This window comes from Pezoporus occidentalis, unplaced genomic scaffold, assembly GCF_034315485.1.
Source record: "Pezoporus occidentalis ecotype Australia unplaced genomic scaffold, CSIRO_AGI_Poc_V1 ctg61, whole genome shotgun sequence".
In the NCBI taxonomy this organism is placed as follows: Eukaryota; Metazoa; Chordata; class Aves; order Psittaciformes; family Psittacidae; genus Pezoporus; species Pezoporus occidentalis.
The window spans coordinates 1,371,381-1,430,681 of record NW_026915955.1 but is presented as its reverse complement, the minus strand read 5'-3'; the positions used below and the strand labels follow the sequence as shown (position 1 = coordinate 1,430,681).

Below are 59,301 nucleotides of genomic sequence, written 5' to 3'. Positions count from 1 at the left end.
ACCCAGTTCCACCCCCCCACCCCCCGCCATGGGCTCGGGACACCTTCCACTAGACCAGGTTGCTCCAAGTCCCGACCAGCCTGAACTTGAACATTGCCACGGATGGGGCAGCCACAGCTTCTCTGGGCAACCTGTGACAGTGCCTCACCACCCTCACAGTAAAGAACTTACTCTAAATCTCCCGTTTCAGTTCAAAGCCTTTCCCCTTGTTCTAGCCCAACATGCCCGTGTAGAAATACTCTCCGGATTTCTAAAGAAATCCAGTGCCCCCTTTAGGCACTGGAAGCTGCTCTTAAGGTCTCCACTGAGCCTTCTCCAGGCTGCACAATCCCTGTTCTCTCAGCCTGTTTTCATAGGAGAGCTGCTCCAGCCCTTACCATCTTCTTGGCCTCTTCTGGACTTGCTGCCACAGGTCCACGTTCTTGTTACGTTGTGGAAGAAGCCACCATGAATCCCCCTCACCAGACACGCAGTGTACCTGCGAGTCAGCAGGTCACTACCGCCTAGAGCCCATCGCATGCTACCGCCCCGCGTGCACGCCCCTCCTGAGCCTGCAACCCGCGCTCGCCTCAGTCCCCCCAAGGCATTCCCCCGGCGGCTCCCGGAGGGGCTGTCGGTCCGTGGGGCGGCCCGGGCATGCTCAGTGGCTGCGGCCGGAGCGCCGGGGATTGGCGCTGGCCGCGGTCCCTGTTCCCTGCCAAAAGGGGCGGCAAGGAGGTGCCGCTCCGTGCCGGCCATTGCGGGCACGGCGCTTCTTCCCCATGAGCAGCCGGGAGGCGGAGGGCGCGGACAGTGAGCAGGCCGCAGGTGTGGGGCGTGGGGAGTGGGGCGTGGGGCGGAGAGGGGCTGCTGAAGGGGATGGGTGCCGCTGAGCCCCGCAGTACCGCTGTCACCGCGTGGGGTAGGGTCCTCCGGTGTAGCCGGGACTGCTCTCCTGCGTGCGGGGAGCAGCATGTAGGTACGGCTCGACCCCGGGCCGCGGGGCAGAGCTTCGGCTCGGATATTAGCTTTCAGACTTGATTGGCAAACTGTGTTTCTCTCTGTCAGCTTGTAACACACCTTTCCGTTTTCATTTTCCTTGGTAGAGGATGGCATGCCAGGAGCACTTGGTGGGGAATCGAGAGGGCTTACCAGGGAGCAGCTATTTACAATGGCTGCGACAGCTTCTATAAACTTCAGCTCAATGATATGCTATTCAATCCTGGGACCCTTCTTCCCTTCCGAGGTAAATGATTTAGCCAGCTGCTCTTTAGATAATTTTCATTTTATGCATTTTTGCTGCATACTGGGGCTTTTGAAAGGTTCCTTAGCACCTTGGGACCTTGATGGCAGTCTGTGAGTCCAGGTTAGGCTTTTCAGTTGTGGGAATTTGTAACCTGGCCTAATGCTGGCTAAAATAGATTTCAGTGTATGTAACAGTGACCTGGATCTTGTCCATGAACTAATTTCACCTTCCTATGGCTGCAAAGGAGACAGCAAACTGATGATATGATATAGAACTTGAAATGGATGCTTGGATAAGTGAAACAGTTTTTTGCCCAGTGCTGGATAGCAGTTTGATGGTAGAGCTAAGATTAAAACTCTGCCCGTGCCCTGACTTGTATTTCAGTGCTCTAGCGACTCAGTGACCTTTTATTTATAGCTACCTCTCTATTAACTCATGCTGGGCCATTATTCACTGTGTTAAATTCCTGACCTAGCAGCTGGGGGGGTGCGGGACAGGAGGGGGTATAATTTCTGCTTACGTTGAGTGAATACAATATTTAAATGTAGGATGAAAAAAAATAGTCACAGTGCCTTCACAGCAGAAGGCCATTTCTGTCATGATCAAGTTGTTCCCAAGGGTTAACAAAGAAATAATAAGTTTATTTTTGCTTCAAATCCTCCTATATACTGTTTGTATCCAAGTAAGTGTATTTTGCCAGTTGGATAAGTAAAAATTTGCCTGGTGCTTCTTACGGATAGGCATGGTACAGAGAAGATAACAGGGACCTCTGTTCACTGCCCTCTCGCCATGCGAGGGATCAAGGCTTTGAAGCTAGCTCCCTTGCACCAGCTGAAGCCACCTGTAAAATATCTGGTTACCTGTTCAGTAGTTCAGCAAACAGCACAGTGTTCCACTTCTTTCAGGAAAGAGTATTGCTTTTCCCTTGATTACATGTAGCTTAAATAGAAGTGCAAGATGTCTTTAAATTGTTGTGTTATTAGGTTGTGAGTTCCTGCTGCTTTTGAGAAAGGAAATTACTTTGTAACTGCACTAACAGAGAATTAAAAAAAAATTGAATGTACAAGGCATCAGTGTTACTCACCTCAAGAGCTTGCCTCCATCTTTACACCGTTGTGATCTTTTTTTCCAGGCAGAAAAAAAAGGTGCCAGTAACACCATTGTTGGCCTGATTTTTGGATGTTTTGCTTTGGTCAATTTCTTGTCTTCTTTAATCTTAGGAAATTATGTAAGTATAATTGAGGCTGTAACTTATTTCTGTGATGGCACAGGTTGGTACATGAAGACACTCCTCTAAGGCTGAGAAAAGAGTTGTCTCTTCAGTAGCAGTCCTGCAGGCTTATGCCTGCAGTGACTGGAGCCTGGCCAGTCAGTCTGAATCTGGGCTAAGTCTTGTCAGCTTAAAAATTACTCTTCTACAGTTCTCAAAAATAGAGAGACATGGGATGGTGGACAGGTAGCACTTCTGTTTCTCTGCTTAACAGAGACATGTAGCACTTCTGTTTCTCTGCTCTGTTCTGTTTGCTTCAGAGTAATCTGCTGATCAGTTCTCCTTTTCTATTATTATATTGTTGGGTTTTGGGTTTAGTTTGGTTTTCTTCTTTTTCTTTTGGTATGTTGTCTTTTTCTTAACATTTCCTCCTATTATGACTCTGCTGCTTGAGTTTTCCTTTCCGCTCCATTATACAGCCATATGAGCTAAATGTCTCCAGTTCTTGCAACTTTAGTTTTCCCACAGATTCAGAATATTTCTGATGATGAAGAACTTACAAATAAATTATGTAACAGCTTGTTTGTTTATATGCTGGAGCACTGCTTTCTGTGCATTTTTGGCTAGGATCATACCCTAAGTTGTGGCTGCTGTGCTGTCAGAGTCTTCTCTTTCTTTGCTAAGCCAATGGTGAATGTTTTTCTTTGATGATTAGGTGGCTTATCAAAGTGTCACACAGGTGCCATTGGTAAGTCCAGCCTCTGTGCCTCTAATGGCATTCAACTATGGCACAACTCTCACCAAGTTCTTTGCAGGGGAGAGAGAGCTAGCATGCCATCCTTATTGCAGACAGGTGAAATGAGCAGCAATAGAGGTGGACGGTCCAGCAATCAGAAACCCTGAGGGTTTCAGTGAAACTTGGCAAAATACGGGCTTTAGTAATAATGGCTGAAACACAGGGACTTTGTCCAGGCCTGAACAAGAAGAGTCTGAAATACCTACTGTCCTTAGGGGAAGTTGCAGCAGGGAATTAGAAGCTCAGATATACTTTGTTTTGGGATTGAGTTAGCTTTGTAGCATGCCTTTTGTTACCCTTCACTCTGGCAATGGAGTCTGAAATGAAGGAAGGTGTGAGGTCCTTTCCATGGTAATGAATGGGAAAGCCTGAAGCTACTGGCCTTCCTCAGTCAAAGCTTTATGCTATTAAAGATTATGATAAATTTGCTTTGAAATTGGCTTCCATTGACTCTCCTAAGCTATATACATGAAAGGTATTGCTAACTTGGCATTACAGATGGTGCTGGAGAGGGGATTTATTACTTTATTTACAATGAGTAATGCTGCTGTAACCTGCTGCTCTGCAGAAGCTGCATCACTGAGCTGTGAAACAGTTAACTTCACCATTGTCTCACTATTCTGAAAACTGGGTTAAGTCACTTAACCCTTCAGAGTGTTTTTATGTTCAGTATTTCATGAAGACACAGTGGCAGGAGCTGTATCTCTAGATCTTTTAGTTGCACATGCTATAAAGTGCCGATAATGTTTTGATTTCTTAACAGTAACTTACTTTGAAAGAATGTTGATCTAGGCTTGAAATAATAACATGTAAAAATGGCATTTAATTTACAGATTACGCATATTGGAGCAAAATTCATGTTTTTGGCAGGGATGTTTGTCTCGGGATGTGTGACCATTCTGTTTGGGTGAGTAATTTTTGTTGGTTGTTTTGGTTGTGTTTGTCTTCTAATAATTCTCATCCGTATGAAAAGATGGACACAAAACAAAACTGGAAACTCTTGTGCATCTTTTGGGTGTTGATTAGGTCACCTGACTTTTTGATCTTTACTTTTTCCCTACCCCTTATCAAGCAAAATTTCAGTAGGTTTCAAAGCCTGTTTACTAATTTGAAAGAAAAGAAGGAAGGTTCTATGTGTTTAAGTTACTAATATAGTTCATAAACAGTAAGAAGTCTGTCAAAGTGCAGCAATAAAGGAACTACTTATGCATAATGTTGTAATTACTCTTTTCTTAAAAATATTGAGTGCAAATGAGAAGCTTTACCTGGCAGGCAGAGAGGCTAAGCCACTCATTTTAGCAAAATGAAAGTTTTATTAACAATGAGGAAGCTCTTTTTAGGTAGTTGAACGTCATTGCTTCAGACTCCTTGCACAGTTGCTTGGAAAAGCTGTGACATACAGCAGAAGATGGCATTTGAGTTTTTCACAGGTTAGTTTTTTTTGTGGTATTTTCACCACCAAAGAAAGGGGGAAGGACAAAGTTGCCAGAAATAGTTTGGTAGAGTTTGAGATACTTCACTGATGTGATTCGAAAAGATGTGGCAATAGATGTGTCCTTTAATGAGTAAAAAATGATGCTCCAGGGCCTTTAGGAGATAGCTTGTTGCATACTGAGAGATCTACATTTATTGTTTTGGGATTTTTTCTTTTTTTCAGAATGCTGGACAAGGTGCCAAGTGGACCAATGTTCATTGGTTTGTGCTTTTTAGTAAGAGCAATGGATGCAGTAGGTTTTGCAGCAGCAATGACAGCATCGTTTTCAATCCTTGCAAAGGCATTTCCCAATAATATAGCTACTGTCTTGGTAAGTGCAAAAAACAGTGCTAGAGCCAAGTACCCACAATATGATAAATTGCCAGTAGGAAGCCTAAAACCAGGAGGAGAAAATCTGCTGTCTTATGTGCAGGCATATTTGAAACCATAACATAATGTTCGTTTTTAATTGAAAATCCAGGATGGGGCATCCACATCTTCTTTGGGCAACCTGTTCCAGTGCCTCCCCGCTTTCACAGTAAAGAATTTCTTCCTTATATCTAACCTAAACTTCCCCTGTTTAAGTTTAAACCCATTACCCTTTGTTCTGTTGCTACACTCCCTGATGAGGAGTCCCTCTCCGGTATCCTAGTTAGCCCCCTTCAGATACTGAAAGGCTGCTATGAGGTGTTCATGCAGCCTTCTCCAGGCTGACAGACCCAATTTTCTTAGTTGGTAGATTAGATTAAGCGAAGTGCATGCTAGGGTAAAATCATAAAACCTAAAGGAATGGATGAGCGTGTTTTAGCCTTGCTTTCCATTGCCTTTCTTGATAGTGCTAGATACTAAAAAGCACTTTTCCTCTCCTTATCCTTTTGGTACCAGTTTTCAGCCCATCTTTTACCCATTGGGTACCCTAGGGAATGTATGGGGAAGTTACTAAATGTAGGTATGTCAGTCCTGAAGTGGGAAGTTCAGCATCTGTCAACATGATCACTCTGTTGTAGGAGGTATGATCTACAGAACATAAACAATACCACTTTTCTTACAGTATCAGGTTTACCTTTCCCTGTTCTGTAATAATGCGATGCCTCAGTTCCCCTGCATCCCAATAATTCATTAACATAAAAGGGCTAAATGATGTGCAGCCTGTTTTGAACTGCTGTCTCCCTAAGTATTTTTTATGGTTGGTGAATGTCGTGGTTTAAAGAACCAAAGTATAGGGATTAATCCTCATCTTTAATTTTACTGATTTAAGCAAGTCTAAAATTTCTTGATTTTGAGACATTTTGGTAAACTTCAACACATGTAGTGCCCATGAGTTAACATAACTGCATCCAGATAATGCTTTTATTTCTGTTGTTCACTGTCCTGGGTTCAGGATATAGTATGTTTCTGGGTCCCAGAAGTTAGCAAAACTTTAATTGTAAGCAGTTTCTACCACCAGCTCTTACTGGTGGTTTAAGCATTCATTAATCAAATGTTGAGGCAGATGCTTACAGTGGTGACTATGATGGTGTAGCACAAGATTTAAGCGTAACTGTATTATTGGACTTTTAAAACTCAGTATCTTATAAAAGATGCCAGATTATTAAATTATGGCCAAAATAACCTGAGTTATCCTATTGCAATTTCACTGTTATTTCTTACTCCTAGTCAGTGAATCCAAACAGTTGGTTATGGAAATAAAGCTTTAACTTGCCACATGTACCCTTGTGTATCTCATTATTCCATGAGATAATGACCCATCCAGATAGGCTTGTTTGGGTCATCCCCATCAGGCTGGAGTGTAACAGCAGGTTGGAGAGATGATCACTTCAGCCTGAGTTGTCCTACAGATGCTTTCCGTCACTAGAGCATTTTTCTTGCCTCAGGACTGGGATCTGTTAGGTGGCAGCAGGGTGGGTAATGCTGCAGTACAGGTGGTTCCCTGTAGTGAGGCAAAGAGGGACTGGCTTTGTTGGGGCACAGTGTTGTCTACCTCACTTTGTGAAGGTCAGTATTAGCTGTTATCCTCCTTGGTCATGCAGTGTTTTTTTCCTTTCTCTAGCCTGATTATGTTGTGCTGCTCCTCAGAAAAAATGGCTTGCTTTTCATTGTTGCCTCAGTTTCTCAGCATACAGATTTTTCTTGCTGTCTTTTTCATCCTTTAGGGCAGCCTTGAAATTTTTACAGGACTTGGACTGGTACTGGGCCCACCTTTAGGTGGCTTTTTGTATCAATCATTTGGTTATGAAGTCCCTTTCATTACGGTGGGATGCGTAGTGTTGGTCTTGGTGCCTGTGAATATGTGCGTATTATCAAAATACGGTAAGCATCCTTCTTCCTACCTCCTTCACTCACTGTAATTTCTCATGTTCTTAACAGTCCTTTAAAAAAAATCACTTCTGAAGTCTGATCCAACTCAGAGGGCAAAGCTCCAGCTGAATTAACTTGTGATCTTGATCAGACCCATGTTTTAATGCTAAGCTAAATTAATGTGTGCAGGTGGCCTGGAGTGAATCTGAGACCTCATGCCCATCCCTGCAAACACTAAGGAATCTGTGTGGAAGTGAACTGGGATATACTTTTGTTTTTTTTTCGTCTTCTTAACTTCAGAGCTTGTAAAGGATCAGTTCTGTCTGCTTAGTATCAGCTGGTCATTGCAGATAGTTGAAGAAAAGCTGGAGATAGGTTTTGCCTAAACTGAGAGCTCAACATGTTTGAGTGGTTAAAAGTGGGGGAAAAACAGAATTACTGGAAGATCAAAAGGGGTTTATTTGTACTCACTGATGCAGGATCTCAGTAACATGAAAGAATGTTAAAGTTAATACATGAGGGGTTTAACTGAAGTGCTGGAGGTCATACAAATTATATCCTAAATATGGTATGATATATCATATCAATCATATGATATTACTAGCCAGTTTGGAACTATGTTAAATAAATGTTAGCTCTGAGGTGGTGGATGCTAATGAATGAACTTTTAGTTCTATCTATACTTTGAGACCACATTCAACTATTAAAGCACCAACCGCATCAGGAAGGGAGCCTGACTTAGAAATGACATCTAACCATGACATCTGAAAGAACCTTCCTGTCTGTAGCACAAATTGAACATGTAAAAGACCCAAATGACTAGACAGATTTCAACTGATAAATGGCAATCTTTTTATTTTCCTTTCAAAGCATGTTTCTGATTGGACATGAATGGTTCATGCATGTGTGCAGGTTGTGTTGAGACGTATCCATGAAGTTTTCATTGTGTAAGGACTAGCGGAGAAGTAATTGTATTTTCACATAGTTGAAATAGTACATGCTTTTTGTTCTTTGGGGATTTGCAGTGTTGGAATCTAAACTGTACTTATTTATCAAATTTGGGGTTTCAATATAAAAATAGTATAATGCATAATAGTCTACTCTTGACTTTTATTTATTAGGTAATAAACAATATAAAAGAGAAATACTGATTTATTTTCTAAAGCAAGAAGATAAATCATAAGCTTACGCTGCTTAAAATAATACAATTTCCTATTTCTATTGAAACAGATTCAGTCCCTAGCAAGGACTCCTTTTGGAAGCTCATTCTTCTGCCAAAAGTCTTACTACTCTGTCTTACTATATTTTCTCTAAGTGCATGCTTGGGCTTTTTGGATCCCACAATGTCTCTATTTATCCTAAAGAAGGTAAGTCCTGTTAATATGCAGGGGAGTCTTGCTAAATAGTAAATAACTGGTTATAATTTTGTTTAGGATATTTAAACCATATTTAAGCCATATCCAATTACACTTCTTTAATTAACTGTTAAGAATATGATTTCCAAATAACATGATTTCCACAGTACTGACTAATCTCAATTCCATTGACACCATCTGTTGCCACTGGGTCTTGGTAACTGTGAGAATGAGGGAATGTAAGGCCTTCAAAAATGTGCTTTTCCCACTTAATTGGCTTTCGATGCAGAGAACCTTCTCCGAACGGGGAATAGCAGCTGGTTTTGCAAATGAGGGACTTTTTTCCTCTTTTCTGAAATCAGATTCTGTAAAACTGCAACAGTTGCTGACAGTGTTCTGTCCCTTGGTATGGACATTTTCCTTTGGGGACGTGATGTCACAGCTCTGCCTTGTCTGGCAGGTGTGCTAAAATTAAATTGATTGCAACTATGTAGCCTGCCAGCTGACTTCTTCACTCACTTATTAAAAAGGCAAATGTCATTTTATTTTTAATTTATTTGACTATTTATTTACTCGTTTCCTACTTGATTTTATTTATTTATTTTCCCAATGGTGTTCGAGATACTGAATTTGAAGTAAACTGTTTAAGATTCTGTTCCTGTGTGAAACTAGCCAATGCTTTTTGAGTGGTTTATTTGTTATTTGTTTTTCTAGGATATAGCATTTCACAAGTGGTTGTGATCCTTCTTTTTGTCTGTCTAGTCCAGCACTTAGAGCACTCATCCAGGGTGGAGGAGACTTGGTGCTAGCCTCTTCCATCAGTGGATATGCGAATGTACGTCTTCCATCACCCAAGACAGATCTGTAATTTTGCCACTGTAGAATATTGTGCAATTGTGTGGCTCTTCTGCTTTCCCTATGCTCTGTGCTAACAGACACTTGCTGTGAAAGGGCTGTAGCCTTCTTGGCAGGTGTTCTAACCACTAAATTAGAGTTATTATTATGTGCTTGCACATGGCAAGGAAATAGAGAATATTTATGTAGTCCATGCCACATGAAACACCTTCCAATACCTTCTAACTGGTAGTTAAAGAACTCATTTGAGAGATTAGTATGCTTTTGTTTCATTACACGTTTTGTCTCAATACAGAAATGTGGTTCTGCATTAGGAAAATGTAGACCTCAGGGTGTGTGCAAAAAACCTGTTACTTATTCTAATAAAAATCCTCCTTTGATTGAAAAGCCACAGTAGTGTCTTATAGCACTGCTTGCTTTTAAGATGCACTGATCAGTGTTAGATGATTACAATTATGCTTTTCTAAGTGGAAATAAAACTGAAGATTGTAGGGGTAAAGACTAAATCCATCTAAATTTCACTGTCTGAAGTGTCTGTTTCAAACGTGCCAGATAATGATAGAATCCAATGTGCTGGTGTAGGGACATAGCATAGTGTTTCCTCCTGAGTTTATTTAGGCTTTATGTGTGTCAGGTATTTTTCACTCCGTGGTTAGAAGTGGAAGGAAATGACTTCTGCTGGTGACTTCAATTGCTTGAAAAACCTCTGTGCAGTGTCAGTAAAATACTTACAATCATGCATTTCAGTATTTTGACCTAAAAAATATAATTCTTAGATTGTCTTTTAAGGAATGTAGCATATATGGTTTGATGTTTTGGGGTTTGTTTTATTTGTCTTCCTTTTCATAGTTCAAACTCCCAGCTGGTTATGTAGGCTTGGTGTTCCTAGGTTTGGCACTCTCGTACTCCCTGTCTTCTCCCCTCCTCGGACTTCTAAGTGACAAACTGCCAGTGAGTACTCTACCCTGCTGTTTGTGGAGGGGTAGTAAAGCATTCTGTGCATTTAGTTAAAACTGGATCATTTCCCATTTTGGAGCAACGGATGAGCACCTCATCCTATAAAGGGATGTCTTAGGACCTTGCATGAGCACTGAATACTGCTCACTTGAATGTCTCTTTTGCAAGGTCCGCATAATACAAGAACATATAAAATAGTAAAAAATGTTGGACAATAATTCTGTAGTTGAAATGTGTTGAGCTTTTCCAGTGGACTAAGCATAATCTATTTCCAGCCAGTGTGAAATGGAGAGTAGGAGATTATATCCCACTTATCCATGCTTTTGACCAGATCTAATTTTATCAGCTTTAGAGAAGAGGAGTAAAGATGTTTTGCTTAGCTGTAGTGACTTTACCTCTTAAAAAGTGTAATATCCTAATTAGATCAGCACACCAACTGGCTATGGTTTTCTAGTTCTTAACTGCACCATAGAAGGACACTTTATACCTTGAAATGCCTGGTTGACAGCTACTGCTCAGTATTCAAGGAAACCTACAATTTGAATGCTGTGCATGAAGGATAGCATCAGTTTTCTGGCACTTATTGTTTCAATAATGGCCTTTGTATATGAGAATTACATGCAGTGCTGCATGATATTTCTTATACTAAGGAAGAGTAAGGCCTAAAATACTTTGCTAACAGAGCAGCACCGTTACTCAGCATCCTGAAGAAATCTTGGTGTTAGGCAGCTGCTGCCAGTGTCAACATTGATGAGGAAACATGAATTCTTTGTTTCTTGGTGGTATTCAGAACTGGCAGAGAAACTGTGAATTCCCAGTTTGTGTGTAATGGTCTCTGCAGGATCCGTACTTTCAGGAGATGGGGATTTAGAAGAAGGGTATTAGGAGAAACAAAATAGTTACATTACAAATTCACATCTTTAAAATACATACCTCTTTCTTTCACAGTACCTCAGGAAGTGGTTGCTGGTATCTGGAGGCTTAATGACAGCCCTGTGTTTTTTCATGTTAGGACCTGCTCCTGTACTACACATTGAAAGGTATGGAACTGCCACTTCTTCAGCCTATCCCCTTTTGTGATGTTTTTGTGATAGATGTCGTAACCATAGTCATGAATGTCTACAGTCTATAATTAGTACCTCTGATCATGAAACAGGGTTTTTGTTTAACTACTAACATGAAACTACCAATATAAAGCAGAGAAAGCACCTGAAAATGGAGATTTTACAGCTTCATAAAACAGATACTTTTTCTTTGCTTTTACTGTTACTATTTGCTCATGTGTATGGTGGGAAGAATGCTGCTGCTTATTTTTTTTGCCTTCCAATTCTATGCATTTCCACTGCAGCAAAACAAAGTTATATTTTCTGTCTTATTTTTCAGTTTTCTCTCTTTCATTAGTGTTTCTTAACTAGGGGGTTTATTTGCATGGTTCTGCAGCAGTAGTTTTTGTTCTCTCTGTATATAGCTTACTGAGGGAAAACACCAGTTTTCAGCTAGCTAAGTAGAGACAGTGTCTGTTGCACTTGAACACTGAATTACTGTATCTCTCAAGTTAATTCACAGCAAAACATTCTGCTACATTTACAAAGCAACTGTACAGTCCTTTTGTCCTTGGTTATATACTCTGTTAAAGATGCTGATAGGCTTGCAAATGTGCAGAATTAGTCAACTCCTTCCTCCTAGATTCCTAATTTTTAAAAAGGTCACACACTTGAAATTGGTGAGATAATACATTGAGCTGGTGAGAAAATCAGTAAAATCTTTGAGGTTCTTTTGTTTAGCTATGTCTATTTGGTTATAATGTATTAGGCTATAAAACTTTAGCTTCAAATTCTTCACTTAGTCTGTGCAACAGGCTAAGCCTGGCACTTGGATATATGATTGATGAGTTAAGCTCATCTGTCTACCTCTTCTCTGTGTGCTCCTCTTAAAATGAGCTGCATTCGATAAGGAAATACTTCATTTGAGCACAAGATATTAAAATTCTTTTACAGTCTTTTTTAAGCATAAAACTGTATTTTTCAAGTCTTAGTGTTCAATTAGCGTTCTTTTTGTCTTCAGGGAAACTATTTTTTGGTCAGTCATGGAGAGCTGATGTAAGCCTTCAGACAGATGGGGTCCTTTCTTCAGCAGCTAACTTCTTTTAAATGTCTCTTTTTCAGTCAGCTGTGGATGTTTGTGCTAGTGCTGGTTTTGGTTGGGTTTTCCCTTGGCATGAGTGCTATCCCAGTTTTTCCAGAGATACTGCAGTGTGCATAGTAAGTAACTCCATCCAACACATCTTTCATGTTACTGACAGTAGGAAACTGCAACTAGTTTTCTGGGGTGAATATGAAGTAGTGTTTTGGTGTGGCATTTTTCCTCCATTTTGAGACAAAGGCAGTGAATAATACTTAAATGCTTCCACTACTCTTTTGTCTTAACATTTTCTGACTGAACACCCCAATCATTATACTCCAGATGATCCAAATTTAAATTTGTAAATGTGTACCTCAGTACTGTGAACACATTGAAGTCCATCAGGCTTTGGATCTCATAGCATGATGTGACCTGTGCGTGGTTTCATATACGTAGGAATTATTTCAGCTTCTGAGGACAATTAATAGCAAGCAGTTTTCACTGGATTTTCAGACTACATTGGCTTTAACAGCTGCACCTAACAGAACCATACTTGGCCAAAGTACAAGGTCTGTGATGTGGCTTGGCAGTAATGACCTGTAGAAGGGTCTTGATTTACTCTTTACTACTATGTTTCTCTTGGAACAAGGTCTTTCCTTTGTAAAAGCTACCTGTCACTGTTCTTCATTTGCCACATGAAACACAGGGAATAAGTGGTGGTGTGATGTTAGGAATCTTACTTGGCAGACATCAGAGATGAGGAGCAGCACGCAGTACTCCAGAGAGGCAGCAAAGAAGAAGGTTCTGGGTAAACAGGCATGATTCCACTGTACACTTTTGCTTGTTAACTATTTATATTGTATGTAAATAAAAAGGAGGGAAAAATCTATAGGGGAAGGCTATAGACTGAGACACAATAATGTATTTTATTGCTGTAACTGGTCTGTCTTTCTGCAGTGATAATGGATTTGAAGAAGGTCTGAGTTTGCTGGGACTGGTGTCTGGGCTCTTCAACGCCATGTGGTCCCTTGGGTAAGTATACCGTCACCTTTTTTGTAAGCTGTGAGCATTTGCTTATTCTTCACTATTGCCACACAAGAGCCTGCTGCATTACCACCAGAAGTCTTGCACTGCAGTCATTGTGTTGACCTTGATTCAAAAGGTTCCTGCTAAACAGGTGCCTGGTGGGCATGTTAAAACAAAGCTTTTTATGCAATAAAAGGAATGGACTCTGAACTTGTCTTCCTTTGAAATGTATTGTTGTTCATATCAGAAACCTGCAGTGATTAAGTGGATGTTAACTTGTGCTTCTGTGTGGTCATTTTGCTTGTCACTGAAATATTTAATGTTTAATAATACAAAGAGGGGTGGACCCTAATTTTTTACAAAGCTAAGTCCGTGCACATGGACTGACCTAGAAAGTATCTGCTCCTGACTAATTCCATTCTCCCTTTTTCGTTTTCCATGTTTCCTCCTTTTGTCTGGAATAGCTTAGGGTAGAATCTTCTCTTTCAGCCACAGCCATTATTTAAGGTCTGTGTTTGTGTAGCTTAGCAGAGTGTGTCTCTGTTTATTACTCAGTGGCTGTTACAGAAATGAGTGAAAGGCACTACTGGCTGAGTGACCCTTCGAGCTGTCACTCAGTGGGAAGATTCTCCCCTTTGATAGCCACGCCCAGGATTTTTTTACCTGTCCTGTTTACCTGTCTTTGTGGCTGCAGGTAAATTCTCACCATTTTTTACCAGGCTAACTGAAGTTCTAGCTGTCCTGTTTATTTGGCATAGAGTACAGTACAGATATAGGTAGAATAAATTCACCAAACCCCAGTTTTATGCTGTTATCAAACCTGGTTTTATTACATGACTTGGTACCAGGAAGTCTCCCTAGTTTTACACAGTTTTGTCCCTTTCTGTAGCAAGAGACCATATCATTAGGCCTTTCATAAAGTGACAGCAGCTGTGTAACCTTTCATGACATTCTTAGGCACGAAGGTGCAGGACAGTTGCACACAGCTCAACCTTGCAGTAACTGCATCTGTCACAATATGCCTCCCTACCTGCCTATATCCATCAGTTTGAGGGATGAGAGTTTAAAGTTCTTTTATGATAAAATTGATTGGTTAGATGCCTGGTAGCACATAGTCCTTAATGGGATCTCTAAACCAGTCTAGATACAGGAAAGAGTGCATTCAGCTTTCTGATGTGGATCTTATTTCCAGGTGAAAAGGTAACTAGACAGGTCTATTGGAGACATAGCAAACAGAGTATTAATAGTTACTGTGGATTATAGGAAAGTTAGGTCTGTGGAAGACAATCTCTTTGTTGACAGAGGAGAGAGAATCAATGGAGGGAGGCCACAAAATGCAATAAAGAAGTTCTCTGAGAATGCAGTATGTTATCTTTTCTGTTTGGGATGCCAATACGTCATTTTGATTTGCTGTAGGGCATTTGCAGGTCCCACTCTGGGAGGATTTCTAAATGAAAAGCTGGGTTTTGAATGGGCCTCAGCCATCCAAGGAGGATGGGCACTGTTAAGTGTAAGTAATTACGCATTTTTTGCTTTTTTTGTATCTGTTGCAATTATGGGCTATTGCATAAGGTTGTTGTTATTATTACAATTATAACTGACTGTTTCCTCAAAGGGTCTTGCAACTGGAATATTCTATATCGCTGAGGCAACAAAGAGAAGGTATGCTGAGATATTTATTCTTCATTTTACTTGCAGCCAAATAAAGCAAACCTTTGAAAGGTGTGCTTCCATTTTTTCCTCACTACCAACCTGATAATGAATAACAAGACAAGCAGTAAAAATATCACTTAAATACTTTGTCTCTATGCTTTCCTAAATTCATGCTGACTTAAACAGAGACCTAAACTAGGCAATGCTTGTTCTGTACAAGCAACAGGACTGTGGCATTAACAAGCAAACCTTACTGATGGTTCCTCCACGAGGGTGTCTGTGAGCTGGAATTGACTGGATAGTTGCACTCAGGGAGTAGTGGCCAATGGCTCAATGTCTGGATGGAGGTCAGTGATGGGTAGTGTCCCACAGGGGTCCATGTTGGGACCAGTGCTGTTTAACATCTTCACCAATGACATAGACTGTAGGATTGAGTGCGCCCTCAAAAAATTTACAGATGGAGGTGTTGGAGCAAGTCCAGAGGAGGGCCACGAGGATGATCAGAGGGCTGGAGTACCTCCCGTATGAAGACAGGCTGAGAGAGTTTGGATTGTCCGGCCTAGAGTTTAGATTGCCCAGCTGCTATAAGGGGTAATTTGTAGCAGCTTTCCAATACTTAAAGGGGGCTTACAGGAAAGATGGGGACGGGCTTTTCAGCAGAGCCTTTTGTGACAGGACAATGGGTAATGGTTTTAATCTAAAAGAGGGGAGATTCAGGCTGGATGTGAGTAAAAAAAATCTTTACAATGAGGGTGGTGAGGCACTGGCACAGGTTGCCCAGAGTTGTGGATGCCCCATTCCTGGAAATGTTCAAGGTCAGGTTGGACAGGGCTCTGAGCAACCTGATCTAGTTGATGATGTACCTGCTCGTTAGGACTAGTTGACCTTTAAACATCCCCTTCCAACGCAAACCATTCTGTGATTCTGTGAAGTGACAGGTGTGAAAGCGATAGTACGTACTTCTCTGCAATGGTAGGGAGCCAAATCCAGTGATCCACATAGCTCTTTCCATGTAATGTGTGGCTTTTTGCTATAATGTTGATATTGCACTGAAGTATTTAGAGAATATTAAACTTGTTTCTTTGCTTCTGTTTTTTTGCTTGTGCAAACAGTTCCAGTTCCAGCCTGCAAAATCCTCCTGGTACTAATGAAGAAAGAACTCATCTGATGAGCAGTGAATCATAGCCAGACATACTTTCAATTCTCAGTTTACTATTGTGGTTTTACCAGTTATTGACATGAGTGGACTTAAAAGTATTCCATTATTCTGGAGCTGGGATACATGATCCCTTAGTGAACAACCAGTTGTGGTTTAGTTACAGCTTTATTACTGTTTTGAAACACTGAACACTGACTTTCTTTTGAAAGTCTTCGCGTGGGTTGGCTGAAGTGATGAGTAACCCTCAGATGTCAGCATGTTTATTGTGTTCCATGTACAGTACAGCACTGTATGTGAAAGAAGTGTTTTCAAATGTCTGGTTTCTACACTTGGGCCTGCTGTGCATTATTCTTGGGTAAAGCTACTATTTTGCTACTATGATTTTCTGTATTTTTTTAAAGAATGTTCATTATCTTGTAGTACTTTAACTGATAAAGTTAAAACAGAATTTGAAATGACAAAGCATTAAGCACAATATTTTTTTCAATAAAGCAACCTTTTTTCCTAAGTTTTGCAGATTTTCTCAAACCAAGTCTGAAAGACTTTGTGTCTATCAACATTTGTATTATCCTGAAAGTGCCTGAAAATGGGAGGCAAAGGTAATGAAGAGTTAGCGTCTCTACACAGAACTAACTGATCTTCAGTCCTGGAGGAGACTTGGCATCGTGTGTATACATATACAAAGAGATATGTTTGTATTATGTATGAAGACTCCACTTGAGTTTGTGAGATCTATGTCACTAATAAATGCCAGCTGGAATGTTTGTACTAGTCGCCTCTGCAACAGTAGGTCTATCAAAAGTCTAGAGCTATTATTTTCCAACAGTGGGGAAAAAAAAAGTACCTTCTCACTTTCTCCAGGTGTTCAGCAAAACAGCTCAAGGGGAGCTGGGACAAGGGCATGCCTGGCATATTCACAGTAGACCACCTGACCTCAGCTGTGGGAAACATCATTTAATTTGTTCTGGAGCCCACAGCTCAGCCTTAGAAAGGGTTCTGTGTGCTACCTGTTTTTCTATAAATAGTACGAAATGGTCTTGCCTTAGCAACTTACAATGGGTTTCTCTTGTGAGTAGCTGCTGGAATTACATGATAAGTACTTCTTTGTCTGCCAGAGCCCTTCCAGGGGCAAGCAAGAACTGCTCTGGTAGCCAGCTGAACTGTGAAGCATCAGGGTATCAAAGGGCAGGCTTCCCCTGCTAGCACTCTGGCAATAGATCTCTTTCCTTTTGTATCAGGTGTTAAGACTTTACTAAAACCTCAACTTATGATGAAGTGCTGACTCTGCCAGTTCCAATGGTGAGGCAGGTGAGAAGGAGCTGAGAGGGCTGGAGGTAGGTGTGAGGTGCACAAGATGCAGACTTGTAGACAGGAGACTTAATTAGCTCTCTTTGTGAAATGTTTGCTTACCTGACTTGTGCTGTTAGGACTTGAATTGGCTGGGATTGCCAGAAAGAGCACAAATGCCTTTGAAATTAGAGCTGTCCTGCAATGCATGAACTGGAGCAGACCTCTAGTAGAAACTAGAAAGGCCTAACGAACCCCTCTAGCTTTCTGGGAACACATCTCCCCTCTTCTTTCTTTCATGTACACAATGGATGGGAAATTGAAGAGGAATCCTGGTTTCCCAGTTGCTCAGAGCAACTCAGGAGCATGTTCTGCCGTGATTATCCAGGGGTCCTGCAACTAATAGTTAAAGCAGAGCAGTCGGCTCTCCTGTGGGAAACTCAGCAACCCCCTGGCTAGTGCTGTGCTTGTCTCATGCAGTGGCAGGTCTAAATACCCGTCTGCTGTTACTAACACAGCTTTACCATATGTGAAGCTGTAATAAGTAGGAACTGTACCAGGAACAAATGCACGTGGCTAGATCAGAGCAGCCCTGAGCTGGGGCAGCACAGGTAGTGCCTGTGCAGCAGCAGTGATCTCAGGGCCAGCTGCCTGCCTCCGGTGCCCTCCCACTGGCCAGGAATTTGGCAATGCTGCCCTTCACTGAGATTTCCCAAACTCTGGCTTGTTATCCAGCTGTGACCTTTGCTTGCCTTGTGCTGCATTACTACAGCAATGCCACACGTGCATCATTCACAGGTCTGGCAGGCAATGCATTTCTTTGCAGCACAGTGGTGACTTCTCCAGTGGAGCAAGGCAGAGTTGCTCTCTTCTTGTGGCTCTCTTGCCTGTGATGTGTGTGACTTTCCGGGCAGGGAGAAGGCATCTCCTGATGCTGACTTACTGCTGCTCGGGGGAATTCCCAGGTTTTCTGCAAGAATTTCATTTAAAGTCCCTGACTTTGCTTGTCCCCATCCTCCTGCTGGGTGACTTCCAGGCTCATGCCTCTGCTGTGCTTTTGGTGCTGTTTGCTCTGGAGGCCTGTACCCTGGACGGCTACATCGCAGCTGTCTATGAGCACAGTGTGGTGCTGTCAGAGGACACTGAAGTGCCAGTTTCTCCTGAGGAGGCCTTGATGCTGATGGACAAAAATCTGGCAATTTTGGCAGTGGCCATAAAAGAAGCTGCCAGACAGGTAATTATGACTCATTACAGACATTTATTTATCTTCTTAATGGTCTTTTTTGGGCTTTTGTTTTGGTATCAGAATGCCCCCATCATTGTGACACCTGAAGACGAAATTTATGGCTGGGTCTTCACCAGGGAAACAATCTACCCTTATCTTGAGGATATCCCAGACGCACAGGTGGGCTGGATTCCCTGTGCTGATCCTGGAAGGTATTGTTCCTGCTTTGTATGGGGAATGGTCCAAGGAGAAAGACGGCTACTGTTAGAGTGGTTGTTGATAGTTTTATATATCTTGGAAGAGCTGCTATGAAATGAATCAAGGTTGGGCATCCTGTAGTTGCCATAAATAACTTTAGACAGCTTCCTTCCTCATTTTTATCTGTCTTTTTTTTCTCAGTATATTTCTTTCTATTTTAGTTAGTTTACTTGGAAAGGTTGAGATTTATTTCAAACAAAAACCAAAAACTTACAGAATCTACTTTTCAGTAACGTATTGCATGCACGTTTTAGAAAATGTTTAAGATACAGGAATATTAGGACTATTTATGAATAAAATAGCAGCTATTACGGCAAACATGTACTGCACAATTTCAAACATATTTTTTAATCATGATTTGGTAGGCTTTTTATCCTGTCATTTTCCTTAATAAATGGCACCAATTTTTGAAGCGTCAGTGTTTGGCAAAAGAGAGCAAAATGCACCACAGAAGAAGCAAATCCTATGCTACTTCTGCACAGCAGCCAAATTGAGAGCTGAAGTAGAATAGGTGAGATTAGCCCTGTGTTGGTGTAACATCAGTGCTGTGTGCACACTAGCAGCAGAAGGGAGACTCGAAAGTGCAAGAAATCTCCTGTTTGCCTGAGTTAATGTTAGGTGAAGCTGGAGTTTCAACACACTGAGCTTGGAAGCACAAAACCACTGCCTTCTGTTGAATAGCAGAAAACGAGAATCTCTTATTAGATATGACTAACTTAAACCTATAATTCATGTGATCTGGAGTTTCAGTGTTGGTATTTTTATGGATTAACTGATTTTATATTTTATATCCTTTCTTCCTTCCCTGCTGTTTAAGTTTGCTCCCTCATTTGTGCTGGAAAGACTGAGCTGCCTGGCAAGAAATAACTGTGTCTATGTGGTTGTGAATATGGGAGACAAGAAGCTGTGTAATTCCAGTGATGCAAGGTGCCCAAGCGATGGTCACTGTCAGTACAATACCAACGTTGTCTTTGGCTTGAAGGAAAACTGGTGGCTCGTTATCACAAGGTAAGATGATTTTACAATGTTCAGGGGTGCATCATCCTCTAGTGATTAAAGGTATGAAACAGAAGCTCCTTCCCAGGCTTAAATGTATTTGTACATGGAGTCATTATAGAGCAGGTGTCAGAGGGCAGGTAAAGCCACTGCATTAAAATAAGGAAGTGCAAGGTCCTACATCTGGGTCGGGGCAATCCCAGGCACAGCTACAGGTTGGGCAGAGAAGAGATTCAGAACAGCCCTGTGGAGAAAGACTTGGGGGTGTTGGTTGATGAGAAAATGAACATGAGCCGGCTTCAGTGTGCACTCGTAGCCCAGAAAGCCAACTGTATCCTGGGCTGCATCAAAAGGAGCATGACCAGCAGGTCGAAGGAGGTGATCCTGCCCCTCTGCTCTGCTCTTGTGAGACCTCACCTGGAGTATTGTGTGCAGTTCTGGTGTCCTCAACATAAAAAGGACATGGAACTGTTGGAACAAGTCCAGAGAAGGGCCACGAGGATGAGCAGGGGACTGGAGCACCTCCTGTATGAAGACAGGCTGAGGAAGTTGAGGCTGTTCAGCCTGGAGAAGAGAAGGCTGCGTGGAGACCTCATAGCAGCCTTCCAGTATCTGAAGGGGGCCTGTAGAGATGCTGGAGAGGGACTCTTCATTAGGGACTGTAGTGACAAGACAAGGGATAACGGGTTAAAACTTAAACAGGGGAAGTTTAGATTGGATATAAGGAGGAAATTCTTTCCTGTTAGGGTGGTGAGGCACTGGAATGGGTTGCCCAAGGAGGCTGTGAATGCTCCATCCCTGGTAGTGTTCAAGGCCAGGTTGGACGAGGCCTTGGGTGACATGGTTTAGTGTGAGGTGTCCCTGCCATGGCAGGGGGGTTAGAACTAGATGATCTTAAGGTCCTTTCCAACCCTAACTGTTCTATGATTCTATGATTCTGTGTTTTCATTCCTGCTATTCTAAATTTAATAGCAAATACTTAAATTAATTAAATCTCAATGAGCCCTATATTTTTACTGCTTTTCAATAGGGAGTGACACATGAGATATTCAAACATTAATGTCCTAAACTCTTGCAAACTAAATACAAATCCCCTTCGCTGGTATAGATCAGAACCACGGATATTTGTGCTTGACTTCTCTTGCAGTGGTATGAAGTGTCCTTTTAGAAATTAAGATATAGCATGTTCACAAACATATTCTCCTTTACTTGCATTTAAATGAATATTGTATTCAATATTAGTCTGATTTAAGTGGTTTGATTTCTTTTCTAAAATATTTGTCTCCATTCCTTCCTTTCTATGAACAGTACAACCTTTTTGTGACAGAGAAACAGTTTAATTACCCTAAGGATCCAGAATTTGTGACTTTCAATACATCTCTTTGGCTACTTAGGCATTTTCACTTGTGCAGACATACTCTAACACGACCCAGCTGTGGTCTTGGCAAGTAGATTTCAGGTTGACACCATTCTGTTCCCAACTGCTTGGGTTAACACTCTTCCACTGCTGTCAGTGGTCCAGTTTCACTCAGCCTGGGCCATGGGAATGGGCATCAATTTTTTTTCAGCAAATTTGCACAACTCCACTTTAGATGTGACAGGTAATGTGATATTGCTCTAATTGATCTTGTTGATGTGTGCAACATTTATATCCGTGTATTGAGTCTGCCTGAGCAGAAGTTCCCATCAGCTTTAGGCATGCATATGTATCAACAGGATTAGGACAAAAGAACCTGTACATATAAAAAGGAAATCAAAATGTGATTTATAAGAACTCAGAAATGCTTAAGTTGATTAGAACACCTTTAGTTATTTGTTAAATGAGTTTATACATGTGATTCTTCATCTTCTGTCCCTGGTGTTTATCGGTGTTTTGGTCATGTGAAGGCCCAAACTTTTTTTCTCCACTAGGTGGAAACCTAACTCTGAAATATTCTTGTGAGTCCGGAAAAGCACTTCAGGGCTGGATTCCTTGCCTCAAGTTTTCTTTGCAGGCTCGGTTTTCGCTGTATGTTTTTCCTGAGCAGATACAAAGAAGTCAAGCACGAGTTGTGTGGGAATGTGCTTGCAGAAGTGAAACTTATTGGTGGTGTTAAACTGTAGCCCTAAACTTTGCTTTCCAAATAAGAGCAGATGTGCGCTGTTCCTTTAGTTCTCAGTCACTGGTGACCCTGTGTGACACAACTCACATCCTTTATGGATAGGTTTTACTCAGGGGTAAAGATCTGTGTATTTTTGTAAAGAGGTTGCATAAAGATGTGACTTCTAGTAATATCTTTTCCTTACTGATTTTTTGTTTTTCTTTTTACTTGATGGTTTTACCATTCATTTTAATCAGAAATACTGAATTCTAATGCAGCTAAACTCAATAAGGAATGTATAAATTCAGCCACTTAAATCATATGCAATGGTATATAATTAATATGCTAATCTTGTCTCTTACAATATATGAAACATCAAAGCTTGGTCTGCTTTTCACTGGTTGGAAAAAGCATTGGGTTAGGATTGTGGTCTGTGAAGCTTAATTTAGTTTCAAAACAGTTGGTAAGCATTAGAATAAAATTTGGCACATGTATAATTAGGGAGGAATGCTTACTTGTCCCATGCACTTCCTTTCAGATTAAAAGCTGTCGGGTGTTCTGTGTTTGCAGGGAGTGGTATTTATGCCCCAGATGGTCTGAAAGCATTTTTTTTGCAACACAGAAATGGAAAATGGTCACCTTTTGGTGACAGAAATGTTCTCACCCGCACGTCTCTCACCTGACTATCCCACTTCTGTTAACTGGAAACTGTATGCCAGCAGGAACGAACAGCTTCCATCAAACAAGCACTGTTTCAGTGTGGTCATTTACCATAATCTCTTCTCCTTCATGGAACTCCCTGAACCTGAGGGAAATTGTGCTATTTGCCCTCAGGATCTCTGTTGCCATCTTAGTTACAAGATGGTAGAGAAGCAGAAAGATGACATTTATGTTCTGGGTGCCTTTGATGGCCTACATGTTGTTGAAGGAGAGTATTATTTGCAGGTGAAGAGTTTTTTGTTCTTTTGACAGTGGGGAGGCTGCAATATTCTCTTTGCACACCATTTGCATTTGTCTTATTTTTGATTGAGAGGGGTTAAGAGGAGGCTTTTTCTAGGTCTCCCTGAAACCACTTTTTTTCATGATGCATTTTGACTTCATTAAGGTTGTTGACCCTGCTTTTCTGTCTGTGTTATGAATGATGAAAGCAAAGGCCCTGAGTTGACCCTATGCTATAACACTTCAAGAATGACAGGTCACCCAGCAGTTTTGGCAAGCACAGACCAAGATGGGTACATATGCTTCTCTGTGCTGATTGTAATTTCTAGAACATGTCTTGCATAAGTTGGTCTTCAGGTTTTGCAGGTTATAGGTTTGGCAGGATCTGTTGCTGAGGGGAGACCGTATCGTTCTCTACAAGTACTTGAAAGGAGGTTGTAATGAGGTGGGGTTTGGTTTCTTCTCCCAAGTAACAAGTGATAGGACAAGAGGAAGTGGCCTCAAGTTGCACCAGGGGAAGTTTAGATTGGGTATTAAAAATTTCTTCACCAAAAGTGTTGTCAGTTACTGGAACATGCTGCCCAGGAAAGTGGTGGAGTCACCATCACTGGAGGTATTTAAAAGATGCATAGATGTGGTGTTTAGGGACATGGTTTAGTGGTGGACTTGGCAGTGCGAGTTAATAGTTATACTCAGTGGTCTTAAAGGGGTTTTCCAACTTAAAGAATTCTATGGTTCTGAGATCCTAAAGAGGTTTCCATATATGTGTACAAAAGGGAGATAAGATTGTAGAGTTCTCCTTGTCTTCATAGGGATGCTCTTGTCACAAGAAAGCTGTTTTCTGCTGTGTGATTTTACTGTTGTGCTGATGTGATTCTCTAACATGTAGTTGTCTAACAAAATTAAGAAACTAACTGGACATAACATTTGTAACCATATGACTTGTCAGTGTATTGATTCTATTCAATTTTGCTCTTATGCTTTTTTTGAAGTGCTCTATCTTTGTCTTTTCTCTGTAACTTTGAAGTATTCCCATTAGAGTAGGCAAAAAAGTATGCCTTCAGTTTTTTTAGGAGACTCAGGAAGAGCTGAAGTAACTTCCCTAGGTCACAAACTGTTCCACATCTATGACTAAATACATTATGCATTATGCATGAGTGCACACAGAACTTACAAACGCTTGTGGATACACAGACACTGCTCTGCTGCAGTGTCCGTGTAAATAACTGGCAAAGTAAGTGCTGGCAAAGAACTGTCTTTTTACAAAGTTTAAAGTGCCCCCCACCTCTTGCTCTAAATAAATGGGTAAATGTATTGGATTATTTGTTCATCATGGCAGATTTTCTTATAATCAAATCCACCTCTTGACTGTTGAAAGCTTAGCAGTATTTTGCCTTTCTGTATCTTCCTCCCCACAGATATGCACGCTGCTCAAGTGCAAGAGCACAGATCCAGAAACGTGGGCAGCCGGTGGAGACAGCTCAGACAAAGTTTGAGATGTTCTCCCTCAGCGGCACTTTTGGCACCAGCTGTGTCTTACCAGAAGTCTTGTACAGCGGGATGCAGCTGGTCCCTGGGCAGTTCGAGGTAATGGAACACCCTTGTGAGTTGTCTGACTTGTAACACAAATGGTCAAAAAGCCACTATAAAACACAGGAGCAACTTGGTAGTTATCAGTGTTCTGTATTTCAGTAACTGGCTGGAGTTCAAGGCAGCTTTACTTCTGCCTGATTTTCTTGGTTGTATCAATACAGGAGGTTCATTTTGCCGATTCCCTTCTTCCCTGTCCCCTCAAATCCCCTAGAATAAAATATTGCTCAAGACAGAACTAGTTTTTCTCAGACTTTGTAGTAGCTCCAGGTGAGCTATCACATCTCTCACCTAGGTCAACATTTCTGAATGTATTATTTTGTGTTCGCTACACACAAGTGCTGGTTTGCTGAGGTTCCTGTTTATTTCACTTTTCCACAACTACGTGCTAACTGATGGACGTCTGATTAAGTCAGATTAGTATATCAAAACCAGTTATGAGTGTAACACTCCTTGGGAGATGGTATGAAAAGGACCCTCCACACACAGAGCAAGGTTCTCCATGATTTCACTGCAGATCCTTTAAGATCTCATCTGCTTGTCTGTGTACCACTAATTAATCATAATAAATCATAATGTCAATTGATGTTAATTAATGTTAATACATACAATTATAATGACATTTTGTTTATCAAGTTGCCTTATCTATCAGTGTAGTCACTGCACATTGATTTGTTGACTTGATTTTGCAGCAAAAATTTATTACTGCCGGACAGTTCTGCATGTGTTTTTATATAATAGTTTAGGTTGTCGTAGGCTTCACCTTGACACTGGGGACAATAGAAAGTAAATTCCTCTGACTTTACTGGTGTATGGTTCAGGTACGTGAGAGTGGCATGTGGCCCAATAGCACCCAACTTTTTATTCTTTGAAATTTTCGGTGGAGTATTAGAGGTCATTTCCACAGCACCGTCCCACCCCAGCTCTGAGCATCTGAACAGGTGCTTTCCTAAACCAGAGGCTGGCAGAACCTTTGAAGGCTGATGGTTGAACTTTTGTAATTTGCTCTGAAAAATACAACAAGCCTTGAAAACAAAAACCCCTGTTTTTCAAAAAGCAGCTATTCAACCCGTCACACAGTGTAATGTGTCAGCATGCCATGCCCCAGCTTACGGTTGGAGGAGTCTTCTTGGATCTTTCTGGCCATAGTTTCAGGGTGTGGAAAATTTCCTTTCCATGAAACTATCGATAACTGTGTCACCTTTTTCAAGTGGCCAGGTGGGTCCTTGTCAGAAATTCTCAAAGTGAGAAATTTCACAGGTGCGCATCTGTCTTCCCATGAAATGTTTGCTCATGATGGTGCGAGGGAGAGTCAAGGCTTTGCAGGCAGGTGTTGGGAAAGGCTGAAGAACAGCTTACACAGGTTGAACTCACGTATGTGTGGGTGCGGGTCCTGCAGACTGTACTTCCTAAGCAAGTGGACTGGATTACTTCATGTGGCACAAATAAGATTGTTATGTGCAATTAATTCAGTTGTCTATTCTGCAGTTTTATTTAGAAATAAAAACATTGTTCACATTTAATTTGACCACTGTCATAGAAAAATGGACTTGCAGGATGCAAGATACAGTGTTTCTGAACAAAGTCAACATTGTAAACACAAGATTTTAGTCTGTAAACGTATTAAATTGTAACTCTCTACAATTCATATAATAGAAGTCATGGAAAACACTCTGCTTGTTTGGGGAGAAAAAATACTGTAGCATTACATTTGTATCCGCACCCTAGGACATGGTGCCCTCTTACAGCTAAGCAACATAACTATGTGCTCTGGCTAAAAATGAGTAGCTTTTGTTTTCCTCAGCCCTGCTGCGCATGTCCTCACTTATTTGTAATGATTGAATGGTTGAAAGTGTGACCCTTCACACAGACTTCTCCACAGCAAGATTAACCCTTTGAATAAGGAGTTGTCTTCCACACAGACTCTCTTAGCACAGGGGGCAGGACCACAGTCTGAAGACAGACTACCTCTACAGCTAAGCTGATTTAGCATCAAATTGCATCCTATTTCACAAAAGTAAGTCCTCAGATAACCACCATCCTCAGGCAGTTACAGAGGCTGGGGGAAGAATACAGTACAGGGGTGGGGAGAGTGGATTGGGAGGGTGGAGGTGTGAAAAGCAGAGGGAACTCTAGATAAGCATCCTGGTTTTGTCTGGGAATAGAGTTAATTTTCTTCCCAGTAGCTGGTGCAGTGCTCTCTTTCAGTTTTAGCCTGAGAACAATGCTGATATCACACTGATGTTTTTAGTTGTTGCTAAGTAATGTTTACTCCAACCAAGGACTTTTCAGTCTCTCATGCTCTGCCAGGGAGGAGGGGCATGGGAAGCAGAGACGGGACACCTGACCCAAGCTAGCCAAAGGGCTACTCCATACCACAGCATGTCACACCCAGTATATAAACTGGGGGGAGTTACCTGGGAGGGACTGGTCGCTGCTCTGGTCAGGCTACGTATCTGTTGGCATATGGTGAGCAATTATATTGTGTAGCACTTGTGCTTATGTACCCTTCTAGTTTTATATTCTCTCCCTTTGTTATTCTGTTATAATTATTGTTATTAATAATAGTAGCATATTGTACTTCAGTTACTAAACTGTTCTTACCTCAACCCGTGGGTTTTACATTCTTTTGCTTCTCCTCCCCATCCCACCCGGGACAGGGAGGGGGGAATGAGTGAGCGGCTGTATGGTACTTGGTTGCCACCTGGGTTTAAACCAAGACAGTAAGTTTCCTCTTACATTGCCCACAGCCATGTGTAGCCAGGACTGTTGTAGTTTCATTCATTTTTATTCTGTGGGTTCAGTGGGTTGTTTTAGTTAGCATTAGTTCCTTGTTCCTGGGTGAGATCCCAGTTGTGCAGGCAAGAGGTGGTGGTGCCTGCTGGAACAGAGGCAGACAGGGATGCCTCCTTCCCACTGTATGACAGACACACAGACACACACACACACCCCGCAGTGTAACTTGGACTTTGCAGGGCAGTACACTGGCCCTGCACTTGTTAACTTTTCCTGCTCAGCCCTGCCAGGGTAGTCACCTTTCTGGACTGACTGCTGTCCTTGCTGTTGCTAAATGAGGGAGCATTTACTGCTTCCTCCTTCAGACTTCTGTCTGATTATTGTTAATGTGACTCAATCCATACCTCATTTGGTAAGGAAAACAGGGGTGGGAGGAAAGGCTTTCAAGCTACATTACTTCAATTATCACTGACATTTCTGTTGTAGCCTTTTAAAGGCTCGTATTTAAAGTTACTAAATGAGTATGCTGTGTCTAGTAATGTATGTAGAGAAGTATTTAGAGATGAACATTACCAGATGCGAGTCAATGTTCCTAATGGTTGAAATCCTCAGTCAGTGCTACTCTTGCAGGGAACTGTCTGGTGCTTGCATTCACCCACATGTCTTTCTTTTCTATAATGCTCTGTAGAAAAAGAGCTGTACAATGTGAAGCACTACAATGACAGTTTGCTGTAGCTGAAGGCAGCCTGTTCTGCTTCCCGGTATTCAGGAACCCTTTTCCAAATCAGAACACCGCAACTACTAGAAAGTAAAAAAATTGAAAATATCGTAGGTGAAAAATGCATTTGAACTGAACTGAAGATTAAAAATGAAGGCTTCTCAATACATAACATGTTTCTGAGGACAAGAAAGGTGAGCAGAGGTGAAGGCATGCCACTGCATCTGATGAGCTAGCCCGCTCTTCTGCTTCAGCCTAGTGGCAGCCAGGCAATGGGTACTTGCCTGCCTGATTTCAGAGGAAAACATTCTCTCCAGATGCATATTTTCTGGTGGAAAGCCGTTGAAGGTGATGTACAGCTAAACAGAAGCAGCTGTGAGAGCAACTGGAATGCATGCAAGGGCCAGTTCTGTTGCTGGCTTAAGTGTATTACATCTAAATACAGTGAGATGCTAATGCAGATTTTGGTCTAAAGAAACTCAGGGAAACAAGCTGCACATACTGACACATAGCACAGGAACTGGGGAATATGAAGACATCTTCTTTAGGAATAAAGGATTCTTTAAGACCCTCACTCTTGTGTCTTAAACTTCACAGAAGCCTAGCTCCAGGGGTGACACATCCACCTTTCACCTGGATATCAGAATTGAGCCAACATAGATAGCAAAAGTCTATTGCAATCAATGACAGAGAAAAGTGTAACAGAAACAGGACCGTTCTTTCTAGCCAAGTGTTTAATGATTTATTTTTATATTGACAGAATTAGTCATGGCTTAGCCCAGTTTTTCAGTCTCGTTCAGTTGCAACATCCCTACTGTGTACTGTTCTACCTTCCCACATGTCACCAGTGACACTTGATTCCAAAGTAATGCTTTGAAAGGCCAGCACTTCCTCCCTCCTTCAAAGTTAAACTTTGTCCCTCTTGTCTTTTCTATGCATGCTCTTTTGCACTGTTTGTCCACAACTCAAAGCATTCTAGGAGCTGCGAGGCACCAGCCATGCCCCTGTCCCAGCCTCTCCTGCACGCTGCAGTGTTTGCATTCACAGTCCTTCAGGCCCTTGCCTCCGACACCTTCATTGCAGCCGTCTATGAGCATGCCGTCATCCTGCCAACTGCTGTTATTAAGCCTGTTTCTCCTGACGATGCTTTGGCCCTGATGAACAGCAACATGGATGTCTTGGAAGGGGCCATCAAGGAAGCCGCCCAGCAGGTACTAGGTGTATTGTGAGTGCTGTCAAGTAGTGTTTTCTGCTCCTGGTTGTCTGTTGATGGGTGATTTCTTAATGGAGCCTGTTGTGCCAGGGTGCCCACATCATTGTGACTCCTGAAGATGGCATTTACGGCTGGCACTTCACAAGAGAAACCATCTACCCGTACCTGGAGGATATCCCAGATCCAGTGGTGAACTGGATTCCCTGCACTGACCCCACAAGGTGATTTCTTCTGCATTGATTTGTGTGCTGTTAAACTAGTGTCTCATGGAGTCACGCATGAGCTGCTCCTAGGAAGTGCCTAAGAACTAGCACTTTTGATGTGATAGTAAGTTTCAATTAAAGTTGCATATGAAGGTAAGTTACATGATAAAATATATAACATGTCCATGACTAATTGATGAGAGAACCCTATTAATTTATTTTTTTTGAATTAGAAACTTTAAAGAGAAATTCAAACAATATAGAGAATTTGGGTTACTGAATGTAGAGGAAATGTCCCTTTTTTTTTGCACGTTGAAAAGTTTTGATGCCAAAATATTCTGCTTCTCATTTGCTTTCATTTTTTCACACTATTTTGAATAGAACTGATGACTGTAAATTCTTAGCACTATTTTTTATTTGTTTTGTTAGTTTGTTTGGTTTTTTTACAAATGCCATGTTAAGACAGAAGCACACATACCATTTTTGTGGACAGCCAAGAACTAGTTTCTGAGCAGCTAATAGCAGAAGTGGTGAGGTTAGTGAGGTTAGTAGTCAAAGTCCAAACCTCCAATTGATACTAACCCATAAATTTCCCATGTTATTTTTTCACAATTAAGATAAGATACAGTCTGGATTGCTAGAGTCTCAGCACTGCAGAACATGATCTGTCATTTAAGCATCAAGTTTCAGCAGGGACAAGCTAACTTATAGATGAGCGCTGGACTTCAAATCCATACAGCACGCAATAGTTGCGCAGCCGTGGAACTAGAGCTGTGGTCTGCCTTTTAACCATGGCTTTCTGCACCTGCTCAATGATGATCTACTTAGAGCATGTTATTACCTCTGAGGATGTAATTCCTCAGTGGCCCAGGAGGAAGATTCACAGTGGGAAGAAATGCAGGATGTGCAATTTTTCGCTGAGACATAAGTAGCTAAAATATGCATAGTCTTCAGTGGATGTGGGGTGGCAGCATGTCTAACGAGGTGTTGTTCTAGTTATTGATAGAATCATGTAATGTTTTGGGTTGGAAGGGACCTGAAAGCAAATCCAGTTCCAACCTCCCTGCCATGGGCAGGCACCTTCCACTAGACCAGGTTGCTCAGAGCCCTGTCCAACCTTGAACACTACCAGGGATGGGACATCCATGACTTCTTTGGGCAATCTGTGCCAGTCTGTTCTTCACACAGCTATTTTTTGTGAAGGTGGTCTGTGTGTCTCTTCACTATTCTAAAGCAGGGTTTTCATTAGCAGCTTATGGGAATGTAATGCCTGCCATTACAGTCTGGCATGTCCTATTCCTTGGTGCTATATATGCCTCCTACATGCTGGTCCTCCTGTGTGGCCCGTGCACACCTTGCAAAGAGATATGCATTGCCACCTTACAGAGGCATATGACTACTTTCTTTCTGGCCTGTTATGGGCACTTCATTCCACAGCTCAACTCTGCTCCATGTATTGAGGGCCCAGAGTTACTGTCCTCAGATGCCACCTTGCCAGGCACTAAGATATTCTCTTGTGTGACACCAACTTATTCTCTTCCTCTGCTCAGTGATTCCTCTTCTGCTCGTTCCCAGCCCTAGAATTATCTGCTTGCTGCAGTGCATGTTCTGGGTACTGAGGGGCTCTGGCAGGCCGCACCAGGGTGGCATGTTCCTCTGGATGCCACTGGGAGAGCTCCAGAACCTACACCTACAGGTGCAGGAAACAACCTGAAGAAGTGCTGCAGCAACCCTAAGTATCTGCCTGACCTGCCATGACTGCTGGATTGGAGGAGCTGCCTGTGAGCCCTCAGCACTCCAGTGATGGACCCCACTGATAGCACAGATTTTGTCAGCCTTTTTGTTTTTTTATTTCTATTCCCTAAAATACATCAGATTTGCTCCTGCTCCAGTGCAGGAACGACTCAGCTGCATGGCCAGGAATAACTCCATCTATGTGGTTGCAAACATTGGGGACAAGAAGCCTTGTAACTCTAGTGATCCCAGCTGCCCCGAGGATGGTCGCTATCAGTACAACACTGATGTCGTCTTTGACCCAGAGGGAAAACTGGTGGCTCGTTACCACAAGGTAAAGTGGCCCTGGAAAATCAGGAGCTGTTTTTCAACTACTTACAAAATGTCTCAATTTAGCAGGAGAATTAAATGCCAGTCATTGTCTGTGGCAGAGTTTTGCTTCTGGTAATAGTAATCTAAAAGAATATCTCCCTTGCTGTGAATTGTTGACTCCAAATTTGCATTTACTGTCATGTTTCTCAAAATATACTCAAATGAAAAATGACTGTTCAGGTCTGGTTTAGTGGCATATGGTTTTGGTCAACTTCCTCAGTTCATTAACTCCCTATTACTGGAAAACCTGCTCCTTAAGCAGCTTTAGTTTTCAGTGCCAGGTTTCCACTGGCCTACCCCTTCATGTTCCAGGTTTTAAAAAGTTCATCCGCATCTCATCTTACATGAGTAGTCTGATTTAAAGAAGAGAGGCCCTTTGCTGTATATTTATTTTTTGATAATGTTTCAGCACAGTTCTAGCACAGAACTATCTGGACAAAACCGTAGACCTAAGCTAGGTGCAAAAAGAGATGATGGCATTAAAACATTGCACCCAATGAAAGTAGCTTCTTTCAATTCTATGTGCCTACCTGCAAGGTTCATCAGGGTAGTTTGGAGGCTGTGTGCCAGACAGCATGCTGACATGGCTAAACTGAAGTCAGCTATTTATTTAATGCCCTTCAGGCACAGTATTTCACCTGGTTCTTCAGAGACGGTGCCAAGATATTTCTCTGCGAGCAAGCTGGGTGAAGGGGACACTGATAATGCAAGTCTGATCCCCCATGTGCCACTGAATTAGAAGCTCAGTAAACCTGGACCTCTCTTCTGGCTCAGTGAACATGTTTATTGTCCAGGCCACCTCGAGATTAAAGGACTGTTTTAGTAAACGTGAATGTGAAGGAAGAAGGAAAATGTTGGAAAGCTGAGAATGTCAGAACTTGCGTTTTTCTTTTGGTTGAGATCATCTGCCTCTTCCCTGTCACCACAGCCTTTATTTTCTTCTCTGCTCTGCAGTCTTCAGTACTGTCTTATGCTTTCTGCTGGTGCTGTGTGCTCCCAGTCCTTCTTGTGTCTCCACACCAAGGTCACCAATTGCGTCTCTTGGCACCAGATCTCACATGCTCCTCTTCCATTATTCTCTCTCTTCTGTGTGTTTTTTGGTTCACCAGAATTGCAAACTAGCTGGGGAGTGTGGAAAGATTACTTTTATGGGAGTTGCAGGTGGCTGACACCGACAGACCTGCAGTTGCTTTCCTAGCTAGATGCCAGGGCAATGTGTGTCTCCCCATATTCACCTTTTGGGCGCTACGGTGATCATGTAACTTTACCCGGACTTCCTACATGTGAAGGCTTAAAACAGAAGCTCTTCTGTTTCAAAAAACTTCTCAGGTCATTTAGGGGATTGCAGTAAGTGTCTTTAACCGATTCCCCCTTTTTTTTTTCCTTCCCCTGCAGTACAATCTCTTTATTCCAGAAACTCAGTTTAATTACCCAAAAGAGCCAGAAGCCATCACCTTTGAGACCCCCTTTGGAAAATTTGGCATTTTCACTTGCTTTGACATCCTCTTCCATGAACCTGCAGTGGTCCTAGTAAGCAAGTGGCAGGTGGACACCGTGCTTTTCCCAACAGCTTGGATGAACGTCCTGCCCTTTCTGACTGCGGTTGAGTTTCACTCTGCCTGGGCTATGGGTATGGGTGTCAACTTCCTAGCTGCCAATACACACCGTACCAGCATATCTATGACAGGTAATTATTTCTCACTTTGTCTGAAAAATCTTTATAACCATAAATCTCTATTCCCTGCGCTGCAAGGTGATTTGCAGAAGAATGTAGAGTATTTATCTGAAGGTGAACAGTTTAGTCACCAAATTTTAAACCTGATAAATCCTGTTTAAAATCCTGGTGCTATACAGTGCGCAACCAAACTTGTGTATTTTCTTTTCTTTGCCTTAGGTTCTTAGGATTTTCCTTTCTTTCTTTTTATGCCTCTAAACAAGTAGTTAGTTACTGCCCTTTCCACATGAGTAGAAACTGCTGAAACTTAGGCTCTTTTCCTCTCCACCTCTAAGCCTGTGGTTGCATGTCAAATTGCAAATATACTTGTAAACCGCATACATGGCTTCACTTATTATGGCCAAATGAAAGACTTATTTATAGTTGTATTTAACACAGTTAGGTGGAAAAGTGTTAAAAACAAGTTTTCAGACCTATTGCGGTAACACTGCTAAGAAGTCTGCACCTAGGGAAATAAATGCTATTCTTTGCTAAAGCATGAACTGTGTACTGAGTTGCTAGTGGTCAGCTTTGGTGAGACTAAAATTTCTGTACTATTTATAAAATAGTGGATGAAATAACACTAGTGACAATCAAAAGGACAATAAGATTTTTTTTCATTCTTTTTGTACTGACCTTTGTGCTTTCCTCAGGGAGTGGTATTTATGCACCAGACGGAGCCAGAACATACTACTACAATATGAAAACTGAGGATGGTCACCTCCTTGTTGCTGAATTAGATTCACACCCTCGCCTTTCTGCTGACTTCCCGCCGGCTGTCAACTGGAGCTCATATGCTTTGAGTGTTGAAAGATTCTCATCGAATGACAATGATTTCGGAGGACTCATCTTCCATGACTGGTTCACTTTCACGGAGCTCACTAAGCCTGAGGGGAATCGCACTGTTTGCCAGAAAGACCTCTGCTGTCACTTGAGCTACAAGATGGTAGAGAAACGAGAAGATGAAGTTTATGTGCTGGGTGCTTTTGATGGGCTTCATGTTGTTGAAGGACAATACTATTTGCAGGTAATGATTCTTTGGAAGAGGGTTACTTATTTCAGGAATCGTCTTTACAGGGAGAAACCTTCAACTCTGTGGGGGGAAAAGACAATTACTTTCTTGAGTCCTGGTGTCCTATTTGTTAGCAGGAGGAAGTAGTTGCTAAAACATCCAAGCATGATTACTTTTATATCCAACAGATGCAGTGGAGAGGTCTCTAAAGCTCTTTTAGGTTCCCAGAGTGCACTCACCAATTATTTAGGTGTGCAATATTTGATAAATTTAGGTCCTCTTTTTTGACTGTCTGCAGCAAGTGTCTGAATCTCCTCTGTAATCTTCATCAAAGAGTTGCTGTTAAAAAATATAAGTTTATCATATCTTTTTATGAGATAATTTGATAATTTAGAGTCACAGAGATGTTAATTTTTTACCATTTCACAAATTACAGCAATGAAGTTTACTGAAATGGCATATGACATTTACTGGAAATGTCAACTCTTCTTCTCTTTTAATCAAATATTAGGGAAGACATAGTTTCATCCTGGTTGAGTTTGTTTAAAGCCACGTTAGAAAATCTTCTTTGCCTTCATAATTAAGTTACTGTGCCAGCAGAATATTCTTTTTTTAGTTAATTACTTCTATTTGTCCACATGGTCTCTGCATAGCAGCTGGGACAGACGCCAGGATATAGGAGAAAGTCTTAGCCAGCAAACAGCTCATCTAATGCATTTAAGAAGGTACCTTGAATAAATTAATTTCTTAGAAAACTTATTGCAGTGATTGTGGAAGCTGCCAGATAGTCTCTCCCAGTACTGATTTTTCTAGAGAAAACAGGAATTTCTACATTTCCTTTTTCCCCTCGGTACTTTTTTCATTTCCTCAAAACATACTAATAGAATTTTAATCTTTTTTTTTCTCTGTTCATTTACATTTTAACCCAAAACCATATTTGCTGATGAGTAATACTTCTGGTGTGTGCAAATGTTTCTTCTGTCTCCCAATATCTGACACAAATAGAAAAGCTCTATCACCTCTCTGCAAAACCAGCTAACATCTTTTGACTCTTCACAGGATTACTAGCTCTATTTCATATTTCTTCGTGATTTCCATTAACTTTTATCAGCTGGATAATTAACTGTAAGGGCAAAACGAAATCATTGCCATTCTTACTTCCCTCTGTATGCTGCAACTACTAAGACAAAACTGTATCTCCCTGACATATACTGACCAGTGTTCAGATGAAGAACATCAAATTCAGATTTCTCATGGACTGCCAGGCCATCTAATGAATTTTCATTAGCAACATATACAAATATCAGTAGGAGGACCTGTGTGTACAGTTGCACAATGTACTCATGATGAGGACTTTGTTTCATTTGTCTACAATTTCCATTCACAAAGTCATCTTACAAAGCCATGTAGGAAAGGATCATTCAACAAGAGAACTGGCAATTGGAAGAATTAGTGGAAGTGGCAGGATTAGGCTTCAGGGATGAAACAAGGTGCTCTGGCAGCACTTAAATCAGAAACAGGTTATTTCTGATTACTAAGGCAATGGAGCTCTGGAATAACCCCAATCAGATCAAAGCGTGAAAAAATATGCTGCAACTAAAAAGGAGTTGCTTAAAGATTATGAAAGAGATCCTGTGACAGTCACCTGCCCCAACACACACTGGTTTTAATGACACAAGGCTTTCCTACCGGAGTGTTTCCGTCTTGCTAAATATGTTGTTACATCTTCCTCCCCGCAGATATGCACGCTGCTCAAGTGCAGGAGCACAGACCTGAACTCATGTGGGCAGCCGGTGGAGACAGCTCAGACCAAGTTTGAGATGTTCTCCCTCAGTGGCACGTTTGGCACCAACTACGTCTTTCCAGAAGTCCTGTACAGCGGGGTACAGCTGGCCCCCAGGGAGTTCCAGGTAATGGGGCACTCTGCAGCTGTGTCATGCTAGGTTCTCTGTGCAACAGTAGTGGAATAAACTGTCTCAAAGCAGCCAAAGTGAACTTGCTCATAGTGAATCATCAGATCTATTAAATAGCTTTTAATGGAGTCACTAGTTTGTATAACAGATATGGTCTGACGTATCTCTTCCTGTTTTGTCACATTTTTCTGAGCTCTTTAGTATGTTCATATCTAACCATGTTCTTCTCTTACCTTTGTCAATCAGGTATTAAGTGATGGGCGCTTGATAAGTAAGACAAGACCAACAAAACCAGTCGTCACTGTGACACTTTTTGGACGGTGGTATGAAAAAGATGATCTGAAGCAAGACCCACAACTGCCAGCCTTCTCATGATATTACCAAAACTGAAGCTGTATGCTATTAACCCTATGTCCAAATGAGATACAGCATCCTCTGCTATAACAATCCCAATTATATTTCTTCTTTCCAGTTGCACAAACTTACCTATGTCCTTTGTTTAGTAATAATGCAGCACTATTATTTTACTGATACCATTTATTGAGAAGTATCTATTTCTATATCATAAAATTACCAATCTTTTGTAGTGCAAAACAGCAGTTTTTTTGTTTCTCTCTCTGTTTAACGGATTTATTTTTTTTTCTAGCCCTCAGAAAACCTTTACTGTGGGCCAGAGGATACATTCTTATTAAAAATAGCATTGCATCTTTTATAATTGCAGATTATTATAAGACCAGTAAAAAAAACAATTAAAGATGTGATTTGTGACATGTCTGTACAAAAAAGCTTGACAATGCTGACCTATGTAAGTCTGCTCCTACTCCACTTATACATCTTTCTCCTATTTGTATTTCTTTGGTTTTGTTGCATTTATGCCACTGCTGCACATCATGTGGCACATGGCAGCACAGAATACTGCAACACGGAGCCTGAGCAAGGCCTCTAGTCAAAGAGGCAACCCTGAAACAAAGTCTGCCACCACTTCTTGATCAGAACTCAACATGAATTTTCATTTCTTTGAAATCTCTGTTAACCAAAACTTGGAATTGAAACCACAACGTATTCTACTTGACAGTTCTGAACACAGCTTGCCAACACCTGCTGTCTGCACTAGATGCTATTCAGAGCTGGAACTGTTCGTACCCAATGAAGAGGTCACTGAGTGACCTGGTATCATATAGCAGCTCCTCCATCCCATCTTCTCTATTTCTGGACATATAACAACAACATATGTGAAATAAGCCTTGTCCTTTGCTTCTTCATGATAATGTTGGGGGATGTTGCCCTGCAGATAAATTTGCTGTAGGGATTAGCAGGTTTAGATTTACATTTAAGACCAGGTAATCCTGCTGAGAAGGCACTGTTCACATCTTTGCTTCCCCTTCTCCTCCAGCTGTGTTGCTGTTGCTGGACCCTAGTGACCTTCCTTCAGCATATTGCTGTTTAAAGATGTGCATGTTCTGTGGCTGTTAAGAGAGGTCAAAGACCCCTATTAGTCTAATTTCTCCCTCTTTTTCCCTACACTGGCACAATTCCTGGTCTCAGCATGGCACTCTCAAGGTCCTCAGTCCCATATACTTCTGTTATGGAACTGGTGAGAAATTTGGAGTGCAAATAGTGCCCAAAGTCCAGCACTGAGTATCACTGCTGTGCACCATATGACCTTTTCTGTTTTCAAATGTAATAGATGCTAACATGTGACATAACATAGTGTCATGTCTAGCATAATGATATGTTTATTGAAAACTCCAGACAATGTACTCTGACTCATGGAAGCTTAAAATAACCACCGTTAGAGCCATGCTCTCTTAAAACCTTGTTCACCATTGGAGTCAGTTGCTGTGCAATCACAGATCTCAGTCCAGCAAGGGATTATCCAATGTGACACTCTTCCCATGAGTAAAAACTCAGTGTACTTGTCCCCGAGGAGCCAGTGCGTGATACCACAACTCTCTGCCAGGAAAAGGATCTGGATCTAAAGGAAGATATGGCACACAAAAAAGTCTCATCTTGCAACGCAGAAAGGATTTGGTGGGGGTGTGTGGCCAGACTCAGATGAGAGGCAGCTTCTTCTGATTCATTCACTGCTGATACCAGTACTCTACTAAAGCAAAGTGTGTGCAAGTAGTATGACCCCAACCCTGAATCTGGTGAGTATCTTGAATCTGGAATTTGGTTGATGGCCATTGTGGTTTGGTTTAGGTGTGTTTGTATGTTAGGTATTTTCCTATAGAAGACTGGCACTAATTTCTTTTTGTTAGAAAGATTGCATAACATCTTTTATTGTGAAATGTGTTACTGTGTGAAGTAAGTCAAGCATACAGAAAGTAATCCAATGAAATCTACCCATTATCCACGTAACAACTCAGTCTGTATAAAACCAGGCTGTGTGTAACCACCGGTAACAACAAACACTTCTTTGAGGGAAGTGCAGCAGAAAAGTGTTTTGCTACCTGCAGCTGAGTCAGAACCAAAGAAGGTAAGAAACTGGCAACCAGACACAAGTGATTTTTGTGCATGTATAGCTTTATAGCTTCAAGATTTCTGCTGGAGTGATCTATAAGCATAAGAAAGTGGGTTGCAATAGGCAAAATTTAGAAAGTGGCTTCCATTCATGATGCTCTTCCAACAGAGACCTTTGGGACCAGAGTTTTTTGGAGCTCAGAGTGGTGTGCTCACATCAGTCAGCTCACACCAGTCAGCTCAGAGTAGCGTGCTTATGAATCTGCTTGGACAAACAGCCTGCCTGGCAGCCCCCCTGCAATGTGGAGCTGCCCCCAGAGGCCGCAGAACCCTCAGCCGGTGCTGTGGTGAGCTGAGGCAACACAGCTAGTGTCGCTGCGGCAGCACTGAGCTCGGGGCCAGGCGCCTGACTCCTTCACCCCTGCCTGCCCCCTCCGGTTTGGCTAGGAATGTGCCCATGCTGGTCTTCAATGAGATTTCCCAAACTCTGACTTATATTCCCATTGTGACCTGGGCTTGCCTTGCACTGCGTTGCTACAGCAATGCCACACCTGAATTGTTTGTAAACCTGGCAGGCGATGAGTTTCTTCAGCTGCAGCACAGTGGTGACTTCTCTGCTGGTGGAGCAAGGCATGATTGCTCAATGCTGTGGCTCTCTTGCCTTTGATGTGTGAGAGTTTTTGGGCAGAGGGAAGGCATCTCCTGGTGCTGACTTTCTGCTGCTCTGGGGAATTCCCAGCTTTTCTGCAAGAATTTCCTTTTAAGTCCCCTGACTTTGCTTGTCCCTGTGCTCCTGGGTGACTTCCATGTTTCCAATGTGGGGATCCCTCATGGGGCTCATGCCTCTGCTATGCTTTTGGTGCTGTCTGCCTTGGAGACCTGTCCCTGGACAGCTACATCACAGGTCTTAGAATCATAGAATCCCTGCAGTGCCAGCTTCTCCTGAGGAAGCCTTAGTGATGCTGGACAAAAAATAAGATTTCTTGGTCTGCATAGCGAAGAGGAAGATACTGCCGGGTGCAAAAATGTTTTCCTTGGTGTCTGACTGCTAAGTGATTAGCCAGGTTATGTTTCTTTACCCTCACATACCACACGTTCTAACAAATGTATTTTTATGAAGCACCTGAAACTACAATAGCAATATTCGATTTCATAGACTCATAGACTAGTTTGGACTGGAAGGGTCAATAACAATAATCCAGTTCCAACCACCTGTCATGGGCAGGGTCATCTTCCACAAGCCCAGGTTGCTCAAAGCCCCATCCAACCTGGCCTTGAATGCTGCCAGGGGTGGGGCAGACACAACTTCTCTGGGCAACCTGTGCCAGTGCCAGTGCCTCACCACCCTCATAGTGAAGAATTTCTTCCTAACATCTAACCTAATTCTACCTTCTTTCAGTTTAAAACCATTCCCCCTTGTCTTGTCACTACATGCACTTGTAAAAAGTCCCTGTGCAGATTTCTTGTGGGCCCCCTTTAGGTATTTGTATATTAGTGGTATATATAGGTATTTTTTATTTACTTATATACATATAGGTATTTTGTTTCTAAAAAACCTATGCAATAATTGTTTACATTAGATCTGATTTCAGACACACCACTTTGTATGAGTAATTTCAAACTGTTTATTGTGCAAAAAATGCCTTTTGTGACAAAAAATAGTAGAAAAAAAACCCCTGTATTGTTTAATTTGTTCTCAGGAAACAAGCTAGTATGTTAGCTGTAGGCAGAGAGATGAGCACAGTTCAAGGGTTAGTTTACATTGCAGTTTGAGCCTGGGAGGGACGCACACTCAGGGTACCTGCTACAACTGTAATAAGCCATTGACTTATGACAGGCCAATCCTATCTTGGGCTGCATCCAAAGAAGCATGGACAGCCGGTTGAGGGAGGTGATTCTCTCTCTCTACTCTGCTCTCATGAGACCTCACCTGGAATACTGCATTCACCTCTGGAGTCCTCAGTACAGGAAAGACATGGACCTGTTGGAGAGGGTCCAGAGTCAGGCTGCAGATATGATCAGAGGGCTGGAACACCCCTCCTATGAGGAAAGGCTGAGAGAGCTGGGGTTGTTCAGCCTGGAGAAGAGAAAACTCCAGGGAGACTTTATTGTGGACTTTCAGTTCTTAAAAGGGGCCTATAAGAAATATGGGGAAAGACTTTTTAGCAGGGCCTGTTGCGACAGAATGACAGATAATGGTTTTTAACTAAAAGAGGGGAGATTCAGGCTGAATATGAGGAAGAAATTCTTTACAATAAGGGTGGTAAAACACTGGAACAGTTTGCCCGGAGAGGTGGTGGATGGTGCCCCATCCCTGTACATGTTCAAAATCAGGTTGAATGGGGCTCTGCTCATTGCAGGGCTGTTGGACTAGATGACCTTTGAAATTCCCTTCTAGCCCAAACTATTCTATGACTATCAGTGGTGAATGAATTCCTCATTTTGCTTTACTTTACTGTCTATCTCAAGCATGAATTTTCTGATTCTCTTTCCCCCATCTCACCTGGGGAGAGTGAGCAAGCACCTGTGTGGGGCTCTTGCCTGCTGGACCTTTGAAGGTCCCTTCCAACCCAAACGATTCTATGATTCTATGATGATTCTATGGTGATTCTATGATTGATGAAAGGCAAGAAGCATAGCAGCACCATGTGTCTTATAAGTGCAGATGAATCAGCTATGTGCTGAAACATGAGGGCTGTAGTTCAGGCAGGTGGTCTGCCTTCAGCACTGGCTGAATTTTTAACCAATAGCAGCCACATGCAGTAATGTTATCTGGGGTAATGTGTCATAATCAAGGGAGTCTAGGCTCAATCCAAGATGTCTTTGGAAGCATGGATAGGGATGTACAAATGGAGTGTGCATGTGTTCTTTCTACAGAGCCCCTCGTAGATCAGCATTGCTTCTGACATGCTCTCTTAGCCTTTTGTTCATCTTTTATTTGCAGCATTTCAAATTAGAAACAAGATTCAATTTCTACAAATGTTTCTTAGACTTTTTACTGTAAATAAATATTCTGATTGTTGGCAGAACCTTCCTGGATTACTCAATAAAGGATTATTTCCTTATTAGTCTTTACTCCTCCTCTTTCTATCTGGTTTATTTTCCAAAAGCGCAGTCTAGGAGCTGCGAGGCACCAGCCATGCCCCTGTCCCAGCCTCTCCTGCACGCTGCGGTGTTTGCATTCACAGTCCTTCAGGCCCTTGCCTCCGACACCTTCATTGCAGCCGTCTATGAGCATGCCGTCATCCTGCCAACTGCTGTTATTAAGCCTGTTTCTCCTGACGATGCTTTGGCCCTGATGAACAGCAACATGGATGTCTTGGAAGGGGCCATCAAGGAAGCCGCCCAGCAGGTACTAGGTGTATTGTGAGTGCTGTCAAGTAGTGTTTTCTGCTCCTGGTTGTCTGTTGATGGGTGACTTCTTAATGGAGCCTGTTGTGCCAGGGTGCCCACATCATTGTGACTCCTGAAGATGGCATTTACGGCTGGCGCTTCACAAGAGAAACCATCTACCCGTACCTGGAGGATATCCCAGATCCAGCGGTGAACTGGATTCCCTGCACTGACCCCACAAGGTGATTTCTTCTGCATTGATTTGCGTGCTGTTAAGCTAGTGTCTCATGGAATCAGGAACTGCTCCCAGTAAATGCCCCCAGACTGCTAATTCTTTTATTCTATTAAAAATCCAAAACACTGTAGAAATGAGGTGCATCAAAAAGAACTCTTAATTAGATGGTAATGGGATTATGCAAGGTAAAAATTATTGAGACAGTTTCACTTTTAAAAATTGCAAAAGGAGAAAAATGAGGAAATGTTAGGCAAAATCAATTATTAAAACATGCAAAACTTTCTCTCTTCAGATCAGTTGTGAAAATCTGTAAGTATCCTATCAGATGCATAGATTAGACAAGGTGATTCAGTCTTCATTACACGTGGCTGGGTGATTTCTAAATCATATTGTACAAAGTATTTATCTAGAGCTGAAAGAAGTGCCTTTTAAAAATCCATCTGCCTGCACAGTCTGCTGCATTACGCAGGGCTGCTCTGAGTGGTGTCATCAGCGGACATCAAGAGGACTGAGTCTGTGTCCAAGCTAAGCTTTTGTATTCTTCTCTTCTGAGGCTTTATGAAATCAGATTTTAGGAGCCCTAGGCTCTAAATGCTGTGGTCACTTTTTACTAGAGGCTTATGGGCCACTATCTTAGACAGAGTAAGAATCTTAAAAGAAGGCTAAACTCACTTTTTGGAATCAAGCCTTAGAGCTGCCTGAAAATTTATCTAATTTCTTTCAAGTTCATGCCTGCATACTGGTTTATTCTCTTGTTTTCTGAAGCTGTCCAAATCTTTGTATGTGTGTTATCTGGGAATTATATCTGCACAGAAAACAATATTGCCAAGGGCACAGGAAAGAAGAACAGAAGGAGAACATCTTTTAAAGGTAAAAGTGATGGGCAAATTAAAATGATGCTATGAACAGAGAAGAAATGAACAGAACCTATGATTTGATCTACCCCTTTTCAGCACCTGGGGATGTGCAGTTAGTGGTATAGTAATTTTGAATGCATTTCTTCCATATCTTAACTTAAACTTATAAAATTTGTTCTTTTTTTTTTTTCCCTAAAATACATCAGATTTGCTCCTGCTCCAGTGCAGGAACGACTCAGCTGCATGGCCAGGAATAACTCCATCTATGTGGTTGCAAACATTGGGGACAAGAAGCCTTGTAACTCTAGTGATCCCAGCTGCCCCGAGGATGGTCGCTATCAGTACAACACTGATGTCGTCTTTGACCCAGAGGGAAAACTGGTGGCTCGTTACCACAAGGTAAAGAGGCACTTCAGCATCACCCTGTCATTGATTATCAGTATATTTTTCATCTCTCTGGTACAAATTTCAGTAGGTTTACACAATAATTTTACATTATTGTTGAATGACAACCAATCCAGGATGATCTGGTGCAAGAATCTTACGAAGGAAAAGCAGGCAAGTTCTTGCTCAATCAGGCATTATTCCCAGGAGCACTGCAGTAGCAGAATGTATGCCAGATACCAAAAACCTAAAGGCTACATTTATGATAGTAAATGGGAAAAGAGCAGTAACAGTTTTTCATACTCAGTAAATGTTAGCTGGTCCTTGGTACACTTTTAGGCAAGCCAGAAAGAGCTTTAGCAGGTGACGTCTTTAGCAGTTTATACTGGCTGGGCTTTGCTCCCAGGAGGCAGACAGGGCACAGCCACTCCATTTTGCAGGGGCAGAGTGTTAACTGGATGAATGCAAACCCAGTGACCAGCCAGCTCAGATATCTCAACCCCCAGCTTTGTCTTAAAGCCTATCTCAGGCATGAAAGTAGCTGTTCTTAATTTTGCCTTATTTTCAGTTTCTAATATGGCATCTTTTTCACCTGCAGTACAACCTGTTTAGAGGAGAAACTCAGTTTAATTACCCAAAAGAGCCAGAAACCATCACCTTTGAGACCCCCTTTGGGAAGTTTGGCATTTTCACTTGCTTTGACATCCTTTTCCGTGAGCCTGCTGTGGTTCTGGTGAGTGAGTTGCAGGTGGACAGCGTGCTCTTCCCTACAGCTTGGATGAACGTCCTGCCCTTTCTGACTGCGGTTGAGTTTCACTCTGCCTGGGCTATGGGTATGGGTGTCAATTTGCTTTCAGCAAATACTCACAACATCAGCTTTGCAATGACAGGTGAGTTACATTTGGGAAAAAGGAAATTGTCTTCAGCATAGTGGATTCAGAACTAGGCAGAAATGTTTTACAAATAATGAAGTCTCTGAAAAATAATGTTTCAATGAGAATAAAAATCTTCTTGATGTTTTATTGAACGTATTAAACAACTTCAGGCAAGAAAATGTTGACTATTCTGGAAGGGTTTAAATTAGAAAGTCCATGGCATGAAAATTTGATTATTTAAAAGTGAAATTTTATTTAAAAAATAGGACAAAATTTCACTTAAATTATCAGCCTTTCGTTGAGAATAGCATTTTGAGATTAAAATTCAAAAAAGTTAAATGAATTAAAAAAGGAAAAAGGTTTTAAGCAAAACTTAATAACCTAAAACTGAAACTGTCAATTAAGAAAGTGTTGCTGTAGCTGCATCTGTAAGCATGAAGCTTCTGAAGCCAAAGTGAAAGGCATAAAGGAACATTTATGCTATAAATAGATTGAGCTTAGTTTAAGCCACTGCCCTGTGTTTCCTTCCATGTAATTACCCCTGTGGTTTCTTTCTTTAGCAAATATGCCACTCTTTGAGCTCTGATTTATATTTAAATTAACCTAAGTTCTTTACAAAAAAAAAGCAATTGCCATATGAGGCTAAGCTTCAAAATCCAGCAAAGCACAAAACCGGTGAAGTTTAGGTCACGTTTTACACTGTGGTGGGTATTTTAGCTGTTCTGTGCTTTAAAATTCTTCCAAAATTCTCTGTAACATGTTGACTGAAAATAGCATCAATGAGCAAGCCTGACAGTGTGTCATGGGGGAAAGCTGTCCCCCCGATGAGCTGTTCTAGGGGTGCTGACTGACGGAAGGATGGTGGGTGTCCTTGACAGGCAGTGGGCTGTTCATGCCGGAGGGACCCGCCGCCTACCATTACGACAGTGAGACTGATGAGGGACGTCTCCTGGTAGCAGAGCTGAATGCACAACCCCGTGTTTCCCCCAACTACCCTCCAGCCATCAACTGGAGCTTGTATGCCACAAGCATCAAGAAATTTCCAGAAGAAGACACATTTCTGGGAGCTGTCCGGAAGGATATATTCACTTTCAGTGAACTCAGGCACAAAGCTGGAAATTATACAGTTTGCCAAGGAGACCTCTGCTGTCATTTGATCTATCAAATGTCAAACAAGAGCAAAGATGAAGTTTATGTCCTGGGTGCATTTGATGGGCTTCATGGTTCTCTCATAAAATACCACTGGCAGGTAATTATTTTTGTAGGGGGGAGTGTAGGCTGTGTATGCCTACATCCCAACCACCCTAAAATACATATCCTTTACTGCATTGTGAGAACCTTTCTTGTAATCAAATCCAGCTTTTGACTGTTGAAAGCTTAGCAGTATTTTGCCTTTCTGTATCTTCCTCCCCACAGATATGCACGCTGCTCAAGTGCAAGAGCACAGATCCAGAAACATGTGGGCAGCCGGTGGAGACAGCTCAGACCAAGTTTGAGATGTTCTCCCTCAGCGGCACGTTTGGCACCAGCTATGTTTTTCCAGAAGTCTTGTACAGTGGGGTGCAGCTGGCCCCTGGGGAGTTCGAGGTAATGGAACACCCTGGAACTGTTTGTTACAAGGTTTTCCAAGCAGTAATGCTGGAAACCAGTAGGGCAGCAAAGTCCCATCTAAGAACCACTGTCCTTGGTTCTGCAGATCATAATTCAAGGGAACATTTGAAAGGATAGATTGAGCTAACCCTCACTGATGAGAACATATAAATGTCGAGAATCTCTTCAGTGTATTCTTTTGCAAATATGCCTTCCAATTTTAGGTCCCAAATCTATAAATAACAGCTTTCAAGGAGTTATTTTCTACAGGTTTCTGCTGATGGAAATTTCAGGAAATAAAGAAATCAAATGCTCTGAGAAATTGTCCAAGCAAGAACAATTACTGAGTATTATGCATAAAGAGCAGAGACCATATGCAGTTAAAAATGTTACAGAGAGTTTTGAGGGTTTTGTAAGGTGGGCGTTTTTTATTTGAAACTTCATCTTATGTTCTCATCAAAATATGTTTTCATTCATAAACCTTAGATTACATTTTTATAAGTGGCTAGATGAAATCCTAATTGGTTTGGAGGAGGTATTTAATAGCTTATAAGAGACAATGAAGACAGTGCAAAAGACTTGAAAAGTTTTAGGGGAAACAAGGATGTTTTTTTTACAAGGTAGGTCATCCTACATATTTGTTTTGTATGGGACTTCTGTAAAAGCATACATTTATTGGTATGTTAAAATATGGCCATGGACTAATTTAAAATAATAGGTAGAATTGGGGTTGTTCAGCCTGGAGAAGATGAGGCTCTGGGGAGACCTTAGAGCAGCTTCCACTACCTAAAGGTATCTGGAGAGAGACTTTTTACAAGTGTATGTAGTGACAGGACAAGGGGAACTGGCTTTAAACTGATAAAAAAGAGATTTAGATTAGCTATTAGGAAAAAATTTCCACTATGAGGGTGGTGAGGCACTGGCAGAGATTGCCCAGAGAAGTTGTGTCTGCTTCATCCCTGGAACTGTTCAAGGCCAGGTTGGATGGGGCTTTGAGCAACCTGGTCTAGTGAAAGGTGTCCCTGCCCATGGCAGGGGCTTTGGAACTGGATAACGTTTCAGGTACCTTCCAAACCAAACCATTTTACAGTATTTTCTTTATTAATACATGCTTACTGTTTATTACAGAGCCTCTTAAAGAGTTGCACATGTTCACCATCTATGAATCACAGTGATTTCAAATTGATCCATAAAAAGTAAGAAAAGCAACATATGGTCAATAGCTTGAAATACCCATCTTCCATCTTGAAATTATTTTGGGGTCTACAAATTGAGAAAGATTTCAAATTGCTGTCTTAGATATGTGTATAACCTTCATTGCCGTATATGAGTAACTAAACAGAATGCAACCAATCAGTTATTCTCACTCTCACCTTCTTATGAGGTGGAGAAAAAGATCTTTTTTTTTCCCCAAAGATGAGGCTGGAGGAAATTTTAAAGATCTTCAGGTCCAAAGGACTGTGGCATAGCTATTGCAGAGCCAGAGAGAATTCTGGTTTCTTTCATTCTCATGAGCATATTTCAAAAGTGCTGCATTAAAATGTTCAACACATAAGGCCTATCCTTTCTGTACTGTGCAATATTGCTACTCTGTTAGTGGACTGTTAGTATCATTCTTTCCATTTTCAACTAGGTGCTACGTGATGGGCGTTTGAAAAGTAAGCATGGCACATCAAAACCAGTAATAACAGTGACGCTTTTTGGAAGGCTTTATGAAAAGGACCTGCCTCATCCTCTGCGAATGTCTCCATCGCATAACACCGCTGTTACACAGTCACCATAGACAGGAGGGGAATTTCCTATGCTGATCTACCTTCTCATGAGTCATGGCAGTTATCCTGTATCATTCCTCTTCTGCAATCTTGCACTTCCTCTCAGCAGCTGTGTTAGTTGGCTTTATTTAGGAGAAAGTGATGTGATCACTCTGTTGTGTACACGTTGTTAATAACGCTTGAGCCACTGCAGTTATTTTCAGTATGAATGCTCTGTCACATTAAATCTTTAATTAGATTTTTTTTTTAAAGATATCATGTAGATTGCCAGGATAGCATTAGAAAGAAGACTGATACTGAAATGTGTGAAATGTGAAGTTTGTCAGTTTGCTGCAGAACAAATCTTTCCTAAGAAAAACTTTCTGTCCCTTTTGCCCCTTCCTGTTTTTTACACTGTATAAGCATTAAATGTCTGTGTTTCTCAGCCTTACACACCAGTCAATAGGGCCTCCTTAATACCCAATGGACCTTTGCCTCATTTTCACCAGGGGACACCACATTGAAAAGAAAAACACATGCAAAATAGTTTTAGGTGCAACCTTAGGGAGAGAGTGGTCCTCCATAACCCCCACAGGCACTGAGTCTGGCTGAGGTTTGTAAAGCATCCTCAGTACTTCAGTCCTTCTGAGCTTGCATTGCTTTGTGCATGACAGATGCATACTGGGTCCAATGCATTTCAGATCAGACTTACCATATATACATAGAATACTAACACCTTCTCCTGGGTATTTGGAAAAATTCTTCAAAACTGTGAAAACACAGGCAATTAGGCAGTGTTTTAGTACCTGAAACTTATTTTACCGATTAGTGTGAGAAAAAGGCATTATTTGGGACTTCTAGCAATGATATGATAATCCTGGGCCTGATTTCTATTGTGTTCTGCAGCAAATAGGCCTCATTCACACCACATAAACCTTTGAGTGGTCCCTGACTCAATGCTTATCCCATAGCCTCTCGCATCTACTGGCCTTCACATCACTAAAAGCCCACACCAAGCTTAGCACTGAGCTGCGTGAAGTGTGGCACATAAGAAACACTCTGTGGCTTCCCACCCCATACACACCAACGTATGTTATCCAGAAGTTGCTGAAATCACACGATTTCTGTTTCGCCATGTGCTGCTCCTTCTCAGCACACAATTTTAGAGGTTTCTTCCAGGATTTGCTTCATCAAAACAACTGAGATCATACTCAGGGGAGGGACTGTAGTGCTTAGGAGCAGTTATTTAAGATAGATAGGGGCTCCAGGTCATGCTTGCTAGTGCCGTAGCACCTCACCCTTTTCTCACCTGACTTGTAGTTGTAACCCAGACAAGTCTTTCATCAGACAAGGAAGTTTTGGTCAAGGAAAGTTATGACCAACCTGTGTCAGTACTAATCCCATGTCACCATAGTGCATACAGGGTGCAGATGGCTACGCTATGGAACGGGAGCTGACCCTGCTCCCCAAGCCAGTTGGGTACACTCCAAGAGCCCCTTGTCTCCTTCATAACAGGCAACAGTTTGGGAAAGGCAAACAAGGCTAAGCATGCTGAGACTGTCCCTGCCCATGGCAGAGGGGTTGGAACTAGATGATCTTTAAGGTTTCTTCCAACCCAAATCACTCCATGGTTCTGCAATTCTGTGCTGATTATGAAGGTCTGCAGTGTCATCCTATTGACCACGCAGGTCCATTGGTTTGCACTGGGGTCAGCACAGTTGGGCACATACAGTGGAAATTGTGTCTGCAGCAGAGCACCTAGGAGCTTTGCCCTGGGGGGTGGTCCCCATGGTAGTGCTTCCTCATTCATCCTCAGTGCTGCTCACCCACTTAACTGCCCTGGGAGAGCTCAAGGAAGCACTCTGAGAAAGGCAAGAGCTACCCTGACTTGTAAAATCTGGTGCTGAAAAGGATTCTAAAAGGTTTTTAACTGGAACACATAATTCTCTCTATGGACCCTGAACCCTGCTTTTTCTCTCTACCCTAGACGTAGAGGTACATCTGATACCTTTCTATTCTAGTCTTGGTTGCTCCTTGAGACAGCTCAGGCCTTGGCGCTGGTCAGGTAGGGATGGAAGAAAGAGGGAGCCCCACTGGAGGGGAAGGTCTCTACCTCCCCTCTCATCTAGCAGCAAGAGCTGCACAATCAGGTGCCAGCCAGCACTGCACCTGCTCCTCATGCCCCCTGCCGCTTGCCTCCAATCTCACCCTTGGCTGCCCTTCTGGTGAAATATGCTTTTATTACCTGGCATAGAATTGCTCATGTGGAAAAGAAAAAAAAAAGAAAAAAGAGAAACCACTACTGGAGTGGCATGTGAACACAATTCTGTTGTTTTTTTTTTCTGTCGCAGTCAAATCACTTAATTAAAATCTCTGGTCAGCATCAACAGCTTTATGCGCTAATCCACAAAAAGACAGTTTAGAGGGAAACGCTTTACAAACACATTAGTGGCACTCTTGAAACAAATACTTTGCAAGTTGCTGGTACTCTAAATCCTGAGTATTTAATGTACGCCAAGTGGTTGTGGGATTTACTAAAATCTGTCTGAAACTGAAGAGGAATACAGTTGGGAGACCTGGATTGAGCAGAACTGTAGACATTCAGTTTACTGTGACTAGGTTTATCTTTCTCTTATCAGGTAAAACTTCCCTAAAATATCTGTAGCAGTGGAGTCAGTTCATGAGAGATACTGGAATTGGGCCCTTGGGGAGATAAATGAATTTCAACAAAATATTTTTTCTTTTACTCAAAGGTAGATTTTCTGACACGTTTTTCTTCCTTGTCACCTACTGAGGCTACGATAACTGAACATAAAAAATTCTCACATACTGCTTGCTGGCATTTCTTAAGTATGGAGTTACTTCCCAGACACATCCAGAGCTGACTGTCTTAGGTTGTCAGAGCTGAAAATGGGGGGGAATACCATTGATACTGCTAGGTAACATCAGGAAATGACTCTTAAACCTCATGCATTAGGGATACAGAATTCCAGGATTCTTTGAAAATGACATGAAAAACAAATCTGAAGAATAGTTGAATGATTTTGAATATTTGCTGCACAGCTTTCCTCTCACTGAGAGGGTAAGAAGGGTACCATACAATCCCTTTCTCATTTCTGATGATAAAGCAAGAATTTAACCAAGCAGAGGATAAAGTTATATGGACCCTTACAAAAGTCTCAGAATAGCTCCATCAGTTTTATGCACAAGAACCATGAACCCTGCTTTTGGATAGGGGTTCCCTGGAAGGATGCAAAATCCAACCAGTTCTTCATCCGAGGCGGTCACAATGACTAGATGAAGTTCTGTTTTAGGAAATGTGAGATTTTGTAATACAGGCTAATTTCAAATGATGCAAATTGCAGCGTACAGAAGCAGAGAGATAATAGATGGCTGATGCCACAAATCACATTAACTTAGAACAGTTTCTGTTGAATTCATGGGAATTTAACCAGCTGTGCCATTACATTCCTACTTGCTAAGTGGGAGTTAGAAAACAGAGAATGTTAGCTCAAGTTCAGGAAAAAAAATAAAGGTCCTCTCTACATGCCCCTTATGGGACAGAATTTGGGCTTTTGAAAGAACAGGAGTGTTTATAGACTCTGGGGCAGGTATGCCAGAGAGGAGGAATCAAATTAAATTTTTTGTTATTTACGTCAATGACTCCACTTCAAAAGCTGCTCCAGATTGTATCCTAGTGAGCTCCATACTTTTCTGAGGTGGAAAAGCCTGTTCTTCACACAACATTATTTCTTCCTTATACCTTGATGTTGGTGGAAGCAAAGAAGACCCACCTGTTTAAGGTATTTCTGATGACACAGAGAAAAACAAGTCCTTAATAGATTCTATTGATGAAAGGCTTCAGATGACGGTAGAAAAATACTGCATTAAAACAAGTGTAATCCAAATTTTAAGGCTGACTTAAGTAAGATCAGGTAACAATTTAGGGAAACTTTAATTCTGTGTAAAATCAAATGTACTTTCTTATACATGTTGAATTAAAGCAAGCAGACCTTGAGCGAAACTAGAGTGACAGAATCTTAATAATCTGAAGGGCTTTTTTAAAGAGAGGAGAACACTACAGCCATGTCTTTGTACATATATTTTAGCCATCATAACCGCAAGTTATCCATTAAATAACATGGAACAGTGAGGTGCAGTCAGAGATTGTGCAACTATTAGACCCAGTAACACAATACTAAATGTTTCTGAGCAACTCGTTTTATCATAGGTGAATTACTGGCAGTATGGGATACTGCTCACAGATACCCAGAATCAGTGCAAATATAGTGAGTGACAGACAGAATGACCATGACCTGAATTTGAATAGAAGAATTCATACATTTCTAATTAATTAAGAGCCATATTGTAACCCCACCTCGTCCAAACAGTGTTTGCAATGTCACCATCCACTACCAGGACAGGAAAGTGGAGAGAAGTTGCACAGGTCAATAAAGACAGCAGCAATTATTGTCAGGCTTATCACAGCTAATATTGAAATGCTTCTCAGTGGCTTGTGATGGTCTATGAGATGTCATGGAGATCAACAGAGAAATAATTCCAGTATACCTTGTAAGACTTAACCTCTCAACACCACAGACATACAGCACCTCTTAGTGAAGCTATGGATGAGCATGACAGCATTACCAGGTGTTTCTGATGTGTATCAGACACAACTAGAAATGACCAGTCTTGGTGAAACAAAAACTTTGCATATTGGCAACAATATGTTAATTTCTTTTTCAGTTTAGAAAATAAGAATTAGCAGAAGCACTTATAGGCTCCATCTGTGAAAGTATTAAAATGTTTGTTGTAGCTGTTCATTACTACAAAGTCGTAAGTGAAATACACCCTTACCTCTTCTTCACTGATCCAATATTCAGATGACATACACCAGTTACTGAGGAGATAAATGAAGCTTTTCTGGTGAAAAAACAAACTGCCCATGCATGCCTTCCTGAGAGTGGGCAGCAGAAGGTGAGTGTGAATAGCACGCACAATCTCTTAACACTTGTAGTTTCTGCAGTAGTTAAGTTGCTGTTCCTTCAGTGCCAGGATACCATGTTCTCATGCACAGTGTTGCTGCTTTCTGCAGCAGCAGACAACTGTGGGAGCAAAGTATGGCACCTGCAGGTACCTCCTTTAAAATGTCCCACAGTGCAGCCACACTGGCATCTGTAGTCTGTTGGGCTTGCAAATGGACAATTAGAAACAGACTTGTTCAATACTGCTAGGAATACAGCATGTGTTTGTTGTGGTCAAATCCAGTGTTTGTGAAATGTAATAAAGAGTAGTCCATAAGAATGGAGGCTCTTGAAGTTTTCTTGTTGACATACAAGCCTTTATTGATAATTTTAGGTTTCAGTGGCTTCCAAACCAGAAAGCAGCATTTCAAGACCTTCATTTCTGCAAGAGTTGTCCCTCTTGTTCAGCCTCATGTCCCTTGTGCCACCTTCCCAAGGCCATACTTTCTTACATCCCAAAGCCCACCCCAATCCCAGATTTCCAAGGAGAAGTTGTAACATGAGCTCCACAGGTCTTGCTCAGGGCTCAAAGAAGCCTCATGGGAGGAGGAGCTGGAAGGTACAGTTCTCCACCAGCTGATGCACACAAACTGATCCAAAGAGGTTCCATTCTTCTCGCTGGGCTTACTTCTTCCTGAAAGGACTCTCCTTCTTGGGCTCCACAGCAATACTAAACCTCTTACTGTTTGAAGGGGTGGATGCTCATCAGTGAGCTGTGCTTTATAAAGCAGCAAGTTGCAGTTTGGCCACTACTGATTTGTTATTTGGCCATATTTGCTTATAGCTCCTCTGTTGTGGTAAAAGATATATAAATGGGCAATCAACACCTCTTAATGATGAGGAAATAACTCCTGAGCAGGCACCATCTCCATGACATGCAGTCCATGCTAATCTGGTAAATTATTTTGTTTCAGAGATGAATCTTCTATGGTTAGTGCTGAAGATAATAGTTGTTATTCTACACATATCACTGTGTTCTTTCTGTAATGAACATCGATAGCATCAGCAGCAATGAGGTCTTGGTGGTCACTGAGAAGATAATTTAAATATCCATTCATTCCCGATAGCTGAAAGAGAAACATAGCTAGGGAGCAAAACTTTTCAGGAACAGCTATGAGTAAGCCTCTTTAATTTTTTGTGAAGTTATTTCAGGGCCATGAGGATATAGAATGACAAGCTGAGATTATATCTGCTTACTGCTCACTGCCTCCCTCCTCCATGTTCACCTTTGCATTGGAGGTGATGCTTGGGGAGCATCAAATATCTACATACCAGCCACAGTCCTAAATTCCTTCCTGTGAGATTAGTGGGTGCACAGGAGCACTGAAGAGTTTACAGGGGACCTGCCTCACTGAATGGGTGCCTCTGCTATGCTGGGGATTTGCTCACCCTGCCAGGGAAAGAGGCAAGGGGCTACTCCTGCCCTCCAGGGAACCCTGGCACAGCTGTCTGCTGGAGCAGCCTTTGCTATTAAGCAGAAGTAATGGACTGTGTTATGGTATTACTTGCAAGGGCTATCACATACGTAACCCACCCCACATACACTCTACCTCCCCACCCCATGCAGAGACTGTTTCTTGGTTTTGGATGGATGGGTTTTGCTTGCTGCAAAACCATTTTCTTGGAATCTCTCATTCCACCTTCTCATTTAGCCCATATAATGAGATAATTATTTTTAATTAGTCCCTCCTTTGGAATCCGTGCGTTTTCCCTCAGATTTCAAACGTCTGAATGGAAACTTGAGAAGTTAATTTTTTGTAATGCTGTGCTTTTTTGTCCTGATGACTGCATAGATGTTGAGTGGAGTTATATGCTTTCAAAATTACTCTCCAACCATGAGGCCACCTTGGAGCCTCCAGCAGTTTTGAAACCACGGTTCCACTCACAGAGACCCAGTTTTTAAAATGAACCATATCAAAATGAGAAACTTTCTCTGTCTAATGGACACTGTAAAATGATATTTTCTACCAAATGACCAGATTAGAAATGCAAGCCAAAAGGATTGCAATAGAAATCAATGCTGTCCTGCCATTTATTTTTTTCATATTAACAGTTTTCATTTCCAAACCCTGTTTTGTCACTTTCCATAGGACAGAATCATTACTTAACACATAGTTCAAATGAGTTTGGTGTTGGCAAAAGTGCTATTTCCATTCCCTTCTATGCTGTTTTCCATTTTAATTATTTTATGTTTAAAAAACAAATAAGTTCGCAAGAAGTAGTATCTTACTCTACCTTGTTGCATATGTCCCTGAGGTACTCCACATAACTGGACTTTAGCTGATGGTCACCATATAAACAGCCTAGTGTTTTATGTTCAGTAGTATCGCTGTTTTGAAAGATTGCATGGTCCTTTGTAGAGCAAAAATATTGATGCTCCTGAAATGCATTTTTAGCAGCTGTATCTTGAAAATGGCTGTTAACTGATTAGACTATTAGATTAAACCTGTTTCTTCAGTAATCAGAACTAGGCTGGTAAATACACATCATGTTACTCTGTACACAATATACCTTGTCAAGGAAGTATTATATGCTGCTGTAACCTACGTATACTTACATATTTTGCTGTATTTTAGAAGCTTACTTTAGAAATCTCCCTTTAGACTACATGGCAGGTTTTGTTTTGCACCTAGATAAACTTGGGCTGCTCACAATGTGACCACAATATTTAATCAAGAAAGTAAACATACTTCAAATGAGTATAATTTACCTATAAATAAGGCTGGTTAAACAAATATGAGTGCCACAGCCATGATTTTGTTCTGAAGTAGGTAGCAAAATGACCAGTTTGAGCTACTTTAACAGCTGCTCCTGAGACAAGGGGCCAAGAACACTATTCATTGCACCCAGCATCCTCCAGCAATGAGCCTTGGGTTTCTGGAAGCCACTCCAGTTGTGGATTATGTGCCTGTTCTGACAAAATTTGTGTTACCCAGAATTGCTAAGATGGTGAAGATGCACAGCTGTCTTTTGAGAGGGTTTTTAAAAGGAAGGAACCCCATTCAATTAGGTGAAAACAAACGAGTGACAAAAGTAGACTTCTATCCAGCATGAAGGGAGAAAGGTAGGAGGAAAAGTTTTTAAAAATATGCTTCTTCATATTTCCATTTTATTAAATTTTAAACTTTGTAATTAAATATGGAAGTGTTCTGTTTTTTGCTGAAAAATTCTTCAGTGTTCATCTCATTTGAAGAGTTTGCCACTTGAGTTTTGATTTATTTTGTTTCTATTTCAAGCAAAATTGTGTACTTGATCTCAGTTTGCTCAGTCTTTTGGTCGGAGTCTTCTTTCTGTTCTACAACCAAAATATTCCCTGAAAGCAAGAATTTTTTTCATAAAAAAGTTTCCATAGGAGACTATTTCTTTAGGCTAAACATTTTCTCTGTCAAAGAACAATACAGAAAAGGTTACTAATATTTTAAATCTAAAAGAAAACTAGAGATAGCACCTTAATTCTTTCCTGGTTGGCTTCATAGACTGTTTAACAATATTGAAAGAAGAAACGACAGTCAGGAAAAGAAACATGAAGATACTAACCAAAAGTGAAGGAAAAGGTATATGAAATGATAAAGTGAGGTGAAAAAGAACAGAGATGGTGTTAAACCTTAGTGTACAGAAAAAAGGGGAAGCAAAAGGCAACTCAAACACTAAGTAAATATACTCGGATTCCATGTGTCCTGTACTCCTGAGAGTGCCTCTAGATGAACCCTGTCCCTCGCACTCAGGTTCCACTGCCTGACACTACTTGAAAATCCTTCTTTATATCACAGGCTATTAAGAGGTAGCTGTCAGGGTTTTGCAAGATACAGCTGATGTACATTCAGCTTCCATTTAGCTTCTAATGGCATGGTGTGATTGTAATAACATTTGTTTCAATATAGCAAAAAATTAATTATGCTGTTGTGTTCTGTCCAGAGTAATCAGAGGCCACAAAGACCTGAAGCAAATAGGATACATTAGTACTGGCTGAATTGCAATGTCAGTATTTTTCTGACTTAGACAACTATTTTAAACCATAACAATAATTTTACTATTACTATGCTAATGGTCTTTATTTTTCACAATAATATTATTTTTCTGTAATTAAAGGAAAACCAGATTTTCAACGATGAATATTGCTGCCAAATGCTGAAATAACTTTCATTAAAAACTTTTGTAAGAGGACAGACTTGCAGAAGGGACATGCTATTATATACACAAGAGGACAGCAATATTTGTTTCCTCGGATGTAGACTAAACCGATGTTCAGAAAATGTTTCTCTCCATGTTTGTGCTTTAGCTAAAACCAGTAATAAATACACATAACAATGCTAAACTACTAGCACTGAAATAATCTAGACACAGCTAGAAAAGAAATTTGCTTATACAGCAGGTAAATATTCAGGCTCTTCCATTATATCTTGGCAGCAAAAGGGCAGAAAAGTTTTTTTTGTCAGTGTAGTGTAAAGGAAAATAAATTGTAGAATTCTATACGACAAATTCTTGTGGAAGAAGAAATTTGCAGTGTATAGACCAACAAATGTCCTGCAAGAAAATCTAGCCAAGATGTCACCAACATTTATTCTCTGCAGAAATAACAAGAGGCTTCCACACACAGACTGCTGGTGACCTTCATTTACACACAGAAGACAGTTTTCCTTAATCTTAATAACCTACATTATAAGTCAGCTACGTGCATGGCATAACTCAGAAATTTTCAGAAGGAACTTTTTCCTCTGGTGTCCTATTAACGAAAAGTGGCACTTCCCCAGACAGCCTCCTTGCCTTCAGTTTAGAGAGTGCCTTCTCTAGCAGAGCAACTTTAATGAAGTCCCAGGTTACATTCTCTCATTAGCTGTAAGTGCAGGCAGGGCAAAGCTATTTTTTGCTGTGAGGGGAATGTACAAATGAGATGTGTTAATGAGGCTGCAGGGACTCTATTTGAACCCAAGACTTTGATAAATTAGGAGAGCACAAGAAAACATGCCTCATGCTGTTGTCTGATCATATTCTGAGTTAGGTCTGGTGAATCAGGATGTACCTTACTGCAATCTCAAACTGTCATCATGAAATGAAGTGCAAAGGGTATTGTTAAATTCCTTATCAACACATTTAATTAGTGACCTTATTAAACACTTCCCAGATGGCCACCGTTTGCAAAACAAATGAGTCTCCAGTGAGTGATTTCATATGTTTTAACTTCCCTAAAAACTTGTGTAAAGCAATTACTCCAGCATGATGAAAGGCTGTTTCACCAGTAAACCTATGTCTGTTCATTTTGCCACTGGTGAGCACAATTTGCAATGTCACCTTCCTCTCATACTTCGCTCAAAACTGACAGTAAACTTCAGAGTCATGGACTGGCGCCTGTTCCTCCGCCTCAGTGCCTGTAGCTTGTATTTTTGTGATTGCAACACAGTACTGCAGTCTGTAGGCTGCCACCTTGTATGGCCTTATGCACGGTGGTCCTACCTGCAGCTGGGTCTCTCTCAGATGCAGCAGCATGGGGGATGAGAAGGAGCACCAATTCTCCAAGAAGGACCCTTCCAGATGCCTCACAAGGAAACCCTTGCTCTAAAATGGGGTGATTTAAACTGCTCAATAAAATAAATACATTAGTGCATTGTTCAAACAGAAAAGAATGGGCTGTCAAACTGTAAATATTACGAAGCATATGGCTTTCCTTAAATCATTAACTTCGGCTCGTTGTCGACACTGCACAATCTCTGTCATCTGCAATGCATTAATACTCATTCAACAAGGAAAAAAATACTAGATACAGTCAAACATAAGATACTTAGTGTTCTACAAGTTTTTACTTCTGTTTTTCTGATCATCTTTGTTATCTATAACACTACTTTCACACTACTGCATCTAATTCAGAAAAAGATTATGCCTACAGCATATGTAAGCACTTTTTTTACTAGTCTGTTTCCATTAAACATAGCCTAATTTTATAAAATCCTATGATGAAATTACTGGCCTTGTAGACAAGAAAAGAGCAGTGTATACTGTCTACCTAAACTTCAGCAGGACTTTTCGCACTGGCCCCCATTAGATCCTCGTAAAAAAGGTAATGAAGTATAGGCTGCATTAGCAGACAGTGAAGTGGATTTATAATTGGCTGAACAGGCAGGCCCAGAGTATGGTGATCATTGACACAAAGACTAGTTGGAATTCAGCAGCTAGTGGTGTACCCCAGGGGTTAACAGTGGGTTCAATCCTGTTCAACATCTTCATTAATGATCTGGATGATGGGGCAGAGTGCACTCTTCCAACCTAACCACTCTGCGATTCTGTGATTTTGTGAAATTTAATTCTCATAATATTTGCTGAGTCTTGCATAATAACCAGATTTTTCCAATTAAGTGTGATTTCCTACTTTGTAGGGGTTTTAACACAATTTTTTCACCTTCATGCTGCCATGCATGAGAAATTGAAAATATTTCTGTGTGATAACTGTGCAACAGCCTACGTAAAACAAATCATTTCCTACGAGAACAGATCCATGGGTAACTTAGGCAGTGGGAGCTCTACCACCCACTCCTAGGTGTCTCAACTTCTTATTGCCCATAGGTATAGGAAAAGTCAATCTCCTTTAACACTGAGTACTCACCACATATTGACTAGAAGATACCCATTGGTTAAAGAGAGATCACTGAGAACAAAGTGCATCCTAAACCCTTCATA

The 59,301-nt window shown here is 41.4% G+C and overlaps 4 protein-coding genes and 1 pseudogene across 8 annotated transcripts in view; all 5 read left to right on the top strand.

Annotated features, from left to right (window-relative positions):
* The first annotated feature begins 620 nt into the window (after positions 1–620).
* SLC18B1 (solute carrier family 18 member B1) lies at positions 621–16,897 on the top strand. 2 transcript variants are annotated; one of them, XM_062639574.1, is made up of 14 exons: positions 621–807; positions 1,086–1,225; positions 2,358–2,453; positions 4,065–4,138; positions 4,889–5,036; positions 6,859–7,015; positions 8,234–8,370; positions 10,063–10,164; positions 11,119–11,210; positions 12,336–12,431; positions 13,249–13,323; positions 14,734–14,827; positions 14,933–14,979; positions 16,083–16,897. In XM_062639574.1, the coding sequence occupies exons 1-14, from the start codon at positions 762–764 to the stop codon at positions 16,153–16,155; spliced, it is 1,377 nt and encodes a 458-aa protein (XP_062495558.1). In that variant the 5' UTR covers positions 621–761; the 3' UTR covers positions 16,156–16,897. The 2 variants fall into 2 exon arrangements, with proteins under 2 accessions (XP_062495558.1, XP_062495559.1); XM_062639575.1 differs by lacking the exon at positions 621–807 and having other exon boundaries at positions 1,088–1,225; positions 4,102–4,138.
* A 1,411-nt stretch (positions 16,898–18,308) lies between these two features.
* Positions 18,309–26,441, top strand: LOC134174564 (pantetheinase-like; annotated as a pseudogene).
* Positions 26,442–26,831: 390 nt separating this feature from the next.
* LOC134174521 (pantetheinase-like) lies at positions 26,832–36,881 on the top strand. Of its 3 annotated transcripts, none has more exons than XR_009968670.1 (8): positions 26,832–26,974; positions 28,931–29,170; positions 29,263–29,393; positions 31,251–31,443; positions 32,877–33,168; positions 33,849–34,222; positions 35,267–35,332; positions 35,947–36,085. XR_009968670.1 is itself a non-coding variant. In XM_062639566.1 (8 exons), the coding sequence occupies exons 1-8, from the start codon at positions 26,888–26,890 to the stop codon at positions 36,493–36,495; spliced, it is 1,617 nt and encodes a 538-aa protein (XP_062495550.1). In that variant the 5' UTR covers positions 26,834–26,887; the 3' UTR covers positions 36,496–36,881. The 3 variants fall into 3 exon arrangements, 2 of the variants coding, with proteins under 2 accessions (XP_062495550.1, XP_062495552.1); XM_062639566.1 differs by lacking the exon at positions 35,267–35,332 and adding an exon at positions 36,367–36,881 and having other exon boundaries at positions 26,834–26,974; positions 35,947–36,117; XM_062639568.1 differs by lacking the exon at positions 35,267–35,332 and adding an exon at positions 36,367–36,881 and having other exon boundaries at positions 26,856–26,963; positions 35,947–36,117.
* A 4,202-nt stretch (positions 36,882–41,083) lies between these two features.
* LOC134174522 (pantetheinase-like) lies at positions 41,084–47,869 on the top strand. Of its 2 annotated transcripts, XM_062639569.1 has the most exons (7): positions 41,084–41,935; positions 42,028–42,158; positions 43,215–43,407; positions 43,991–44,282; positions 45,146–45,516; positions 45,684–45,854; positions 47,491–47,869. In XM_062639569.1, exons 1-7 carry the CDS (start codon positions 41,723–41,725, stop codon positions 47,638–47,640), a joined length of 1,521 nt encoding a protein of 506 aa, XP_062495553.1. In that variant the 5' UTR covers positions 41,084–41,722; the 3' UTR covers positions 47,641–47,869. The 2 variants fall into 2 exon arrangements, with proteins under 2 accessions (XP_062495553.1, XP_062495554.1); XM_062639570.1 differs by lacking the exon at positions 45,146–45,516 and having other exon boundaries at positions 41,092–41,935; positions 43,991–44,125.
* Positions 47,870–59,059: 11,190 nt separating this feature from the next.
* Positions 59,060–59,301, top strand: part of LOC134174561 (trace amine-associated receptor 2-like) — a 3,992-nt gene continuing 3,750 nt past the window's right edge. The window contains 1 exon segment of the mRNA XM_062639677.1: positions 59,060–59,301. This exon segment is cut by the window's right edge and continues 524 nt beyond it. The gene's annotated coding sequence lies outside the window, so the exon portion shown is untranslated.

Bases quoted from the DNA above. Each gene is read 5' to 3' on its own strand.
- SLC18B1 (XM_062639574.1), top strand. From the start codon at position 762: ATGAGCAGCCGGGAGGCGGAGGGCGCGGACAGTGAGCAGGCCGCAG. The intron at 12,432-13,248 runs GTAAGTAACTCC...GTCTTTCTGCAG, and splicing joins GAGATACTGCAGTGTGCATA to TGATAATGGATTTGAAGAAG. The intron at 13,324-14,733 runs GTAAGTATACCG...GATTTGCTGTAG, and splicing joins AACGCCATGTGGTCCCTTGG to GGCATTTGCAGGTCCCACTC.
- LOC134174521 (XM_062639566.1), top strand. From the start codon at position 26,888: ATGTCACACCCAGTATATAAACTGGGGGGAGTTACCTGGGAGGGACTG. The intron at 33,169-33,848 runs GTAATTATTTCT...TGCTTTCCTCAG, and splicing joins TACCAGCATATCTATGACAG to GGAGTGGTATTTATGCACCA. The intron at 36,118-36,366 runs GTAATGGGGCAC...TTTGTCAATCAG, and splicing joins TGGCCCCCAGGGAGTTCCAG to GTATTAAGTGATGGGCGCTT.
- LOC134174522 (XM_062639569.1), top strand. From the start codon at position 41,723: ATGCCCCTGTCCCAGCCTCTCCTGCACGCTGCGGTGTTTGCATTCACA. The intron at 41,936-42,027 runs GTACTAGGTGTA...CTGTTGTGCCAG, and splicing joins TCAAGGAAGCCGCCCAGCAG to GGTGCCCACATCATTGTGAC. The intron at 42,159-43,214 runs GTGATTTCTTCT...AAAATACATCAG, and splicing joins CCCTGCACTGACCCCACAAG to ATTTGCTCCTGCTCCAGTGC.